This window comes from Micromesistius poutassou (genome assembly GCF_964030765.1).
Source record: "Micromesistius poutassou genome assembly, chromosome: 24".
NCBI classification, from domain to species: domain Eukaryota; kingdom Metazoa; phylum Chordata; class Actinopteri; order Gadiformes; family Gadidae; genus Micromesistius; species Micromesistius poutassou.
The window spans coordinates 3,757,458-3,829,546 of NC_140294.1; the positions used below are offsets into that span (position 1 = coordinate 3,757,458).

At 43.9% G+C, this 72,089-nt stretch overlaps 1 protein-coding gene across 1 annotated transcript; it reads left to right on the plus strand.

Moving 5' to 3' along the window:
- Positions 1–18,255: 18,255 nt before the first annotated feature.
- On the plus strand, positions 18,256–56,998 carry acvr2ab (activin A receptor type 2Ab; the record flags this gene model as incomplete). Its single annotated transcript, XM_084487663.1, has 12 exons — positions 18,256–18,354; positions 34,605–34,812; positions 36,768–36,907; positions 38,828–38,982; positions 41,988–42,011; positions 46,332–46,475; positions 47,628–47,771; positions 50,462–50,607; positions 50,915–51,029; positions 54,295–54,433; positions 54,941–55,071; positions 56,804–56,998. Exons 1-12 carry the CDS (start codon positions 18,279–18,281, stop codon positions 56,996–56,998), a joined length of 1,617 nt encoding a protein of 538 aa, XP_084343789.1. The 5' UTR covers positions 18,256–18,278.
- Between the last annotated feature and the right edge of the window lie 15,091 nt (positions 56,999–72,089).

Genomic DNA, 72,089 nt, shown 5'->3' on the forward strand with positions numbered 1-72,089 from the left:
GAGATGTTGAATTGAAGTTGAAGTGCTAAATTACCATTATGTGGGAAGTCATTAGAAGGGTATGGTTGATGGGATGATGGTTCCTTCACTCTTAAAGTAATTATGTTAACAGTCTGTCACCTTTGCCTTTATTTCGTATTTTCCCCAATATTTTGGGCTCCAAATCCCAATGTTTTATGGATACGATGAATCTCCAAGTTTGTTGTTTAAGTTCCAGGCTTAAAACTCTCTATAGGAGGAATTTCTGAAATGTCAGTGGAGTGAGTAAATGTGAAATCACTGTTGAGCTCTATAGTACATCCTCATCTCCCGGGATCCACGTGACTCAGAGTCAAACAGCGAGTGCTCAGTGTATAGATTGAAGGCCTACAGAAGGCAATCAAGTCACATTTGGGTTTTGTTGTATCTAGATTTTGTTCACTTCTTCTCTAAAGAAAGAAGAAACTACAAACTCTCCAAGCTGATGTTACCAAATGTCAAAACACAACACAAATGCGTGTGAACCAGTAGCCAAGTAAGGGTAAAGTTTTTAACGGAATGTAGGCCAAGGACATATGACAGCTGTTATGTTTGGTCGTGTGGTTGGTCGGCCGGTCTGTTTCAAAGTCCGGGCCGCTTTCAGCCCCATTCCGATCCTGATGCCGTATTAAAAGCTTTGTGACATAAGGGCATTTAACATGGCATGGACCTTTACTTTTTAATTCTTAAGTACATTTAACACCAAGTACTTACATGCGTTTGCTTCAACAGAAATGTCAATGTGGTTTTACTCTGAGTATTTCAGACTACTGATTCCACCAGTGGCTCACACGCACATGCAGACACGCATAACCATTCACACATACACAAGAGACGCGGCTACGTGACCACAGCCTCTTCCATCACCCACGGTAGAATCTGTGTCTTGTCTAGACACTGGTGGAATTTCGTGCCACTGGTGGAAAGTGGGTCACGCCTGTGTGCAGGCTATTAAGGAAGAAAAGGTGGTGGAAGGTGCACACAGAGCCGCCTAACATCCTACCACTCATTTAGAGCCTGTGTGGACGGAGTCTGCCAGGGGTGCAGCGGCATGACGTCGGCAGACACCGTGAGGAGCACATGGGCGTCCAAGGGATGGGCAAATGTTAGTGATTGGCGGATGGGGAGGAGGAGAAGGGAGCCAAAGGGAAATAACGAGAGAGACAGATAGGAGGAGAGAGAGGGAGAGAGAGAGAGAAAAAAAAACAGGGAGAACTATCAAAATAAATCTGCTTGGAGATAGTTTGAGTTCGTTTTTCTAATATTACTTTCTATACCTTTCGGATTTATATTGTTTTAAAATCTGTCTAATATTATATATTGGTGGGGTCGTTCATATCTTCATGCTCACGTTTAATCAATGATCAATAGATAAGGTGCCGGGAGTCTCACGCACACACAGGCACACACTGACAAAAAACAACCCTCCATCTTTCTCACACACACACACACACAGGCATGCACACACATGTGCATTCAAAGACCTGCAGTGCAACCCTCATTAGCTCTCTCCTTCGCAAACACAAACATCATTCTCTCCCTCTCTCGTTCTCTCTCTCTCTCTCTTTCTCTCTCTCTCCCTCTCCCTCTTTCTCTCAAACACACCATCATCCTCTTTCTCTCTCAAACAAACACACACTGCACTATCTCTCTCTCTCCAACACACACACACACACACACACACACACACAGACGTGGGTCTCAGGGCTTCCTCCGCTCCACACCAGGCGCCCAGGCTGGAGGGAGGGGGCGCCGCTCTCCCCTCATGCGATGGAGCGACTGAGCAGATGGTGTGTGAGTTTGCGAGTGGCTCACTCGGAGTAAGCCAGCGCTAGCACTGACATCTAGCTCTGCTGATTTGAGCAAAGGTGGCTACAGCGCTGATGCTAACTGACGCCATGCTGGAGCTAGCAAGCTGTATGTGTGTGTGTGTGTGACATGCATTAATTAATCAATCCATGTGTGTTTGTGCAGAGCATGTGTGTGTGTGTACAGGTATAAGACTATTAAAAAAATCAAGGATTTGAACGAACATCTAGAACGTAAGTGTTAAATACAAACTATTCAAAATGAATGCATACATACCTAAAATAAACGAGCACACATACACATACATAAACGAATGGACACACACAATGTTGAGTGTTTGTCAATGGCATGTTCGGGCTATTCATCTCATGTTCTGATGATAAGAACACAAGAGGATTTTAAACAAGAAAAAAACACGTTTGAAATCGTCCATTAAATAATGTCTCTGTTCCCCGCTCGCTCCGGCCGTCTGATGCCGAGCTCCATGAGTGCTGTGGCTGTTCCAGGAAACGCCGGGGCAGCTGGGAAATGAGAGATCCTGCAGAGATAGCTGGCGCCACAGAACCCCCGAGGAACTCTCTCTGTCTCTGTGCACCAGTGCGCCGACTCTGCACTGTGGCAAATAGACTGCTAGCGTAGTGGAGCAGAAATAGTGTTGAACGTGAGCCAACGGTGAGCTTACCGGGTATAAGACATGAATAAACCTGAACCAAGAATTCATTCCCATTAAAAGGTGTGATAAGTCTCACCCCTCACAAAGGCTAGCAAGATCCAACATGAAGATACGGGGGAACAACCTGGCCTTAGGCTAACATGGAAGTTAGCATACGGTACTGTGATCAAATAATTACTAATTATTGCACATTGCTCAGTGTGCAATCATTTAGCAATAATTGTTGCTCAATTTGGTAGCCCATTTTATGTAACTCAAGGACACTACAGGGAAGGTTGAAGAACATGTACCATACACAGACACACAAAAGGAACAAAGAAGGAATCTAAAACACAGGATATGTTCTGTGTCTCTGTTCATGCAAAAAAAAAACAGCAATGCCACCCACTGCATTAGCACTCTGACCCCCCTAAAGACACTATTAAGTCACCAACGACTAGCAGATGCTTTTATCCAAAAACGACTTACAGTGAATTCAGATTCATATCATTGAGGAATTGGTGAGGGTACTTCCTTTTGCCTGGAAGTCTAAACACATCGCCAAATCATATCCTCATCCAAGTTGGTTAAATTATCGACTGACCACACTAAACAGAGGCCAGGTACCACCAGTAACCAAAAAGTTGATCAATTGGGCTGTGTAGTGTCTCAGCAGACAGCTGATGACAACAAACTGTCTCTATCCATCCATGACATCTCATTCCAATAAATAATGAAACAAGATCTAATGAAGACAGCAACAGTCGGGTAGCTCCGCTGCAGTTCAACACATCAGGGTGACGTCTGGCTGACAACCTCCTCTTAAAGAAGAGGAAGAACAATGGTACTTACCTACCTCCAGCGTATAACACCTTAAGAAACCTGGTAACATTGGCTTGGTGATCGACTCCAGTGCCTTAAACAATGGAGTATCACTCAAAAATGTTCTGTTAACTGAACCAGACCTCAATAATAATATTATTCAACAAAGAAGAAGTGGCCATAACAGCAGACATCAAACTGATGTTCAACTGTTTCCTTGTAAGGGATGAGGACGGCAAATTCCCACGATTCCTGCCGTTTTAAGGACAATGACCCATCCAAACACAGCATTGAGTACCATAAGGGTCCATGAATTTGCTAAAAGTCCATTCCGGGCCATAGCCATCTAATGGTGTAAAGGGTCAAGCATTTTGTTAACAACAACTCTAATGCTGACAATGGTTTAAAGTCCATCCCAATAGTTGAGTCTGCAGTAGGCCAGCTCCTGAGAACACAACAACATCCTCTCAGACTGAGGCTTTTCCAGCCCAAGATTATGCAAATGACAAAAAGGTAAAGACGAAAAGATAAACAGTCTAAATCTTGAGTCTGATATACTGTCAATTCAGCACAGCCTGGGTCTCAACTAGAACCTCAAGTCTGACACTTTCAACGTAAAAGATGAAAAGAAACCCATTCACGCATTGAGGTGTCATACCTGGCATGAACAGCATCTATGACCTTCTCAGCTTCAACACTAAATTTTGCTTGGAGAACACATTTCAGCAGTGACTGCCAGGATCTCAGCATTTGCACATTATAACAGGCCCCGCGGGTGGAATTGTTGACGGGGGGGGGGGGGGGGGGGTTGTTGTGGGCGGACCGGATTGTTCACGGGGGGGGGGGGGGGGGGGGGGTGTACCACGCGAACCGGACAAGCATGCTGCTCCGTGATTGGCCAGCCCAAACGGCCCACGAGGGGCCGCGGCCCTTCTGGCATCTACTGCCTGACCGTCAAGTCCGTCACTGCTCATGGGAGAGGAAGATTGGTGAAGCAAGAATGACCCTGGACTCAAAGCTCACACAAGGCACCTACCACACTAATGCCGCTTTTCCACTGACAGTATCAGCTCGACTCGACTCAACTCGCCTCGACTCGACTCGGTTCCAGGCGCGTTTCCATCTAAAAAAGTACCTCTTCAATGTGGGCGGGTCGTCATTAGGTTTTAATCACGGGAGACGCGATTCCTGGGAAATCTGAATCTGATCAAGACTATTTCCTGATTCCCGGGAAAGGTTATGATGGGAAATAAAATTAAATAAAAAGCGCAATGACTGAGCGTCTATTGTTGTCATACGGCAGTGGTTCTCAACCTTTTTTGAGCAAACGCCCCCCTGACCTTACTTTGATCCTCCGGCGCCCCCCCCCCCCCCCCCAACAATTAAAAAAATGTTTTAACTATAACTATTTTTTTAACTATATTACTATAAAAAACTAGCCCATTTCTGTGCTGTTTTGGTTTCTTCTGGAATTATAAGAAAATGTCCCTATATGAGCCTGTTTTATTATTAAGCAGATTTAGCCCACTGTTAGAAGCAATAGGAGGCTGGTTGGATTTAAAAAAAACACTACTACATCAGCATTGGTTGTAATGATTTTTTTTTTTTAAATCAATAGCAACATTAAATGTAGGCAACAAGACGTCATTTTATCATTGACAAAAATCAAGTGCACATCACGTGAACAACATACGCACATAGCGTGAATAATCAGGTGACAGTTAACTATCAAACCAATTAAGAAACAGATCGCGCGCGGAGGCCTATTTAGGCCTATATATATTTCGTATTTGAACAACGGTCTTTTCGTGGAGACTACGCTCAGAGCAGCCGGAACAGAACAGCGAGCGGAAGGAGGAAAACGGGCTATGAAACAAAATTTGTGAGAGCCGGAACAGAACAGCGAGCGGAAGGAGGAAAACGGGCTATGAAAAAAAAAATTAGTGAGAGCCCTGTGGTTGATGGCCCGCTGCTAGCGTCTTGACGTCTGGACATTGAGAGGTCAATTTCAATCGGAGAGCACCAGAGCTAACCAAGTTTAGGCGGTTGCGGTATTTTGACTGCATGTGCAGTGCTTGGCTGAATCCCTGCTCGACAAGATACGACGTGGGGAAAGCGAGGAGGAGAAGGTGAACTCTCTCCCACAACTGAGGGAAACGCTGTCCATGTGTTATCCACAACGCTCGCCAACCAGAGGTACGGAACGTGGCCATCGCCTCCGCATCATGTTGGAGGTCAATGAGGCTCTCTTGGATAGCCTCCTCACTGCTGGCAGCATCTTGTTGGAGCGGCTCCATCACCCAATCGGGGACGGCCAGCTGGTCCAGATCGGTAAAACGGACCTCCATATCCGCCTTGACTGCCTTCAAGTGGTCCGTGTAAACCAGCAGATGGCCATCAGTCAGTTCATCCAACACCTGAATGTAAGTAGTAAGTAGGCTACAGTAAGTTATTTTATTGATAGATAGATAGAAACTTTATTGATCCCCTTGGGGAAATTCAAGGAAATGGTATGTGGAAAAAATTGGTGTGTAGTCAAAAGAAAAAGAATGATTACAATGCCTAATAATAATAATGTAGCCTAATAATTAATTAGCCTACCTTGGTCAACTGTGGAAAGTTGTTAAACTGACGCCTGCTCAAATTGTGTCCATACAGCTCCAGCTTTGCGAGAAGACTGCGCATGGTGGCCCTAGAATGGATGAGCGTCACACCATTCCCCTGGAGCTTCAGCGACACCTCATTCATCTTTCCAAAGAAGTCCGAAAGATAGAATACGTCGTGGCGGCAGGACCATAGCTGTGCTTTCAAAGTCGCATCGGCCTTTCCTAAAAATTCGAGGACCGAGGGGAACAGCTCACACAACCTGGCCAAGCAGTTCCCCTTGGAGAGCCAGCGCACCTCTGTGTGGAAAAGCAGGCGCTGGAAAGATTCATCATTTTCTCCACATAGCTGCCTGAAGAGACGGTCATTCAGCGCATGAGATTTAATTTTGTTTATTGATTTGACCGCTACATTAAGGGACTGATGGAGTGAGTCAGATATGTTTTTTGCCACCAAGTTGTGACGGTGCAGTACACAGTGCACGGTAAGCACGTGAGGGACCTTTTTCTTAAGGAGCGTCGCAAAGCCGCGGTATCTGCCGACCATAGCTGGCGCTCCGTCCGTGGCACATGCCATGATGTTCTCAATCGGGATGGCCCTCTCCTGCAGGAACTCAGTCAGGGCGGTGAATATGGTCTGCCCTCGTGTGTCGGTGGTGAGATACTGCCCAAACAAGAAGTCCTCCTTGAGATCCCCCCCAGACAAATAACGAACATAGCCCATTAAGAGGGCATTGTTGTCAGCTGTTGTTGTTTCATCAAGCTGGATGCTGAAGGGACACACACGTAAGGTGGCACACAGCTGCTGCTCAGTGTCGAGCGACATCTCCCGTATGCGCCGGGCAACAGTATCATTGCTGAGCGGGATGGCCTTGATGACTGGCGTAGCGTCCCGCTCCATGACTGTGGAGATAGCCTCTTTTATTGCCGGAATCACCAGAGACTCACCCACAGTGAACGGTAAGCCAGACTTGGCAATTAATAAAGAAATGTTGTAGGACGCCAACAACCCGCTTTCACTCTGATTGACATTCCGGGCGAACAGGGTGTTGATTGTAGGACGCCTTGAATGCTGATCCCTCAGAGACTTGAAGTAGGCCGGATCTTTGGATGCTTTGTCGGGATGTTTTTTAATTAAATGGTCCTGTAACCGCAAGGGTTTCATTGCCTCATTTGAGAAAACTTGATCGCAAAGCAGGCACATGGGTAAAGTTGTGTTTATCGGAGAAGGAATAAATCCATAATTTATGTAATTTGCATTGTACTGTCTGCACTTTTTCTTGCTATCCGCCATGTCTATTGGTAATTGAACTGTTAACCCGCGAACTTGGGTCATGTTTATCGGCGTTAAACGTGACCCAAGTTCGCGGGTTAACAGTTCAATCACCAATCAGATCATGACGATAGCTGACGTAGCGTGAGTCCGGGCGTGTGCAGGACCGCGCTGTATGACCACTGAGCACAGATAAACAGTAAAATGTAGCTGGGACGGTAGAGGGGTTAGAAACCCATGAATGAAAATAGCCTATTTATTTCAGGTAGCCTATTTTTGTACCAAAAATTATAACTATGAAAATGATATATTTTTCATGAAAAAAAATAAATAAATAAATCATGAAAAAGAAAAAAAAAAAAAAAACCTCTCACGTTCCCAGCGCCCCCCTAGGTTGTACGAACGCCCCCCAGGGGGCGGTACCGCCCCCGTTGAGAAACGCTGTCATACGGTAACGTTGATGGAGGCGAAACTCGAGCCCTAGGAAAGGAACGACACTAAAACGAAACAGCGAAACACTGATCCTCCAGCCACGCCGGACACACACAACCACGCGCAGCCTAACTCTAGCCCCGGCAAAGGAGCGACACACACGGCGAAACGCTGATCAGTGTCCCCCTCGGGAGCGGGTTTGTGGACTCCAACCACGCCGGACACAACTTAACTTTGAGTGATTATTCCCATTTACAGCCACTGGCCAATCAGTTACCAGCAGCCTGTTTACGTCACACAAAAGTACCTACTCCACTCGCTTGGAACCTCGACGGAGGTAGTACTAAAAAAAAGTACCCGGTACTAGGTACCAGGTACTTTTTTTGCCAATGGAAACGCAAAAAAGGCGTGGCGAGTCGAGTCGAGTCGAGCTGGTACTGGCGGTGGAAAAGCGGTGGAAAAGCCAGACCTCTCGCTCCAGTGCCTACGGATCCAGACCATCCCCTCATACTGACTCTGCTACGCAGCCTTTCTTCTGTTCCAGTGGGTGACTGGGTCAAGGGCCGTAACAACTGCCAGTAGCACCAGGTCAACCGCCGAGCTGGCCTTCTGGGACAGATAGAGGAAACAATACCTCTTTCTACTCCAGCCACGGTGGATGTGGCATTACGTGCCACCAGACCAGGAGCCTGGGAAGGTGCTCATCAAAACTGACCATCGTAGAATACGATGCGATACGTCTTGTGGCTTGTCATTTAAGTACCCCCAATCCCCCCGCAAAGAGAGTAAAGTATGCATGGTGGAGATGATGTTCTCCAGGGGTGACACGACAGACCAGGATACATCTGTTACAGTTGTTTCATCTCAACTTCAGTTTCAGCATCACCTACTGGTGATCAGTTATAGTCACTGAGCATAACCTATCCGCTAGTTATTGTCATCACTTGAGACAAACAGGAGGTACAGTACAGAAACATAATGGAGATCATTCAGTTCATCTGCCACATCATTATGTTTGCGGTACCGTACCATCATACAGTATGTGTGTATTGATTTCATTTAATGTCATCTAAATTTCAACATAATTCATTTTTTAATTTCGAATGATGCGTCATTCATGTTAGTTTCCCAGTAGTATTAGCTACATGCTTACATTTGCTAGTATTAATGATTATTGATCTGGAGATTAGATTAGAATAAAATATCAGAGCAGTTCATTGAATGTAGACCTACATTTTCGTTTTTCTGCCTGTGTCGAGGACATTACAATTTGGTTCATGGATCATTATAAAATAGACTGCTTGCCAGATAAAACCAGTTTACATTGAATTCATCACTTTGGACCTTTGATTGGCATTTTATATTAATTTTAACCTTTTATAGACTATAGATCGTGTATAGATTATGATTCAATTATATCAGAACTATAATCATTTGATTAAACGACTTATCGGTGCAGAACTACTCTACTTTGTTTCCTTTTTCTATATATTTAAAACCCTTTTTTAAGCATCCATAAATAATCAATAAATAATCTTCCATTAAACCAGTGTGAGGCATTTGCAACCCTTTCTTTCCCCATCCATTTCTAAGAACGAGTTCCCATTGTTGTACTGTAGGCTAGGCCTACTATAAACAGCGCACCTGAATGAAGGCTGCCAGTGCAGCCGCCTCGCCTGACATGCATTCCTGAGCCGTGCCGGTCCCGACGCGTGATTACATAATCGTCACGTCATCACCCGGGCGCAGGACGCCTACTCGTCTGCAGGCAGCTCGGTGTTATTTTCAAACCAGCCCCGTCATGTCACGGCATATCTTGGAGGCTGAAGTATTACATTTAAAGCTGTCAGCGGCATGCCATGATGTCATATCACTGATGTAATACGACACTGGGTATATATTTGTTCAGCGACTAGTTGTTTTTTTTAAATGGCTATTTAATTGGTTCTAATGCTCAAGCCGGTCATTGCGTCACGTGTCCGAAAAACCACGTGCTCCACTTGTTGAGGGACTGACCTCATCTCACAGCTATGATTTGGGATTAGTGCACCTTGAAAAATGGCATTATGATTCAAAGCGTTTATGTTGAGATTAGTTGTTGTTGCATTAAGTATAATACACTTAATAATACACTTTAATGTATTTGTATAAAATAAAAAATATTAGAAGAAGTAAATAAGGAAGCTAACAATATGTGAATACAAGAGTTCTGTTTACAACCTAATGGTCAATAACTGAGGATGTCAATGAATGCTTGGTTTTCATGTTGTTTTGGTTGTACTTTATTTTTTAAAGCTAAATCCAATTCAAGGATTTATTTCACATCTTAAAGTACAATACCAGTCTGTGGTGATACCATCGGAAATGTATCTCCTGGTTCTACTTCAGAATCTGCTACCAATATAATTTGTCAAAAATCACTTTGTTGTGCCATTTCTGATCCTTAGAGCATTTTGCATGAACTTCCATGAAGGCAAACAATAGCAGCAGCACTTTAGTCCTTGTGATAACACATTTTGTTAGTACTTTGTTAGTACAGCAATTCTGTTTATTTTCTCAACAAAACCCATACAGACACGACATAAAAGTATTTATATGGGGATAACATTTCTTTGTACACAAACTCTGTACTGATGCGACTTGCGTTGGTTCGAAAAGACAAAGGTGCTGTATTGCCATTGTTTACAAATGCTAGATGTTTTAGTGAAGCTAGGAGAGATTATGACGATCACAGACTGGTATTGTCCTGTAAGGAAGGGATGTTAACCACTACCATAGCTCACATGGTTCATCATGTTTAAATTTCCCTGTGAAAATGAAACCTATATCATTCTATATCGTAGGCACTCGTTTGTTGAAAGCAGTTTTGGTTCTGAATTAAGAAAAAATATGTATATATATTTCCTTTGTCCAGTTTCTGCTGCCCACGTTTATTAGCAAGTGTGGCTGGTTCATGTTCAATAGTCCTTTGTGAGCACGCATAAGCCTGCACATCGCTTTAAAGAGCAGCCCCCCCCCCCAAATGCACTTCTGGGCAGAAAATAGTCTCGCTTTCTATGGCTGGTTTCCTGCATGTCTCAAAACGAGAACATTAGGAGTCTCACATTACACTGGGCACGGTGCAGGGATTAAAAAAAGAAAAAAAAGTGATTCCTTCTCTGAGCCCGGGGGCATGGCTCCCCCCAATGACTTGGGTTTCATGATGCAATTGCCCTTGAAATCAGTCCACCCCACCCCCCCCCACCACTCCCCCCCACACACCCACACCCACACACACACACACACACACACCTTCCCCCAGCCACTTATATATACCCCTATGCCTTCCCATGTTGGGAGAAAAAAGAAAAAGAGGACACCGATAATAACACAGGCTTGTCTTCATGGCTTCCTCTGGTATAGAACCGAGGGGGCTGCTGCTTCTTTAATATCAGCGGAGGGGATGATGCTCTTATCTTTGTATGTTTTGTGTTTATTTATTTTATAAAAAAAAAAAAAAAAAAAAAATCCAACTCATATACCCCCCACTCCCTCACCTCTGACAAAGTCGCCATCGCCCACTGTAGAGATCCACCTTGTGGCTTGTTTACATGCTGCTAGATCTTTCCCAAACCACAACACAGAAGAGCAGGGATCCAGGGTGTGTGTGTGTGTGTGTGTGTGTGTGTGTGTGTGTGTGTGTGTGTGTGTGTGTGTGTGTGTGTGTGTGTGTGTGTGTGTGTCGTGTTGGTGTCGGTGTCGGTGTTCTGCATCATGTGGTCTTGTCAGTGTCTTCTGTGATTGGGTGGGTGCATGTGAGGTAGACATTGCCTCGAGTGGTATCTCAACTAGCAGAACACACAGCCTATAAACTCGGTCTCCGGGGCTACGAGGAGGAGGCCTTGTACATGGGCAGTACATCTCGTCACTCTCAAAGCATGTTGTTTACTACTGGACACTGGAGTTTGGAAGAACATCTTTTGTGTTTGTGAAAATAATGCGAAAAGAAACGATTAATCATGTGCTCTTCAGGAAGATGTACGAGAGCAAGAGAGAGAGAGAGAGAGAGAGAGAGAGAGAGAGAGAGAGAGAGAGAGAGAGAGAGAGAGAGAGATGTCAATAGTTCTACAGGTTTGCAGGGAAAACACATAGATTGAGTGCACACATAGAGACGGTCCAAACATAGAGAAAAAGAAACATTGATAAACTGAGATCAATTCACATAAATGTGTTGGCCCATTTTACTTGCCAGTCACCGCAAAAAGCAGTTTGCGATGAATACACCGTGTCACACTAGAGACGACATCACTTGAGTCTACTGAATGAGCCGTGAGGATTCTGTGCACACCTGCGGCAGTACATGTGTAGGGTACGATTTTAATACACGATCGCAACCTTAATATTTATTCTGCCTTAAAGGCTAGCACCTTTAATGCCACTAGAGCAGGGAATAAGTGCTACCTTGGAATCGGTTGATGGGATTATGGGGGGTTGTGTGGTGAGGGGATGGTGTCATCCACAGGACAGCTTATGTGCACCAGCCCCCCCTTACAGCCCCACCCTCCATTCAGATACACTCAACTACTCTCATCCGACAGCAGGCTTATTCTTTAAAGGTGTCATTGCACAGTTTTTTCATTAATTTTGTGTTGGTCAATCGTAGCAATGAATGCCCTGTGAGTTGGTTTTGGTGAAAAAAATGCTGTGATGCTCCTGTTTCACTGTTCTAGTGTGGTGGAGGAGGTGGGTGGGGACGAACGACCTGATTTTGGCTCTTATTCATGACATGCAAATTAATCACCTCTGATTGGCTAACAGCACTGTCCGTCACAGTAATAAAACCAATTCAACTTACTGAGACTACTGAGACACACACGCGTTTACAAGACACTCAAGAAAGTCAAATTTTTGGGTTAGTCCAACTATTATTGGATTACTAAGATGCATGTATACACCTTAGTCAAGCTAAAATCGAATCAAATTGGGTTTCTCATAGTCGAATTAAGACCCCTAGATAATTCGATTAATAGTCGAGTTAAGCGTGCATGTACGGAATGGGATTGGATTATGCGTTGAATTGCGTTCTGCGCATGCTCTAGATCTTTTCCCGGGGCCGTGAGCCGGAAGTAGAAGGAGACGATAGTCGTGTTATCGCCGTCGGAAAACTATTTATTTAAAAAGTAGCATGAGTGCGCATGGCATGCATTCATTAAAGGTGGAAGCACACAGACACTACGCTTCGATTTTACCCAAGGCTGAATTAAAAGTACATGTTTTTCTAAATCTGGGTCATCAACAAGGTTGTAAAGTAGTAACTTCGGGCACATCTGTCAAAATAAATGTTTTTTTCTCCTGACATGTTTACGATCTTTATTCATTCATTGCACCGCGGCGGGGAATGCCGTATATGGACGGGAAGCGGAGGGGCTGCTCCGGCGGGAGAAAGATGTTTTCAGTAGACAGCTGTCAACTCACTTCAGGTTGGCGATTTATTTAAAAAGCTGGCGCAGAAGATGGAGGAAGCCGGTGACGTGCCAATGTAGTTACCCCCTATAAGGAGTGTATCATCATCAACATGCATTCAGTACACACTACGCTTCGATTTCACTCAAGGCTGAATTAAAAGTACATGTTTTTCTAAATGTTGCTCATCAACGAGGTTGTAAAGTAGTAACTACGATCTTTATTCATTCATTGCGCCACGGCCAAACTGACGGGGGTATTCTCTGATATCATGAATCTTACAGACTGCGTCGGGTTCTCCAACTCTCTGGTACTTCCACAACAAGTAAAGACTCCTAGTGGGGATTATCACGCCCATGGTGAGAAGGAATTAGGGGAAAGGAACTTTGGCTTTGACTCTCTGAAGTCCAGATTGAAACGCGACATGGAGGAGAAAGTGATGTTTTCAGTAGACAGCTGTCAGTTCACTTCGGGTCCATATAATTTCTCCGACGCTCCATTGTTCCGATCTTGTATGCGGACTCCTCCGCCGGCAGAGCCAGCTCCTCCGGCTGGAGTCGGCATACGACCGAGAGGTCGGAACAATGGAGCATCGAAGAAATTATATGGACCCGAAGTGAACTGACAGCTGTCTACTGAAAACATCTTTCTCGAATGCAGGCGCCTGAGTTTGTTGTTGCTGGTGACGTAAAGAGGTCAACCGGTGGCTCTATTACCACTAGTTGAAATGGGTACAGCGCCACCTATCGTACCGGGAATGACATGCTTCGGCCAATGAATCGATTTACTCACCGCCATGTATACTCGGACAATTGCACTTGTCCAATTGCGGAGCATAGTCGAACTATGGCTTTAATCGGATTAAGCTCTGCATGTAAACCAGTGCCGATTTCTCTAAGACTGCAAGGGAAGCTCAGCTTCCCCTAAAATTGTAAAAATTTAATTGTCAAATATATACTGTTGTGTTAACATTTCATTGACTAAAAATGCGTTATAACACGTCCAACTCGAAGACGAGTTCGCTCAGAATCAGCTGCTTATCGCAGGTTGACTGACTCGATTTCCTTCTCATACATTCCCGTAGTGTCACAGTGCATTTGCCTGTTGAAGCTCAGCGTCCATCCACTTCAATGGGGCTGCATAGAACAGCTTTTTTTAGTGCATTGAAAGTCGACGGTCATTGGATAATGCGGCGATTATGTACCCGGAATGGAGGAGTGGGCTGGCCTGGACGCTGGGCTTCTGCGTGATGATTGGAGGGTCTGCAAAAGACTGAGTTGCCATTTGATTGACAGCGAATTTGAACTATAAAACATCGCAGGAGCACTCTTCAGTCCTCAGTCCCATCGCGGATTTTGCAAGCGAGTCGAAAGGCAAACTGCAACCTATTTATTGATATTTGCTTGGCGAAATTGCTAGATATTTTTCATCATACATTTCATACACTTATACAGACAATTTCTTGCTTCAGTTGGACATAATTCCCACATTTCCTTGTTCAAGTTTAATATCGTTTTGTAGGTTGGCCATCACTTTGATTCAGAGACCTGAGGTCTGAACTTCAAGTGCTGTATTCAGATCAGGACTTGTAGGGTGACAGGGGAACACTGATTTTTGGACAGTGCAATAACTTGGAGCTACATCTGCAGCTGTAGAAAGGAGCTTCTGCTGTTTAAAGCGGCTCAAGTCCTACACCAAAAACACAATGGGCCAAGGCCGTTTAAGCAGCCTAGCTCTGCTGGCCATTGAGAGGACACTGGTCAAGTCACTGGAAAAGACAGCTAGTTGGTATGACAGGGTCACAGAGCAAGGAACAGAGAGGATAATTTACATATACATAAATTTACATATATACATATACATGACATATGACATATATAATTGACATATACAATGAAATGATATAATGTAGGCCGAAAATGAGCTTCCCCTCTTTGAAAGACCAGCAGCCGCCACTGATGTAAACGTACTTACACAGAGAGAGGGAGAACAAGAGAGAGAACAACTGGGCTCCTGGGGGTTTCTGGTAGATTGAATACAGAAAGAAGAGCTGCCTTGGGGCACCGCGTCCGGGGGACCGTGCACCGTCCCCGCGGTCACCGTGCCTCGGTCGCCGTGCACCGGCCGAGCTCCCTGTGCACGGCAGCCGCGATGCACGGTGGCCGCGGGGCATGGCGGAGCTCAGCTCAGCTCCGGGGCCGCCGCGGTGCCCCGAGGCGGCTCTTCTTTCTGTATTCAATCGTCGTGCCTGCGGGAGTGCACTGCCGGAGTCCGGGAGCTCGGCCGGTGCACAGCGACCGGGATACGCCGTCCGTGGGACCGCGACCGCGGGGAGCAGCCACCATGCACCGCGCCCGGGAGCTCTGCTCCGCCGCGGTGCCCCGAGGCGGATCTTCTTTCTGTATTCAATCGCTGTGCCCGAGCCGCATAAATGTTGAAATAGTGGTAATGTCTGATCCAACCATTTCTTCCTCAACTCTTCTTTCTTGGCCAAGAGATGCAACGTTGATTTGTTATAGCCACAAATAGCACAGGCACAAACTCAATACTGTCTTCCCGTGGGCCGTCGCAAGCCAAGGTGGGCGAGGCCATGAATACTAATTCACCAACTGACGTCAGTTGGTGAGGCTTTTCTGATCTGATCGTTTATGCGTCTATTTTCTTTCATTTGCTAATGCAAGCAATTGAGGTAGATAGAACATTTTCATGTTCAGCATGCATATGCAACTCTGAGTGACCTATCGTAGGCCTATTTCAAAAGGAACAAGTACTAAACGGTTTCTCTGGGAATGAGACCTTTAACATGGAATAAACTTAATGAACACATTGCCAGATTGGTTGTCCCTCCCATTATGAGAGAGATCATTACCACGGGCTAAAACCAATCCGTTAGTGGCGGCGTAAGTAGCCTATGCATTGTGTGACCTCAGCTGCTTGTGTAAAACAGTACAGTCACATTTCTCCTACACGCTAATTCCATTTGCAGGGGAAGGTGACTCATAGGTTGGCTGCCTGCTGGTGGTAATGAGAATGCAATCATTGGCTGCTGCTACTGTGTGCTTTGACTTTCTGCACTTAAACTCGAGAGAGAGCGATGGCACGAAAGACTTAAGGATCTAACATTTTCAGGCTTTGGATTTGGTTGATTCCTTTTCTCTCCCTCTCTCTAAGGTTAGGCCCTGCACAAGTGAGAGAACAATAACTATTAATCTTATCATATGGGCCCTGAAACGCTCAAACCATTCCTCATCCAGTGTCCATCAGCAGCAAAGAGGCCCCCTGATTGTGGTGCTAATGGAGAGAGTGCATTTACTTAGATGATCGTGGCATTGGGCCGCATTTCATCTCGGTTAAACTATTAGGGGTTTGATACGTTTTATCAGTGACAAGAGAAACACAATCTGAAGATTGGATTCAGTCAAAAAAGAAGATGTGGGTAATTTGGAACATTTTAGGACAACTAAAAGGGTTTGTTTAAGAGTGCTAGATGGATATATTGTATACTTTGTAAGTACTTTGGAAGGGGGGGGGGGGTTACCCTTTTTACAACAGCGCCATATTCATCCCACCTATATAATACATTTAAGTGAAAGCATAACACAAATAACAGCTAACACTTGAAATGTTTCTATATAACTTGAGGCATCCATTTCCCCCTCAGCCTTTTAAGGATATGGTTATTTCAAAGGCATGCTCTTCTAGCCAGAGGTCATGAAACCCCACCATAAAACAGGTAAGTTTGTCTCCCCACCACCTCGGTGAAGGGGTGATGGGGAGAGTTAAACTCAATGCAATATAGACGATCAGTAGCCTATCCAAATAACTTATGTAAAGTCTCATCTCATATTATATGAGTGATTAGGCTAGGTAATCAAATGCCAATACATATAATAAAACAATATAATATGCACTTAATACCAAATAGATCATTTGCATTTTACTATTAGGCCTACTACTATTATTGCTGAGTAGGCCTACTATAGTAACATAGTATCAACTTATTATGATTATTGGTGACATGTTAAATGCACTAGCACATATGTTAACATTACATGATCATAACATAATAACCACAACTCATTCTATCCTGCTCAATTGTTTGGTGTTTACTTGCAGCACGCGCTGCTACCCGAACCGAAGCGCCCTTTAAAACAAAAACAATCCCTCTGCCAGTATCGCCATCTTGAAATCCCCGACCCATTCGCAGCTCCCAATCCCAGAGTCAGAGTCGAGCTGCTGTGCGCCAGGCATGGCGGGGAGCGACTCACAACAACTCGACACAACTACAGGCGACGGCTCGGCTGTTTTGGCGACGCTAACGACCAGCTCCTCGTGCTCCGGGACATTCTTCCAACCCAAAGAGAACGAGCAGTCGGACCGACGCCGTGACCACGTGAAAGCCGCCCTCCTCCTCCGCGCGCTCAGCTGTTTCCCCGCTCTGTTGCTCGTAGTGGTGGGCATACGTCCGTAAACACCCCGACCGTAAACAACCGCGCGAGAGGGGCGAGCTCACCCCCCCCTGGAAGAATACAGCGTCCTCGCGGGTCAGAACATGCGTTGGGCGGTCATTTTTATACATTTTTGCTGACGCTTTTATCCAAAGCGACTTAGAACCATTCATTCAGACAGCGCAATCAACCGCGCAGGACGACAGCCAGCTCGTCGGGAGCAGTCAGGGTGAGGTGCCTTGCTCAGGGACACCTCGACACCCAGCTAGGAGGAGCCGGGGATCGAACCAGCAACCTTTCGGTTACAAGTCTACCCGCTCTACCTCCTGAGCTGCTGTCTGGTGACTTTTTATCCACGTCGACCTCGCGGTCCGCAAGGAGCTGACCCATAAGTTATTGACTTGATTGATTGACAGGCGAGTTGGATGCTCTGGTCCACATATCGGAGTCTCTGGCCACACACAGGTGTATATCAACGGCGTTACCGGACAGTGTGGGCCGGTACCGACCGTGGCAGAGGCTGGCGGTGGGTTTGACATTGCATTGTATTCATCCTTGAGTGTACAGGCTTGTTTGTTATCCGGTTGAAGTCTCCCACTGGAATAATTTAATCGGGACTACGGGACTACTGACGGGATACTTGGAGAAAAAGGCCACCCTCCATCACTGTGTGGAGAAGAACATGCCCTTTTTTACCAAGACAATCACAATGCGCATTGTGCCCGACGGGTTTATGATCCACTAGGTCTTGTGCCACACCGCTCCGTTTTCTTTATTAGATGGTACACCTCGGATGGAAGATGGGAGAAGCAGCCAAGCTGGCGTTTGCCGTTTTCCTCATCTCGTGCTCCTCAGGTTGGTGTGGTTTGTTATTGGTTAAGCTTGCTTTGCAATGGGATAAATGTGTGTGTGTGTGTGTGTGTGTGTGTGTGTGTGTGTGTGTGTGTGTGTGTGTGTGTGTGTGTGTGTGTGTGTGTGTGTGTGTAAATCTAAATATTGTACAAATTCACACGAGTTGGTATCTCTGAATAATTACGACACATGCCCTGTATCTGTAGTGGGTACCACATCACCCTACTGTGTGTGTGTGTGTGTGTGTGTGTGTGTGTAAAGCAGCAACACAAAAAATGGGAGGGGAGGGGGGTGGGGCTGGCTGGGTCGTTCTAGGTACTGTAGGAACTGTATAAATTAGTTTGCATCACGCATCATCCAACATGAGGCCTCTGCCAGCAGTGAAAACGCTTCATTTCCCTGTGTATTTGCACAAGGAGTAGTCTTGAGTCTATGATTCGTGCTCTGTCTGGATGACAGTTGTTAAGATGTCAACGGACAGCCCCGCCTGTGCAGCATGGCGAGGAGTCACGTGGAGGCTCAGTCTGTGTATCTGAAAGTGCTGCTCCTGTTTGGCAGAGGGTCTGTATTTGCTGGGTGATACTTGTTATAAGAGTTCAATAAGCAGCAGGGTCCTGCCATATGAATACATAGTTGATAGGGAGGTATCATACAACCAGCGGGTCTTACAGGAAGGCCTTATATCCATTATGGAAATCATTAATTAGCCCTCTGAAGTTTTGTTTGATTGGCATCTGCCAAATAAAAGCTGATGTAAAGGGGTAAGAGTAAAGGTGCTTTGTCCATCAGAGGTGGCCTTAGTTGGATGTCAGGTTTTATACTGTTCCTCATCACCCTTAACCTTAGCATGCACGGTTAACCAAATGTAAAGCAAATGTAACCACGACTTAGAAAGATGTATGCTTGTGGAAACATAATAGTTCCATAATACCCTATAGGCCTACATGCATCTGCTTCTCAGTGGGGACTTTGCATCGTGCATTGGAAGTTGCAGGTTCTTTATCCCTAATACTCACCACACACACTGTTTTACTGTGAGCTAGCCAAAATAGTTCTTCTTCTCCCATACTGTAAGCTAATGGGAGTTTACATAGTAAACCACAATCTCTTCTTGTTAGCGGGGACGTTGTTGCCTTTACAACTTAATTTGGTGGTAGCCCTTGGTTAGACAATTGAGCAGTCACAGGAGCAGTGAATGAGGCACATGCCTTGATCCAGGGCACAAAGCTGCTGTTTGTGGACGTATTTGTCACAAAAAAAAGCTTTACACTTTCTATAAACTAAAATCTTTTAATCCCCGGGCCCACCGCCTCAATGCCAATGCTGTTACGGCTAATTGTCAATTAGTTGGTCCTGATTAACACTTTGCCATGGAATAGCTTTGTTAAGTACTATACTACTCAATTATACGTAGCTATTATCAAACATAGCACTTAACTGACTGGATCATTAACTGTCATTATTTTGAGGCCTGTGAGGGCTGACGAGGCGAGTGAAATCATCACTTCACTTTATGTGTTTTGTATGCTAGAGCTGCTAAAACGCTGGTTTGAGAACTAGCTTCAGGTCAACATTAACTGTAGCACCTCAAAGCACAAAGATATGAATAATTCTTTCAATATATGCCCATTTGCCAATGTACGTCAAAATAGAATGACATACTCTTGAATCAATTGAGCACTTAATTGTCCCAATACATAACAATTTTCATCAGCCTACTTCATTTTTAAAGAAGAGGAAGTATATCATAGCTTTGTGTAAGATTAGGCCTAATTCAGTCCTAGTAGGCCTAGTTGACTAAACCCTCCTCTCTCGGTCACTGAAATGGAGATGGAGCAGCAACTTCTTGTTCATACAATGTCCTTAAGTCATATTCTCCTGATACAACTGTAAAATGAATTGCATTTTATGTAATTGAAGTAGATTCCAGTGTAAAGGAAGACAAGCTGAGCTTTCGGCTTGTTTGAAAGCTCACAGCAATTCAGCTTGTGCTGACAGTAGACTCAATAAAGTTCCTTTATATACAGCGCTTTCTGAACCAAGCATGCTTCACACTTGTGAGAGAATAAGGCTAGGAACACCAAAGTGTTAAAACAAGAACAGGCTCAAAGTCAACCGCAAGCTGCTGCCTGCCCAACTGAAAATGAATCCATTCTAGATGAGTGATGATTAAATGCTGAATGTATTACAATAGTATAAACGCTAGTGCAATGTAATGAATATTAGCAAATAAATAACCTAACCTACAGTAATATTTAATATTTAACTGGATAATAACTCATTTTTAAGAATATATATTTGATGCACTGTAGCTTCAGTTCAAACGTACACTATTATATGTTTTTGTTTCATCCTTATTTTAAAATTCTGTATCAATTAAATCCAGATGTGTCCCCTTGTGCCTGAAGCACTTTTCAAACAGCTACAGATGGTGTTACAATGGTCTATTTAACTTTAAAGTCCCATTTCAAGGTCAAGATGTTTTTACACACACCAAATCAACCACTCCACCTATTTATTTCAAAGCGGCTCAATTGGGGATCATCGATAATTTTTAAGGGCCAAGACCGAACAAAATAATATCTGTTATGTCCGCCGGCCAGCGATGGGCCAGTGATTTGCCGAAGTCCCCAAGGAGTGGATTGCTGTCTGCGCTGTCCTGGTTCTTAACTTCCAATTTGTTGCCTCTGCATTATGCATCAGGCTTCAAAAGTAAAGGTGCATATGTTAATTCCAGGTGTAGCCCAGCGGTGCCGTACCCAACATGTCCATGCTCATGGCTCCTTCTCCGAGCCGAGATGGCAGGCACAGTGATACCCCTTCAGTGTGGATGCAACCATCAAAGCAGATAGTGATTCCTCTACATTGTTTCCAATGGGTTAACCTAGCAGTTATTGGTGTTTGGCACTTGTTTCTATGAACATCCTTACTGTACCGACAGCGATATATTGTTTCTCCTTCTTCTGACAAATATAATTATTGTTAGTCACTTTGGATAAAAGTGTCTGCTAAATGCCCTAAATGTAAATGTAAATGATCTGGTCATTGGTCTTGTTTTCAAAAGTCAGCCAATGGTGGTCAGGTTGGCCTGAGGCTGATGAGTGTTGGGGAAGAGTTGCTCAGCATTTTGCTCTGATGCCAAAGGGTGTTGCTATGGAGGATCGGGGGTCATACTGGTTGGGGTGAACAGGGGGGGGTCACAACCATTCACATTTCTTACGACACAGTGCCCCTCAGCTCCACGGTAGCCGTCAGCGTCGTGTCCAATTTGCTCTCTTTTCAACTTTATAATTCGGCTTGGAAAATGTGCCACAGTAACCAGTGGAAGGTGCTTCAGTCATCGGAAACATGTGCATCTGATGGATCCATCCAAATATAGAATTGTTCACCTATATTTTTGATGTTGAACACCAGTCTCAACTCAAAATTGTTCTCACACATAAATTATGACGTTATTCTTTAAAAATTGTTTTTTTTTCAAACTCAATATTACGGTGGGTTGACGTGACGCTGATGGTGATGTAACTCTAATTTCAGGGAAGCCCCGGTGTGGTCAGGATGGTAATCATGACCCCCTTCTATGCCTTTTAATGAGACCCTCTGAGTCTATGTCACTTAGCTGGTTAATTTTTGTGTATTTCTTTAGTGAGGCGGTGGTAGATGGTGACCAGAGTGGGCGACAATCAAAATATTAAACAATGTAAATAACCAGTATGGAAAGGAAGCGTTGAGAGCAACTTGCAACAAGGGCGTCTTTATCAACCTAGATTGTTATGGGCTGCCTATGCCAGAACTTTAAACAACTCTTTTTGAAATCTGTGCCCATGAAAGGCGCACTGGCAACGGCTTCACTCACTGCCTCAGCCCGGGGGTCCAGCTACAGTGGACAGCGCTGTTATAAAGTGTAGATTTCACATAACCCTTCAGTTAGGCTGTTTATGCAGCTTATTTTGTAAATTAGAAAACATCTTCGAGTAGTGTGAATAGCCAGTTAGGGTCTAATAAAGCAGAAGTAACTAAGCTTAACTTATAGCAAATGAACGAGAACACTAAACTAAAACGACCATGTCAACATTTCTCGTTTTATTGAGATGTTTGAGTCCTGTAAGGAAGAAGTTTCAAAAATATTTCTCTATGCTGGAAATCGTGATATCACATATAAATATATATATACATAATAGAAAATTTGTATCGGTCAAAACAAGTAATTGACTGGTCAACTTTCATAAACGTTTCATAACTTTTATAAAATAATGAATGAATCTCAATGAAGAGATTTTAATCCCAAAAATAAAGGGATCCCTATTTCTGAAATGCCTACTTTTAGGGAAGAGGCAACATTTGATATTGTCTTGTCTCTGAATGAACAGAATTGTGTGAATGTCTATTCATAGAAAATGTGAGCCTTTCCATACCCCCATGGGTGTCATGACTGCTTGAGAGACTGATTTCTCAGTTTCGGACTCCAGAGAGCTGACCAGAAGAGACCTTTTACTGCAATTAATGCATTCTGCAGATGTTGCATTATGTGCATGGGAGAGCTGCAGTCTAGACAGCCCGGCTGCTCAGAGAGGGAGCGTACCCCTTTGCTTTGATATCTTGATTAAAATCCATTTGCTGTATATCCATCATGCTCTCGTTTCACATTATCTCGATTGTCCTCCAAGCCCCCTCCCCTCTCCCTCTTTCTCTCACAATTATCCCCACACTCACCTGTCGCCTATCAACAAGTCTATTAAGCTTTGCACCTGTACTGACTGCTGGAGGACTTCTTATGGGGATTTGAGTGTGGGATGTATTGCAGAAGTTGTGTGCTGATCTTTGTGATTCAATGTTGCCTACATACCGTATAAATGGTCATTGGAGCAAAGCTGTAAAGGAGGAGGAGGAAAACTCCCATCCATCACTTTGCTGATTTCAGTGGGCTAGAAAATCTCCACACAGTAGTACTTTTGACGTCAATTCAATCCACTGGTTGCCCCCCTTGCCCCGCGTCTTAATACCGTAGTGTAATAAACAAGGCCCTCTATCTTACCCACCCTAATCCATCCCCAGCAGTTCAGGCCTCAGGGGATGGGGGGTGAGGGGGGCCGTAGAACGACAAACCAGTGGATTGAATTTATGTCGGTATTTAAATTCCCCCTTCCCCTCCTCGCTGGAGAATGCAACGGTGTGTGCCCGACGGACCGCAGGCCTGTAGCCGTGAGAGCTCTCAGGCCCCGGTATGCGGCCTGTGTAAACTTTTCAGGCGTCGGTACAAGCAGAGACCAAACAACTCATACTGTCCACCACACTGCCAGCAACTGTTCCCGCTAGCTCTAATTGAGGTGGAGAGAATCAGCCAGTTGTTGCACCGCATACCAGCGAGGATTTACAGGGATTTGGACTCTGTGGTTTGAGTTTAGGGGTATATGCACAGTAAGGAAAAGAAAATTGTACATTTCTTACAGTTCATTAGAGGGTTGTTGCATCAGGGCGTATGGTAATTAAAGGGTGATGTATGAGAGGGATTCAGGCTACAACATCCCAAGTATCACTGAAGTATATTCATGACTATACATTTCTGTAGTATATACTTTACTGAGGGATTCTGGGGGATATATCATAATATATTGTGGGTACAGTATGCCACATTCCACAGTATTTACTTCAACGTGATTAAAGCCTGACATTGGGAAATGTAGTTGTAGAAAGGTATTTTGAGGAGAGTGCAGTGTATATGTCCAAAGTTGATTCAAAGATGGAACATTTTTGAATTAGCAATACATTTCTGGGCCTATTATGGCCAGCTCTGGCTGCATGAATCAGCCTATGAAACCTGCCCGTCATCGCTCTCTTTAACAGTAGGCTTATCCATCTCCGGCTCAATCTGCTCTCGTCACAAAAAATCCCCATGTTAGGGGTTTAGAATCAAAATGAGGTGTCTGCACTTTCAATGTAAGCGATACCCACACGTATTTCTGGTGTCAAAGCTGAACTGATGATGCAATGGAATTTGAGTTGGTGGCTTTTTTTTCTAAATAACAACAACGTGACAAATATTGTTTTTTGCTTTGACATAAATAATGGACTCCTACTCCTCAACCTAATCTACCTAACTACTACTACCTACCTACTACTAACCTTCTTCAATTCTTCACGGAAAAGTAACATGATTTCACTCTGCATTGTTTTAACATTTTTGGTTTGCAGCTTGCATTCCCCCCTGCAAAGTCCTGATTGTGATTGCTGTTGAAGCCCAAACCGTTTTAACGAAGCAAAACAGAGGTTGAATATAGCATGGCAGTATTTTTCCAGTCTTATTTAAAATACAAACACATATTGTCTGTCCCCCACACAGCCATGTGCTCTGAGCTGTAGTCTACTTTTGCGTACTCTATTATTCTTATTGACCTTGATTCCTGCATGACGTCTATTTCATTGTACCTGCCCCCATCTATCTACTCGTGGTGCATAACTCCATAACAATGTATATCCTGTTCTGTGTCTATCTCCTCGTTTTCATCACTAATGTAGCCAGAAAAACAAGTGTGAATGGGCCAAGGGAAAATCTGGTGGGTCTTCGTTAGTCCAAGACCGATCACACTCAGCCAAAAGGCCAATAGGTAAAAGTGGCACAGACGCCAAGAGAACAGTGCTGAACTTGGCACACTTCAAGTTAATTGTATTTTCAGTTAGAAAAACTGGTCGTAGTCTAATGGTCATTTCTCTACCTCATCTCATTTACCAGTAATGTTCCCATCCTTTTGGGAAATATTGATTATTTGCCAAGATAAACGTTGTTTTCATGCTATCCATGAACTTAATGTTGGCCTTGGAACATGCCACTCCTGCTGCTGTCCCCTCAGATGCTAACCTCATCTCCGGGCAAGGCTTTTCACAATGGCTTCCCAGCAGACTGCTAACTGCCAAACATCTGCAAGCTGGCTAAAGGTGATTTGGAAAGTTAATTTGCCCCACGATAGCCCGCAAGGCAGTGGGGTGCATTCCTAAATAACTGTGTTCACATGTGTTTGTGTGTTTCGAGGCGAGATGTTTGAAATCAGGATATGCTGTTATCCAGGCAAATTGTTGATAAAATGCACATGGAACGTATTAGCTGGGTTTTCCCTTGAAGCACATCAATTACTGTTAATGACGCCTTATATTTGTAAAAAAAGTTTACAAACAGCAAGTTGGGGGTGGAATAGATGCAGAACAGAATAGCGTGAATATGAAGACCTGATATAGATGGATGATGCTCCAAAGCTGGAAATAATCGAGTATACTCCATTTATGTTCAATACGTGACTTCATATAAAATGTACGATTTATTTTTAACTCAAAAAGTTGGCAATGTACAAAGATCTTGTTGCTGTGGTACAGACAGGGTCCAAAATAAACATCTGCCCCCCCCCCCGGGGCAACGGAGGATATATTTGACCAGTTGGCAGGTATAAAAGCATTCTCAAAGTTACTTTTGGCCCCCTGAGTACAGACGAGACAAGGCATGTTTGACAGCTCACAGCTTGATGATGTGGTCGCAAGGTTTCCCCGTACGAAGTTGCATTACCAATCAAAACCGAGGATTTCATCAGCTCGTCTGGGTCAGTGTACTGCCTGGCGCTGACGGCTGCTAACGACACTCAGTGGGCCACAACAAAAGGGGTTGGCCCTCTTTGTTCTTTGAAAAATGTGCTCCTCTCATGCTCTGGCTGCCTTCTTATGAGGGCACTTTGTTGAAATAAATGCCTTTTGCGTTGTTCTGTTTTGTGTGAACCACATTTGGCGGTAATGGCTGTGTAACTTGAGGCCTGACCTGTTTGCGCTGTGCTGTTCAAACATCATCAGTTTAAAAGAGTTTCCCCACGATATTTGTGGACATTCCCACACAATTTTTTTTTTAACAGGGGGCGGCCAAAGAAAATTACACTTTGCCACCAACCTTTTTGATCTTTGGCTTTGGATATTGGAGATGATAAATCAATCCTTAAAACAAGCTGTCAAACGCCAATCTGTTCTTCTGGCAGAAACACAAGGATCACAGCGCCGTGACGAACAAGCTGTTTACCCTCTCAGTGTGGTCCGAACCCTGGAAAAGGCCACTTCATTAGGAGCTACGGCTCGGCCCTTGTTGCAACGACTCCCTCTGCGCTGGGAAAGGCAGCGCATTGTTTCCAGTCTTTAAAGGGTGGATCACGGTGAATCAGGTCCAGTGCGAGCGATCGTGCTTGCCTTGATGTTCGTGTGGCAGAATGCCTCCTTTCAAGGTGTTTCTTTGCGTGTTGATGGAGGATGAATCACTAGCTGATAAGAATTCCAAACCATGATCACTGAATGCTAACTGATAGGCTAATCATTTATCTGTATGAGATTTCAGCCCTTGTCCATACCGATTTCAATATTAAAGAACATAATTGAATCTCAAAACTAAATGTAGGAGGGCTCATTTAACATTAGGTTATTTTTTAATCCAGAGCAACACCTCTTTTTCTTTTGTTATGTACTGCTTGGCTTGTGTCTCGTAGTTCTTCCAGATACGTTTACAGGTACCGTCTGAACCTCGTTCCCCACCTTCCTGTTCCTCAACAGAGGACCTATTGTGGTAAACAACCGTGGGTCTGTTCCACTTTGTGTTTGACATTTCAAATGCTTGACATGATCACGCCGAGAGACGTTCCAAACATCCTATGCAAGTCTCACGTGTATGTCACTGCATTGTTCTATATTTAAAGAAGTGTGTTATTAAGTTGTTACATTTATTTTCCAATAATCGTTTCTTCCATGTATCTCTTAAAGAGCCAGTGAGCCCACTGTTCCGGATGGAATTCGAACACTATGTGATTTAAAAACAATGTGTTTTGGGCTTAATGTTTTAGGAAAGAGTGGGGGGTGTTATCCCCATGGTAACGACCTACACCAACTTTATGATGCTTTTTTAGTACCATCATTGTGTAACTGTTATGAGCGTTAAAATAAGTGATGAAATCCGTCACACACCGTAGCGTTATACTATGGACTAGGTGTCCTGGAAGCCTAACCCTCACTCGGATCGGACAATAAATACATCGCTGCACAGAGGAAGCCTGACCATCCACACACACCATTACATGTTTTGCAGAGAATGGCAACATAGGATTTTCCATTTTTTACTCTATATTTGGGACTTATTTCATTAACAGTGATAATATGGCATAGATTACTAGGTTGACGACCAATGAACACGTTTAAAAAAAAAAGCATGCTTTTTGGTTCACTGGCTCTCTAACATGGAGGAGTAAGGGGCTAATGTCATAGCAGTAGCCAAAGTGCTACTGTAAAGCTACCATGAAATAGTAGCTTTTCACTTTTTGTCCTTATTTTCTGTCACTATTGTAACAATGTATGCCAATGGTTTTGGTAATCTGACATTTCACATCCACGTCTAATAAGATGATGATATATATATATCTTTATAGTGCCACCACAACAACTTGGAAATGCGGCCAGGATATTCTAGTGACGACTTAGCTTGACTCCTAGCCCGAAAGCTACTGGGTTCGATCCAGTGACGGACTGGGATCAAAAAACGGCCCTGGCATTTGCACATTATAACAGGCACCGCGGGTGGAATTGTTGACGGGGGGGGGTTGTTGTGGGCGGACAGGATTGTTGACGGGTGGCGGGGGAAGACCGTCAATCCACACTATTTATGCTTGATAGTGTGCCGAGAGATAATGTGGGGCCGCCGTTGCGACGAAGGGGCCGCGCAAACCCGACAAGCATGCCGCTCCGTGATTGGCCGGCCCAAACGGCCCACGAGAGGCCGCGGCCCTTCTGGCATCTGCCCGAATGCCAGACCGTCCAGTCCGTCACTGGTTCGATCCCCGGTGTCCACAGCCTACCTGCGGTCGTTCTTGCTCAAACTGCTCCTTAATGATGATGTGAATTCCCTTGAAGTTAATTTTGTGTAAACTGTGGATAAAAGCTTCTGGTAACACTTTACAATAACCATAGTTTATAAATGGTAAATAGACCATTTATAAATGGTTAATAGACCATTTATAAATGGTTAACAGCTTATAGACCAATTATAATGGTAAATAGACCATTTATAAATGGTTAAATAGACCATTTATAATAGGTAAACAGATAGTTTACTAAGTTTACTAATGTTTAATCATCATTTATAAACAGCAAGACCAATCATAAATGGTAAATAGACCATTTATTAATATTTAACTATCATTATAAATGGTCTATTAACCATTTATAAATGGTCTATTTACCATTTATAAACTATGGTTATTGTAAAGTGTTACCAAGCTTCTGATTAATAAGTAAGTAGTGGAATGTGGCTGGCTTAACCCTCAATCGATAACACACACTCTCGTTTATGTTTAAAACGTAAAGCCGGTCTGATATTTGTCACCTCTCCTTGAAACATCAGTGGTCCTGTTTATGCAAGGCTCTTGCTAAAGCTGTGGTCCATCCCTGGGCATACAGAGGTGCAGCAGCAGAGTGCGGGACGCAGCCTGCATTTCCTCGGGGCCAGTGATTGATTTGTGTCTTTGGCAGCTCTCCTGGCAGTGGCTGGTCTCTATTTGCACTCCTGCAAACGTTACTTTCTTTCCCACACTAGTACACCTAAAGTGTGTGTGTGTGTGTGTCAGAGGGGGTTGTCGGGCTGTGATTCTTGTGAAGAGAGCCAAGCGAAGCTCTTCTTATAAATGACACTCAAACATGCAGAAACGTGTTTATATTCATGATTATATTAATCTTTGGCAATCTATAGTATTAGTCACCCACCCGATACACCACTTATACTAGGCCTGGGCAATAAAACAATAAATTATCGTATCGTGATGGACTTTTGATCAATATCAATATAAAACATGTTCAATATCGATAAGAGACTGGACCACCGAATCTAGCAGCTGGGTTTGTTACACAAACACGTTTCCATACTTATTTACAATATTTGAGCGTTTTTCATTGTTGTATCGACATTGGAGTATTTATCAATGAAGAACAGTGGAAGGTCATATTAAGTGTTAAACAGAAGTGTTTAAATCCAGCATGGTAATTCCTAGTCTTTTTAGGTCATTAAAATGATCAATAGTTATCGATATCGATCAATATGATCAAGTTATATTGTGATATGTCTTTCAGCCATATCGCCCAGGCCTAACTTACACCCAACAACAGTATGGCCGTATGACATTTCTGTGCGCTGTCCACAATCAGTGCAATCTATTTTGAGACTGGGCACTGGTGCTCACTTAACCTTGCAAGTTGAACATACACGTGATGTGCATATTGCTTCTGATAATGGGGTTCTTAACAAGGAGAATCATCTGCTGTTCAGGGTTGAAGGGAAATATCATATCATTGCCCGGGGTGTGTATTTACTGCAACTAAAAATTTGTCTGAAACCAACAACCATGTCTTAAGATAATTTTTTCCTTCCTTGTTTCCTTGGTTTCTTGAGAGAATGAAGATTTCAAGATGCATACCGAAAGCGCAGTGTTGATTTTTGTTAAAGGTCCCATGATATGCTGCTTTTTGGATGCTTTTATATAGGCCTTAGTGGTCCCCTTATACTGTATCTGAAGTAGGCCTGCACAATTCGGGGAGAAATATGAATCCTGGTGTTTTAGTTTTGAATTGATATCACGATTCTCTGCCACGATTTTTATTTCTCACGAAATGTAATGTTTATTGCACACATGACAAAAAAAAACAAATTGGCAGTACCAAACATAGTTTATTGGCACCTCTAGCACGTTGCATTTCATATGGCCCTTTATAATTGATTAATGTGCAGTATCAAAAACTAAATGATTTATTTTGTACATATAGCAGCACATTGTCTTTAATTGCGGGCCTTTTATAACTTATATAATGTTTCTTGAACCAACTCCACACACCTGTAAATGAAGGCTTCAATGAAAAAATAAAACAAACATTCAATTGGCCATTCAATTAGGCTCTAAAATTGTAACATAAATAAGCATAAATAAAACAGAAATCTGCCAACCTACTAGGGTGTCAGTGACAAAAGAAAATGAATATTCATTTGGCCATTACAAAATAGTACATTCAATTATATTTTCTTTGGGACATAGGCCTCTCATATGACCCTATATGTGACCCTGAAAGTCTGTCAACATGCTCTGGCCTTAGTGATGCACGGTGGCATGTCACAATGTTGCCCCCTGTACTGAACAGCTGCTCAGAAGGTGAGCTGGTAGCTGGAATGCATAGGTATTTCTTCACCAACACAGACAACCATCAATATACATATCTGTTTTGCAGCCACCAGATTAAGGGGTCATCTTCACTGTCGATGTTGCATGTCAGAAGATATGCCTCCAGCTCTGTGGACACTGCTTGCTCTAGAGAAGAGGGTCTTTCGGCCCTTCTTCATGGGGGGTGCTGGGGAGGCATTTGGCTGGGGATTCTGCTGGAAAATAATTAATAATCTCAATCAATATTAAGTAAAATAATATAACAGTTCAGGACTAGACAACTGAATTGAAATGTGGAAATGACCTTATCATAACTAGAGTTATGCCAGTCATGTTGTCTGTCAGTCTTGCTCTAACTGTGGCTTTCTTCTCCTCACTGATGTAGTTCATCTTGAACCTAGGATCAAGGGTTATGGCCATATCGAGTAGATCCTGAGTTTGGGGATCACTGTACTTTCAGGATGTTTGACTTCACTGATTTTGTGAATTGTGTGCACAGCCAAAACAGAGATTTTAAAAAGGTGGAGAACCGGCTTCACAGAGGATATGCTAACATATAGTTCTCCAGAGATGGCATCTGTGAATTCAGCCAGAGGACTTAGGGTGTTGTTCATTGCCTCAAGGACTTCTATGTCCTGCCATTTAGGCCCTTGATGTCTAACCTTTCAATCATTGAAGACCTGTGAGATGGCTGGAAGCTGTTCCAGGATCCTCTGAATCATCTCTTGTCTCGATCCACATCTTGTTGGGCACTCTGTTTTCAGTTGATGCTCAGGGAGTTTGAGCTCTTTCTGGACTATGGCAAGGTTTCTCCTCCGTAGCCAGCTGTGACTGAAAGTGCTCACAATCTTTCTGCAAAGGCCTGTGACACGGTCAATTCGTTGATCTTTCATGGCATTTTGTAAAAGAAAAATACAACAAATCTGAAGTACAACATAAACGATTAGTCTGTAGTATCACAAATAACATTATTATTAGTAGTAGTAGTAGTAGTAGTAGTAGTAGGCTAGTAGTAGGTCCAACCATAGATATATATAGAACACTAGATGTCTTACGGCGGAGTCTAGAACGTCATCACAGGCGGCCATCTTGTCACAGGCAAGCTTTCTGGTGGTACCTGAGATAAGGTCAGTGATCTGCACAAACGCTAATACTCTTATCTCGCTGAAATCTTGACGGATTTACAAACGGTGTGGTTTATTACAAAAACTATTTGTAAAGGGAAATCTTGTACCAATTTTAGATTATTCTATTTTTTTAGAACATAACATAATTGTTCATAAGTATGCAGTGTCATAACTACATCTCTGACGTTCATAACAAACCAAACCGTTTGAAAATCGGTTGAAAATTGAGCAAGTTATGATTATTTAAATAGTACATGCACCACTACCAACACAATGTTATGGGTGAGCGAGCTAACTGTGGCAAGATGGCCGCCAGTGCGGACGTTCGACTCCATTGGCCAACAGCACGGACGAGACATCTAGTGTTCTATATATATCTATGGGTCCAACAGTTCAAGGGCTAACTTGTTAAACACACACACACACAGACACACAGAGAGAAACTCACCAATTGCCAGATGTAGCCTATGGCCAAAACATTGGAGCCTGGTCCAGTGGTTGATGGAGATAGCCTTCACTATGTTTGATCCATTGTCTGTTGTTATACATGCCATTTTCTTATCTTCCAAACTCCAAGATGCTAGGGCATCCTTCAGTCCCTGTGCCAATATCTCACCTTTGTGGTCGTCGGGGAAATAAGCAGTCTGTAGTCTTGCTCAGTCTTGCTCTTCATGGCGAAATCAGTCGCAATGAAGTGGACAGTTAGGCTCATGTACGGTTCCATGGTTCAGCTGGACCATAAATCAGTCGTTGCTGCAAAATAATCCGCTTCCTGCACTTCTGCCTCGACTACAGCCCGCACTTTCTTATACATAGCTGGCAGTGCAACGGATGAAAAATAGTTGCGGGAGGGTATTGAGTAGCGTTTGTGCAATGTATGGATCATCTTTCGAAATCCGTCACCTTCTACGGTGTTTATTGGAACCATATCTTTTGCTAGATGGTAAGCAATTGCGTCTGTTATTTGTTATGTGGGTATGGGGTTGCATTGTGCAAGGTGTCAGTAATAGATGTCTACGTTGTTGGACGACTTTCGGACGACTTCTTGCCTTGTACGGCTTCATCATATTGCACTTTGTGAGGTGCTGGTAAAGATTTGTGGTGTTACTTTGTGGTGCTGCAACGATGGCAAAGCATGCCTTGCAAATCACATTAGACTGACCCTCGTCGTCTTGCTTAAATCCAAAATACTTCCACACCACCGAATGTGAGCCTTTTTTTGGAACGAGTTCCGTTTGTTCTCATCGTCAACATGCATTTTGTGTTCACTGTTTATCTCCTGTCGCACTCGCACTCGCACTAGCTTTCCGAACTACCGCACTCACTGCTCTACGAGTGAAACACATGACTAAAAGGCGCTTTGTCATTGGCTGAGGGTGAAGCCCTTGTCAGAACCTAGAAGGGAGAGAGCGCTTGGGAGTGCTTTTAAACTCACAGAAGATAGTAGCGTGTGTCAGTCGGCTCATAAAAAAAAGAGAATCAAAGTAATTTAAAACTTAAATTGCGTACAGGGATGAACCGAGATCGCGATTTTGTAACGATTTATCGTGCAGGCCTAATCTGAAGTATCTTTCCCCAAATTCAGCCTTGGTGCAGAATTACAGCCACTACGAGCCAGTTTCCACAAACGTGCCATTTCTGTGTCTGTAGCTTTAAGTGCTAATGAGGAGGAGAGAGGCGGGTCAAGTTGGAGGGTGGGTGTGTGGCCCTGAGCAGCTTGCGGCCACGGTACCATGCGCTAGTGTTTACAGTGAATGTATCGCAATGGCTCGGATTCATAATGTCATCTGGAGGCACACACAGCTTTTGGCCGTGTTCTGTAAGATATTCTACAACACTCCGGGAGCTCCGGCAGGAGTCCTGGAGCTCTATATCTAAATAATATAATGTAATTTAATATTTAGATATCTATATAATATAATACATAATATCACGGCCAAAAGCTGTGTGCGCCTCCGGATGATATTATGAATCTTAAACGACTGCGTTGGGTTCTCCGACATCTCTTGTACTTCCACTTCCACAATCTGAAGTCCAGATTGAACCACGCCATGGAGGAGAAAGGGATTGTTTGCAGACTCACAGACTCCTGGAGCAGGAGTCCCGGCGGGAGACAATCCCAGGCAACAATCCCTTTCTCCTCCATGTCGCGGTTCAATCTGGACTTCAAAGTCAAAGCCAAAGTTCCTTTCCCCCAAATACTTCTCAACCATGGCCGAGATAACCCCCACTACGATTCTTTACTTTGTGGAAGTACCAGAGAGAACCTGACGCAGTCAAGTCTTTTCACCAAATGAGAGCTTTACGCAAGCTTGCGTTATTATGTGCCATAACAGCAACAGCAACGGTTATCAAAATAACAAAGTGTACAGCACTCGCGTTACAGTGTGTGTATTCACACACAAACCGAAGGTGGCACTCGCACAGTCATAGCTCATTGTCTCATGGGCGGGCCAAATTCTCTGGTCGGGCAAAGCAGAAAAAGGGGAGGTAACCTTTCCCCTTATGACAACATACGGGGAAAATTCCAAATCGGCGCATCTGAACTATCATTTTCTCAAAGGTGGAGAAGGATACCCAGGGCTTGCTTTACACCTTCCCCATTTCTAGCCACTAAGGGAAAATAGGCAGGATAGGGGAACTCATATTAATGTTAGAAATCCTCATAAAGTGAAATTGTCATGCCATGGGACATTTAAGAAGATAATTTTATAATAAAGAAGATATATTCCACATGTTTTTACAATTTCAAAACGTTGCACAAACCTTCTCATAATTTTCATATCACATATTCTGAATAATACCATTGAAAAGTGTAAAATACATGAGATATTATTGAGATGATACTGTATTTATCGGAACATTGAAACCCCAATCAACCCCTTCTTCATCCCCTCCCTCTGCCCCCTCTCGCCAGGCGCCATACTGGGCCGCTCGGAGACGCAGCAGTGCGCCTACTACAACACCGGCTGGGAGAAGGAGCGCACCAACCGTAGCGGCGTGGAGCCGTGCTACGGCGACCAGGACAAGCGGCTGCACTGCTTCGCCACCTGGAAGAACACGTCGGGCGTGGTGACGGTGGTGAAGAAGGGCTGCTGGCTGGACGACGTCAACTGCTACGACAGGTAGCGACCAAAGGACCGAATCTACTGTCATGTTAGCGCTTGCGAAGGACTACAATGCGGCCATTTATTTTTTTTTCTCACTTTTTTTTTTCCCAATTTTGTCGGTTATTTTTGTTGTTTCTTACGTTGACATTTTTGGCCTCTATTTATATGAGATACATAACAATTATTCACCAAAGTTTGTTTTTATTAGCGTGACAACCCTCACGCCCGCTCCGAAAACAATATCCCGAGTTTGAGATCTCAATCTCGGGATATTGAGCAATATTGAGATAGCAAACCAATCAAATTGCGCCATCTTAGGAGGTTCACATGTATTATATACTAAATGTTGATATTGAACTTGGATTTATTTTTTCATGATTTTATAAAAAAAATGTCCGTTCTGTGTTCCCAGCCTGTTTACACGTAGCAGCGTTTTATGAGCGATCCCCACTGGACCCAGGTTTATTAGTTTCCTTATATTATTCATAGTGTTTACTTTACCTTCCTATATCGATCTTTGAGGTCTTTAATTTTTGCTCCGCATTGCTTGCGAGATTGGCTGTAATTAAGTTTCCCCATAAACCCCAGCCAGATGCTTATATAGATATTGCTTTTGCGATGTGCAGCTGTGAACTTGGGCTGATTGGCCGAATCATCCCAGAGCAAAATCAGGCAGCTGGCCAAAAAGAGGCAAATCGTAGCCGAGCGCGGTACCCTAAACTTTGAGTAGTCGAATCATCGTTCTGAATCAACTTAAAATGAAAAAAGTCATGAGCATTATAATAATCAAATCAAACTTGTTATAGAGGCTGTTGTAGGCAAGATTTGAGAGTCGGAAAGTGAGCAGAAAAGAGCGAGGTTTTGAAAGTAAACATCACAATGTAGTCCTCCCTCCCCAATGTTTCCATGCCGTTGAGATGTTCCATTCACACACTTACAGCTTCGCTGTATGTGATTGACAAGCGAGATGGATTCCCTGAAACTATCAGAGATGGGATGCCCTGATTGTCAGGATTTAGGCAGGAGCGGTTTCAAAGCAAAAAAGTCTCATACAGTACATTCAGTTAAAGGCCTAACATTAGCTATTATCCATGGGTATGAGAAAATGATAATAATTATGGTTATATCAAAAATCAGATCTAACGAAAGATTTACACCAAACAAATTTGATGGGGAAATGCTCCGTAACTGAAAAAAAATGATCTGTGCATTTTCCCTCCATATTCCCTCTCAGTAATTAAGTGATCTGAAGCGAGGGAACGAATGGGACAATCTGCATCTGCGGCACCATTCTAGCAGTGTTAACTGAAAGCTGAAACACTGAAACGATAGCTTTGAAGTGGGGCAAACCAAGAGGTGATCCCCGGGCAGGTTCAAGCAGTCTACACCGGCAGACCCACGTTGACTTGGCCCACTGAGTCCGTCTTTCACTCCCCACTTTAGATCGCTTTGTTGCGGAGCACTTATTGTGGACTTTTCGGATATCAGTGTACACAAAAAAGAACACAAATCACAACAGGCAGGGATTACGCACACACACACTCTCGCCCTGTGGAAAGGATCCTCTCTGTCGGTACCCAGTAGTGCATTATCGCTGTTCTGCTAAATTGAATGAGCCGCAGTAGTTGGATATGCAGACACACACACACTTACACACACAGCCTCAGCTTCCCCAGGGCACAGCTGCCACTCCAATGGGCTTTTATGTCTCAGCTGTGTGTGTGTGTGTGTGTGTGTGTGTGTGTGTGTGTGTGTGTGTGTGTGTGTGTGTGTGTGTGTGTGTTGATGCACTGCAATGTGTGTGTGCGTGCGTGCGCATGCACACACACACACACACACACACACCTTGGACATAAAAGCCCATAGGAGTGTGCGTGCGCGTGTGTGTGTTGATGCAATGCCACACCTGTGCGTACAGTAACGGACCCAACAAGCATAACTGTCGCTCCTCATCCCGGTGCGGCCCGCAGCAGCCAGTGTGTGGAGAGGAAGGAGACCCCCGACGTCTTCTTCTGCTGCTGCGAGGGCAACATGTGCAACAAGCACTTCCTGTACGCCCCCAACAGCCAGCAGCCCCAGAGCGAGTCCCACCGGCAGTTCACCGCCTACAGTAGGTCCACACACGCAGTATCAAACCGTGGCCTGTATAGTTTTTTTATGATTCATTAGACACACACAGACACAGACTCAGATACGCGCACACACACAATTACATACACACACACACACACACACACCTGTAAAAATGTTAAGTAATCGCAGGATATTTCTGTGAGTTTACAAATCTTTTTGTATTGTATTCCGTGGAAGGTGTTTATTTATCGACGTACATACTAGGGATGTCACGAGAACCGATACTTCGGTACCAAGTCGATACGACAATTCTAGAAATGTGACGGTACTCGTTTTTTTACTCGACACGGGCAGCAAATACATTTAAGTGTTGTAGTCGGCCGTTAAATGCCAAAGGAACACGGAAGATGCCAACTGCAGCCTCAGCAAGTGCGACAGCTCCGCCTGACTCGTCAAAAAAAAAAGAATAGGAAGAGTCGTGTCTGGAAGTACTTTGCGTCTGGAACGCTGCGCCGACTGTTTCAGACGGGATCCTTTTCAATGTTGCGCTTCTAAGCACGCATGGTACGACTGTGTGCGGCATCACTTACTTGATGTTGTTTTGATTGAAGATCGCCAGGTTGTAGTGGGTGCGGCCGTGAATGAACGTGTGTGTGTGTGTGTGTGTGTGTGTGTGTGTGTGTGTGTGTGTGTGTGTGTGTGTGTGTGTGTGTGTGTGTGTGTGTGTGTGTGTGTGTGTGTGTGTTGCGAGCGTATGCGATTTCAAAGTAACAAACCAACTCAAAGCCGATGCATGCATCCAAAACTATTCGTTCAAAACCAAAAAAACAAATCAAAAACATCGCGTCGCTTATTCGCTTCAAATACTTTCCTTAATTTTCAAAACTTGGGAATTAATACGGCGCGGTTGAAAACGATGTTGGCATCTCCTGTGGCTGCCCTGCGTTATATTACTTAATATTACATTGGAAGTTATGTTTTAAACCCCGCCATGCACGCAAGTGTAAACGAGCAGCATAGCTGCATGACTGCCTGCTTTCAGCGCGTATTATTGTTATTTTTTTATTATTATTGTTATTTTTAACAATTTGATATTTTTAATTAGTCATTGAAGGCTACATGCCAGTGCCAATGTTTCTGTAATGTTCAAATGTTTTTAATAAATTAGTGTATGTTGAAGTGAATCGGATTTATTGTTTTTGTTTTTTACCGTGGTATCGAATTGGGTATCGAGAATCGTAGAATTTCACTGGTATTGGTATCGACTACTAAATTTCTGGTATCGTGACATCCCTAGTACATAATGACCGTCGAACAGAGAGACAGACGGACGGATAGTTTAAGATACGAACCAGTAAAACATAACCAGGCAAGGGCTCCGTAAAGGGAAGGGCTCCGTAAAGGGAAGGTCTCCTGGTGGCTCCCCGGCCTCAGCTCCCCTCCTGGCACCCCTGCAACCCACCCGGCACACACCCAGGCACCGCTCCCTCTCTCTCCGTCCCTCCAGCGCCAGATCGGGGTTAAATATAGTTCACCCGGCGCCATTATGTTTGACGGATTATGTTGTGTCAAGAGATGAGTTTGCCTCCCCCCCCTCCCCCCTGCAGGACAGCGAGGAGGGAGACACAGTGCTAAGCTGTGTGCTGAGCTGTGTTTAGAGATGCGGTCACACTTCACTGCCGCCGCAATTATCGGTCGTCCCCTCTGGATGACATTTCTCCCTTTGTGTCGTTGTTATCGCTTAGCTTTCTAGATTTGTCTTTCTGTGTTTTTTTTTTTGCTGCTTTCATTCCGATTTCTCTTTTTTTGATTGTGGCGCTTGGAATCCTTCAGCTATTCCTCTTGAATAATGTTGAGATAATAAAATCTCTGCTCTCTCTCTCGTTCTCTCGTTCTCGCTCTCTTGCTCTCTCTCTCTCTCTCTCTCTCTCTCTCTCTCTCTCTCTCTCTGCTGCAGCCACCTCCAATACCTTCTCCCAGAAGCCCCAGCTTTTCAGCACCCTGCTGTACACGCTGGTGCCCATCCCGGGGCTGACGGCCGTGGTACTCTTCTGCTTCTGGATGTGGAGGCAGCACAAGCTGGCCTACCCCGCCGCCCTCGTTCCCACACATGTGAGTACCTGCCCCGGGGGGGGGGGGGGGGGGGGGGACCGTGTCATGACCGTGTACCCCCGGCTCAAGGTGTTGCTCGCTAGAAATTGCACTGCGCTCACTAACGTAGTAAAGACTTGCGCAAATACGCAAAACAATTAGAGAAGAGGTACTAACACAAGTTTTTTAGGTATGGTTATTTTTGTGGTTTGGTTTTTTCATTGACTCAAGGGATGTGATGAGAGTCCGGTCCATTCATTAACACGTGCTCACGTCTTCCTGTGGGGCCATAGCTCTTTAGATGTAAGAGCCCTGCGCCCCTTCAGCAAGGGCAGAGGGCCTTGCGTGTGTTTGCTGGTTGTGTTTGTGGAGACCCAGGACTAGGGATCGACCGATATGGATTTTTTTGGGCCAATACAGATTTTTTTGTCATCAGCCTTAGCCGAAGGCCGATACGCCGATACCGATCTTCTCGAGACGATATTTGGAGCCGATACTGCTTTTGCTCTTTAAATTTACATCATAAAAATGACAATGATAATAACAAATGTTACAAGTCTCAATTTTAAAAAAAATTAAGAAAATAAAATAAAAAAACACCGTAAAAAAGGCAAATATCGGCCGATAATATCGGCCCGCCGGTATATATTGGTCGATCACTAGCCAGGACGCTTGGTGGGGCTTTAGAGAGTATCAGGGTGTAGTGGATGTTGTTTGCGCAACACTGGGTCAAATGCAAGAACTGGATCTTGCATCTCGTACAGGTGGGCCCCTTCAGATTCAGAAAAAGCGTAGGAAACCCTATACGCCCCCAAAAAAATTTATATAAAAGAAAAGAAAACGCGAATTACCTATTTAACTAATTGAAGTCCTCCTTTCAGATATCGCTGAAAGAAAACCTGATGCAAAACTTGACATAATATTTAGCATTGTCAAAAGCATAGCATCAGAGCACCTGCTAAGGTATAGGAGAGGGAAATAAAGACTGCTAAATGCTATGTGTGCTAAAGGCTGTACTCACTGACATCGATGCCAAAAGATGGCTTGGTGGACTTGTTGATATTACTACTGCGAACCAAAAATATGAATCATGTCATGTTTAATATTATTGACGTTCTGAAGAGTAGGCTTTAATGCATGACGGTTTGGGCAAGCGCATACAGCAAGCAGCCCAAAGGACTGTGGTAGTTTGCATGCATTTAATTTCAGTTTCAGTAGATCGGCGTTGATGAAGTGGAAATTCAGAGTTGAGATTCGTAACACATAGGGCCTTTTGTGTGAGTGTGTGTGCACCTCAGATAAACCCAATGCAAATATCTCCAACATAGTATCATTGAAGTATCAGTCCATCAGCCAAGAGCTGCACGGCCAAAGACTTGATGCAACACGACCCGCGTGTGTTTTGTCTTTATATCAGTTATTCCTTATACACTTATATACTTACGTATTCTAATTAACACTATTAGACCCAATACAATTGTAAACGTATTCATCAGTCAAAGCCATGAAATAGTAATCTTTTGGCCAAAACGTTGTTTGTTTGCTTTTGCCAACTTGTACGTGATTAATTGAACAAGTCTAGACCACTCCTAGATGTGATGCGTGCCTCAGAGAGAATTCTAAATGCAACGGTTTTTGTTGAATGCAAAAATTCCTCTTAAAACAGGCGTACAAACGAGTTAAGCACACATGTGTGTGCGTCTGGCTGACGGCCGTTGTTAGTCATGGTTTATGATAATTGTTATAATGAATATGATTATGAGGATTGTTCTGAACTGAAAGGAAAGGGCTGGTGTTTTAAAAGACAGTTGGATGTTTGCACCAAAAGACAAGCAACCATGCAGAGGTTGTCAGCGTGTATAACAGTTAGACACCGGCCTCCATAGCGGCCTGAACACTGAAAGGGACTCCTTCTCTGGGTCATTTAGTGCTTAGCAGCTTATGTTAGCAGCTAACATACAACAACAGCAGAAAATAAACTACAACAAACCAGCGACGCAAACAATAAAGGCATGCCGGGGTTGTCCTGTGTGCTCGGATTGAAACTGTTGAACAAAGAAACAACCTTCTGGCAGAACGTTTTATTCTCATCATTTGGAAAAGCTGACTAGTAGCCAGAGAGGGAGAAGAGGGGGGCTTTGCGTCGCTGGGAGCCATTTTAGTTCCATCCCAGCTAACGGAAGAGGAATCAGTGCAGCCGTTGCATTATTGATGAGGCCTTTATGGCGGCAAACGGTGATAAACCGAGGGGCCTCGGAGCGCTACATGCAAGGACGAGTGTGGGCCGAGTGGCTGTAAAGACAAGAGAGAGGAAGGCAAGCCATTTTCTACTTCAGCTTTTGTTGAGTGTGTGCGTCGTGTGTCGTTTCTGTTTAGCGTTTTCCACCAAGCGTGATAACGGAAGGGGAAAGACACCAGCGCGCGCAAAAGAAAAGCCGCCAGATGAAAAATACGCACACCCACCAAAAAAAGGCTAATGGTTTGGATTTGGTTTTGGTAACATTGGAGGGTAACCCCCCCGGATTGCGGTACTCGTGGTTCGGCCCGTTTCATCGGCCACGTTGCTGACTGGTTTCCCCGTTCGCGGCAAAACCAGTCAGTCAACGGCGTCATTCTTCACCGTTAGTTTTACGTTAGTTTTACACAGTATACATTCATATGTTCCCTGCTGTCTGTAATTCACACGAATAATTTGGTAGCATGTGTGTGAATGTGTTTCATTGATATATTGTTGGACGTTTTTATCAAGTATAAACTATTATTAAGTTTATTTATGTGAATTGAATATTATTGTTGGTCTCTCATATTAGTCAGCTGGCGCTGCGGTATGAAACCCGTTCATACCGCATCATTAACGCGGTTGTCATGCCAATGATTGACACTGCAGAAGTTCCTTTGCCCGAGCACACAACCTCACACTCACTCCAGCTCTCATTGTCTCCCGCACACAATGGAACAGAAAACCCCAATAACGACCCTGTTTGCCTCTTCTTCTTCCCCTCCTCCTCCTCCTCCTCTTCAAATAGCACGCCTTTCACATAATGGTTGAGGTAAGAGCAGCTTGATTCCAGTCTCCCCCCTCTCCCCCCCCCCCCCCCCCCCCCCCCCCACCCCCATCCCCCTCGTCGTAACTGGACCAGTTTTATAATAAGTCACAGTTTTGCCTAGTTCTGTGTTAAAGGCTCAGTGGTTGTAGATCCTGATGTGCTCCCCTCGCCCCCTCCTGCTCCTCAATGGCTGCTCCTCTCACTTTTGTCTCCGTTTTGAGTCGGAAAAAATACTTTCCTGTTTCCCCCCTGTGTGTGTCTAGACATGTCAAGTGTGCGTGTGTGTGTCTGTGTGTGTGTGTTGACATGTCTGGTATGTGTGTGTGTGTAGATAAGTCACTCACACCCAAACAGGTGTGTGTGTGTGTGTGTGTGTATATAAGTCTAGTGTCACACCCACACTCGCACCCAAGCAGATGTCTGGTGTGTGTGTGTGTGTGTGTATGTGTGATTGTGTGTGTGTGTCTGCCCCGGCTTTATCGCATGGACGTTCTTGTGTGGCGAACATATTGTGTGCATGATGAAATACGCCCCCCCTCCCCACACACCTCAGGTCCTGCTCCCCCCTCCCCCTACCCCCCCCCCCCCCCCAACCCCCCGGCTGGCCCCTGCGATGCCTCTGATTGGTCCGGTCCTTGCGTGACCTAATTTGAGATGACAGCTACCTGCCCCCCCCCCCCGCCCCCCCGTGCGGTGGATTGGTCGGCTGCCCAGAGGAGGAGTTGTAAAACATATGGGGTGGACAGCCCAGCTCTCCACGGGGGGCAGTCTCTCCATCCGGAGGACAGGGAGATATGGCTTATGAATTGTGCATAATATTATGTACAAATTGGAGGTGGGAGGGGTGGGGGGATGTGGAGCACGTTTGTCAAATTAGAAACGGACACTCAACCCGCCCTGGTTCACTTCTACGGGAATAACCAAAAGTGAGGTGTGGAAGTGAATCTCCTCTTTGATGTTCTGGATATCATCTCATCAGCGGTTTCATGCTTTAAAGGTCCCATGACATGCCACCAGGTGTGGTGTGATTAGCCGTTACAAGCTGTTTTGAAAATATCCAGCACACATCTAGGTGGACACGCCCACTTGTGATGTCATAAGGCGCAGATTTCCAAAACGGCTTGTGACGGCTAATCACACCACACCTGGTGGCATGTCGCCTTTAAGCTCAGACGTAAGATGTGAGCGAAGGGCAACATTTCCTTGCGAAGGCCATGTACAAGGAAACACTGACATAACATGTTGTTGTCATCACAGGAACGCTATGTTAGAGTAACGCTGGCGATCACACTAAGAAGGGTGGGATGTGAACTCATGGGTCGCAGTCCTGAACAGAAAGACATCTCTGGAAGCGGGGTGTGTGTCTGGGCTGTGTGCTGAGCCCAGGCTCTGATGCGGCCGATGCAGCAGTAACCCGATGAGGATGATGACGACGAAGAGGAGGGCGAGTTGGGGGGGGGTGGGTGGGGAGGTTTGGATGAGTGAGTTCGACTTCCCAAACCCCTCCTCCCCCCACACCCTATCTCACACTCCCCCTACCCTCCATTCCACCCAATGCCCCGTTTCCTGTGGTCTGCTGACTCAATGCAACCCGGCGTGGAACCTGCAACCGGACCCACGGATCCGATGGCCCCCCCGGGGGAGAAGATCAGGAGGGCTCGGGGGCGTTTGAAACCCGGCCCCGGGGCGCATATACCAGACGGCGCTCACATATGTCCCACCGTCCGGGAGGAGGAGGAGGATGGAGGGGGAGTGTAGTGTGCATTTTCAGATCAAGGCTGGAGAGTTCAAGAAAGTCGGATCACTTCTGACGGTATGTACAGGGATTCGTTCCCCCAATTCTATGAGCTCCATTCTGTTTCCCTCGGCAGATCGGTCCGGCCTTGATCACGGTGAAAGCCACATTTTGAGAGTGGAGCAATCGACTTAGCAATCAAAACAGTTTCCTTTATCACAAATAGACTGAATAACGGCAATAATGTCACAACAACATGAACAGAACGCACGCAATTCTTTGATAATTCGAAAATGTTTTGTGCTTCACTTTCAACCGGATTCGGCGAGAGCTAAGAAAGCCATGGCTCACTCTGATTGGCTGGAGGGTTTAGAACAAGGCCTTAAAGGACAATTCTGGTATTTTGAAAATTGAGCCCCCTTTCTGGTTTGTCTAGGATGAAATAGAGTGGTTGACACCGACATTTTGACTATTGTTCCTGTCTCTGGCTCATTTCAAATGGCCCCTGCCTGCTTCAGATTGGCAGTCTATGGGCATTCACAAACCTGTCCTTTGAACAACCCTAAACATTCGTATTCAGAAATGTGCAAATCACTGAGTGGTTAGTGGTGTTCGATGATGTTCCAAATCATGTATCGTAGTGAAATACAGTTTCTGTTGGCATTTTGTAAATCCCATTGAAACGGAAACCGAACCGGAAATGGAAATGGGGCTGTTTATGTTTGGGTGTAGTTCCCTCGGTTCTCTGTATCAACAGTAGGGCTAGAACAGAGCAAAAAGACTACAACCAGCCCCTCTTTCCGTTTCTGGTCACCGTGCAATGAGTCTTCCAACAGAAATCGATGGATTTACAAAATACCAAATAAAACACGACAGAAACTGTATTTCGCTACGATACTTGATTTTGAACAAACACCACTAACCTGTTTAGGGATGTTTTAAGGACAGGTTTGTGAGTGCCATTCTGAACCAGGCAGGGGCGATTTGAAATGAGCCAAATACCTGATACAGGAACAATAGTCAAAATGTCGGTGTCAACCACTCTATTTCATCCTAGACCAACCAGAAAGGGGGCTCACACTTTCAGATCAAGGCTGGAGAGTTCAAGGGAGTCGATCACTTCTGACGGTATGTACAGGGATTCGTTCCCCCCCCCCCCCACCCCCTACCCGGGGTACGGACTATAAAGACATCATGGGGCGGCGATTCGGAGCGGATTGGGTTTCCGCAAACGTGACGTTATTCGCCGCCAAGGAAAACAGGATGCCGGGATGAAACGCAAGGAGGGGAAGAACGGGAATGTGATCCGTTTGAATTATATTGGATCAGGGAAAAGTGACAAAACAGGCCGGTGCCCCGCCTGTGGACCCGGAGGGGGGGGGGGTTGTGTGGTCCAGTGTGTTGGGTTTGTGTGATTATGGGATGGAGACAAGAGGGTGGACTTTAATGGTTGGAAACGTTGACAGTGTAGACGACTGAACAGTCCCACCGGTCTTGAATTTGCATTTGTTCGGTTCAGAAGGCAGTTAAACGTTGTTTTTTTTGCGTCAAATACGCACGTGAGCTGTTGAATGATATCAGGATGTCACGATGATGTCCCAAGCTGTCAAAAGTCGGTTGTTATTTGAAAGCGTCTTTCACTTTTTCAAAGTACGGCAGACAAAAGCACTGTGGAACAAGCAGCCAATATCTGCGACCCAAGGATCGCATTTTCGCTTCCGCCAGCTTGTGAATGCTCTTCTGTGTTTTGCTTGAGGCTACCACAGACTCGACTCATTTGACGTTGTAATATTGTTCGACATGGTTAAGCCAGCCTTGTGAGACATCCCGATCCTATGAGCTCCACTCTAAGCTGAAGCAAACAGGCAGGGAATCTAACCTGCAGTCCATAGCTTGCCAAACCAAGGCCTGCATGTCACGCCATGCGAAGAGGGCAGAATTGTGAATAACTTTCACCCATCCCCCCCCCCATGTTGCAGCCCCTCTTTGGCCCACACTGGACGCCTATGTTGGGGCACAAACAATCTGCTGACCATCAAACCTCTCTCTCTGTCTCTATCTGTCTCTCTCTCTGCCTCTCTCTGTCTCTCTCTTTCTCTGTCTGTCTCTTTCTCTCTCTCTCTGTCTCTGTCTCTCTGTCTCTCTCTGTCTCTCTCTGTCTCTCTCCATCTTTGTCTCTCTGTCCCTCTCGCTCTCTCTGTCTCTCTCACTGTCTCTCCCTGTCTCTGTTTCTGTCTCTCTGTCTCTGTCTCTCTCCATCTTTGTCGCTCTGTCTCTGTCTCTCTCCATCTCTGTCTCTCCGTCTCTCTGTATCTCTCTGTCTATCTCCATCATTGTCTCTCTGTCTCTCTCTGTATCTCTCTGTCTCTCTCCATCTTTGTCTCTCTTTCTCTCTCTGTATCTCTGGTTCTCTCCATCATTGTCTCTCACTGTGCCTCCCTCTCTCTCCTTCTGTCTCTCTGTCTCTCTGCATCTCTCTCTCTGTATCTCTCTTTGTATCTCTCTCTCCCTCCATCATTGTCTCTCGCTATGCCTCCCTCTCTCTCCTTCCGTCTCTCTCTCTCTCTCTTTATCTCTCTCTGCCCCAGGACCCCGGGCCTTCTCCCCCGTCCCCCATAATGGCCCAACGGCCCCTGCAGCTGGTGGAGGTGAAGGCCAGGGGCCGATTCGGCTGCGTGTGGAAGGCGCGGCTCCTCAGCGAATATGTGGCCGTCAAGATCTTCCCCATTCAGGTACTGGTCAGCCCCGCCCAAACATTACAGTATAACCTCATGTTATCTGGTCCCTGCAGGAATCAGCCAGCCTGGTAGCCTGGAAATCCAGACCCACATCTAGAAAGCTGTAGGGTCTGGCAACGAGTAATGAAAATGGCCCAACTCGAGGGGCGGCACCAAGCAAGCATTTGAAAATATCAGGGCACGCAATTGGATAACACTACGACCAATCAGAAGAATACAAGGGGTGACGTATCCAGACAAGAGGAGCTAAACAATAGATAAGACTCTTGCCGTATCCGGTAAAACAGCAACACTTTTGCCCGCATATATCAGATACACCGATGTGATTGGTTAATATTCTGGGCCAGGGGAATCAGGTTGTGAGTATATTGGTCGTTCCCAGAGTGACTCACTGAGCAAATTCAAATTGTGCTCTCGCGAGCACAGGGTACCATTTCCAGTCATTTCCATAACCAATCCCAGTGAAACTAGCACAAGCTGGCAGTACTGCGACAAATCTGACCATCCGTTGCACGTTCCCGTGAGTTTGACCCATGAGTGCACTTCCTTAAACAAGATGTCATGGCTTTTTACCAATGCACTTATTTAGGAACGTCAGGAATATATGCCTATGTTCAATGCATCTCTTTTACCAGTTCACCTATTTACCAAAATATTGACCAAATGTTTTGCACCATTGCAGAGGAAAGTTTCAGAGAATATTATAATCCATTTGCTAACATTACAGAGGACATTTTTGAGAACTGCTGCAAAATGAAGCATAGTTGGTGACTATAATCACAAAAGGTAGAGAAAAAAGCATTGATTATTATATTATTATGCAATAATAGCACTAGGTAAGTCTATATAATCACCCCTTCCCAGCCCTTTTTCCTGTATTGATTAAAATAAACTTGAATTCAGTTCAATGCTCTTAGAGAAGCAAATCTACTTATTTTTTTACCTTTTGCTCTCTCTCACCTATCTCTTGCCCCCTTTCTCTCTCACCTCCCCTCTTTTTTTCTCCCTCTCTCCCCCCTTTATGTCTCCCACCCTGTCTCCCACCCTCTCCCTGTCTCTCTGTTCCCCCCTCTTTCTCCCCCCTCCTTTCTCTCTTCCTCTCTCTGTCTGTCTGTCTGCGTCTCCCCCCACTCCTCCCTGTCCCAGGACAAGCTGTCATGGCAGAACGAGTATGACATCTACAGCGTGAGCGGCATGAAGCACGACAACATCCTGCACTTCATGGGCATGGAGAAGAGGAACAACAACATGGCCATGGAGCTCTGGCTCATCACCGACTACCACGAGAGGGTACGCACACACGCACACAGACAGACAGACAGACAGACAGACAGACAGACAGACAGACAGACACACACACACACACACACACACACACACACACACACACACACACACACACACACACACACACACACACACACACACACACACACACACAGACTATAGCTCCCAACCAGAGCAGTGGTTCAAGTTCAAGCTCCTAAGACAGTGGTTGTCGGGTCGATTCTCCCGACACGGTTTGTTTTGGCAGCACAAACAAAAGGATGTGGGGTCCTTGAGCAACACTCGATGCGCACTCAGGGCTGTTTGCATGGCAGTGTTTCAGTGTTCCTGGGTGCCTCTGTGTGAAAGGCGGGGTCCTTCGCACCACACTGTCTGTGTTTCCTATAAGACATCAGGGGTCAGCCACCAGATCCCCAGCAGGAAGGATAGCAAAGACTGAATGCGGCCTTCAGTCTTTGTGATTCATTAAAGGTGCCGTGACATACCACCAGGTGTGGTGTGATTAGCCTTTACAAGCTGTTTTGGAAATCTGCCCCTTATAACATCAAAAGGGGCAGAAAGTGGGCGTGTCCACCTAGATGTGTGCTGGATAGATCAGTCTACCATCCTACCCAGTGGACTGTAGCAAACGTTGCTCATCCATCCGTCACACATCTAGGTGGACATGCCCACACAAGGGGCTGATTTCCAAAACGGCTTGTAACGGCTAATCACACCCTAATCAACCCATAGAATTTGTATCCTTTTGATATATTGATAAAACATTGATTGAATGATTAGTGGGTGGGTTTGCCTTTTTTATATATAATAAAGTGATGATTAATCGTGTTAGACTCTGATGTAACGTGGAATAATCAAACTCTGTAAGATATTGTAAACAGTATGATAATGTAAACATGACTGTAAGGTTTCATGGACAGGGATCAGTGTGTTTGAGTGCCCTCTAGTGGCTGAATGTTGCCACTAGAATAGTGAAAGGCGAACGTCATAACCTCAGTGTCCACCATCATTGTTATTATTAACTACGTTTTCCAGGAAGTTGAGAAAGAATTTTACTGTAGTTATTATTCTCTATTGAAGTTGCTATTGAGCATTCTTACAACCTGGCAATTTCAGTTTTCATTAAATCATTACAAACGTTTCACATCTCAAGATTCCTGTCATTTTGCCTGGATTGGCCCTCTGGAGTGACTCTCGTTTCTGAAGCCTCTGATATCAGCCCCTGCTCGCCAACCTTGGGCCCTGAGAAACTGAGAGATTGTTCGAAACCACCGTCCTCCTCCAGGAAATGATTACAAGCGTAATGTCCTACATTCTAAGGAATCTTGTGAATCACAGAATAAAACGCAGATAGAAATCAGTTTGAACAGCCATGTTAACCAGCCTTGTAGGTAGAAGCGGCAGATTCAATTTTTTTACAAAACAAATAGTGATGTGTCTTCTGGGAGAACTGCAGGAAAATGAGGTCTGAGGTTGACTAGCCAGGACAGGACAGGGAAAACCGGGACTCTAGGAAAATCGGGAAGGTTGAAAACAAAAAAAAAAAAAAAAACAGTATGGGCTTCAACGTGCGTTCTGTGTGATTTGTCAAATTCCCTCGTGCACACACAACAGTTTTCAACATATAGTCCACAACCTACACAACAAGGTGTCATTAGTGTACACTAGAGGGAGATTTATCAACCATGCTGTGGAATGCTCCGTTCACTTGCATTGCTTCCCGATTTCCGGTGGTGAATTATTTTTCAATAATGACCGTTGCTAAGCATATAATGACCACTGTCAAGGAAAGTGGATTTTTTTCACGTCTTTCATATCACTCCACAAGTAGTCTGGTAACTTATCAACCCCAGCGTACTCGGCTGCTAAGCGACGTCAACGTCTTTGGTGGACTATATCTCTGCTGATCAACACTACGAATGCTGGTAACAAATAAATTGTAAAAAGGCACATTGTGTGAAGTTATGCTTTCGTTTTGGCAAGTAGCCGTGTAATAAGCGGGATAATGTGTAGAACGTCACCGTCATTATTGGGAAATAATCCCCTTCAGGGCGAAGCAAGACACCCCTGCTTCGCGTCGGTGTCCTGTTCGCCCTGTCGGGCTTATTTCCCGATAATGACAACGGCATTCTATACATTATCCATTACTTAACCGACGTGCGTCAGCGGGGGAGGATAGATTGCAAAATAAAACACCTACAACCTAAGACAGTCACCATGTCACAACCTAAAACAGTCACCATGTCACAACCTAAGACAGTCACCATGTCACAACCTAAAACAGTCACCATGTCACAACCTAAAACAGTCACCATGTCACAACCTAAAACAGTCACCCCGTCACAACCTAATGCAGTCACCCTGTCACAACCTAAAACAGTCACCATGTCACAACCTAAGACAGTCACCATGTCACAACCTAAAACAGTCACCATGTCACAACCTAAGACAGTCACCATGTCACAACCTAAAACAGTCACCATGTCACAACCTAAGACAGTCACCATGTCACAACCTAAAACAGTCACCATGTCACAACCTTAAACAGTCACCATGTCACAACCTTAAACAGTCACTTTTAGACTCTAAACTAACCACAGCTAACGCTTACAACGTCCCTGCTCTCTCTTCCTCCCTCCCTCCCTCCCTCCCTCCCTCCCTTGCTCCCTCCCTCCCTCCCTCACCCCCCCCAGGGCTCGCTGACGGACTACCTGAAGGCCCACCTGCTGTCGTGGGGCGAGCTGTGTCTGGTGGCCCAGACACTGGCCCGCGGCCTGGCCTACCTCCACGAGGACATCCCCGGGCACCGCGAGGGCCACAAGCCCTCCATCGCACACAGGTACCGGGCCCCAAGCCCCGCTATCACACACAGGTACCGGGCCCCAAGCCCCGCCATCACACACAGGTACCGGGGCCACAAGCCCTCCATCACACAGGTATCGGGGCCACAAGCCCTCCATCGCACACAGGTACCGGGCCCCAAGCCCCGCCATCACACACAGGTATCGGGGCCACAAGCCCTCCATCACACACAGGTACACACACAGGTACCCAAGCTCCACACTCGCTTCAATATTTCATACGGTTCCTGAGGTCATGCGGTAACACTGTGTGTGTGTGTGTGTGTGTGTGTATGTGACCCCCAGGGACATGAAGAGTAAGAATGTGCTGCTGAAGAAGGACCTGACCGCCTGCATCGCCGACTTCGGCCTCGCACTCAAGTTCGAGGCCGGGAAGTCGGCGGGGGACACGCACGGACAGGTGGGAGGGTTGCGGCGCACGCACACACGCACTGGCGCATGTGCACTCTTACACGCACGCATGCACACGCACACACACTCACACACACAGATATTAATACCACCACAGACTAGGGATGTCACGATACCAGAAATGTAGTAGTCGATACCAATACCAGTGAAATTCCACGATTCTCGATACCCAATTCGATACCACGGTCAAAAACAAAACAATAAATCCCATGTACTTTATTTATTAAAAACATTTAAACATTACAAAAAACAGTGGCACTGGCATGTAGCCTTCAAGTAATGAATAAAAATAAACCACTATTAACATTACAAAAAAGAACAGTGGCATGTAGCGTTCAAGTAATAATAATTTAAAAAAAAAAAGAAGACGCGCTGAAAGCAGGCAGTCATGCAGCTATGCGGCTCGCGTTTACACTTGCCTGCATGGCGGGGTTTAAAACATAACTTCCAACCTAATATTAAGTAATATAACGCAGGTGCGCAAGGCAGCCACAGGAGACGCCAACATTGTTTTCAACCGCTCTGTACCGCGCCGTATTAATGACCAAGTTTTGAAAAGAAAAAGTATTTGAAGCGAATAAGCAACACTGTTTTTGATTTGTTTATTTGGCTTTGAACGAATAATTTTGGATGCATGCATCGGCTTTGAGTTGGTTTGTTTACTTTGAAATTGCATACGCTCGCAACACACACGCACACGCGCACGCGCACGCACATTCACCGCCGCACCCACTACAACCTGCAGATCTTCAATCAAAACAACATCAAGTAGGCCTAAGTGATGCCGAACGCAGTCGTACCATGCGTGTTTAGAAGCGCAACATTGAAACGGGTCCCGTCTGAAACAGTCGCGCGGCGCAGCGTTCCAAACGCAAAGTACTTCCAGACACGACTCTTGCTATTTTTTTTATCGACGAGTCGAGGCGGCGCCGTCGCACTCGCTGCAGCTGCAGTTGCCGTCTTCCATGTTCCCGTGTAGGTGTATATGCTGCCCATGTGACGTCCGGAGGAATTGCATCCTCGGTACTAAGAAAAACGAGTACCGTCACGTTTTTTGAATTTTGGTATCGACTTGGTACCGAAGTATCGGTTCTCGTGACATCCCTACCACAGACAACCACACACATGCACACTAACACACATGCTCTCTCCCACACTCACAGGCACACATGCACAACACTAGGGATGTAACAATACACATATTGATATTGAATCGTCCGGTGCAGGGGCCACGATTCTGTGAGCAGCAGAACCGTACGGTTTAATTTATGATTTATAATTAAATTATCTATATATATATACTTAATTGTTGGAGCAACCATAGCGACTACATCAGATACGTTTATGTTTCAAAAGAACGCCTTTATCATTTGTTTCATCTTTATAGCTTCGATATAGCAAGCTAACATTACCGCTTTAGTTAGTTAGGTAACGTTCATAAATTGATCATGAACTTTTGTCTTCAGGTAACATTTGTTAATATTTGATGGGTAAGAATGCTCATGGTCAGCTCACAAGGCACATACTTAGTGATGTACAGAGCAAGGGACGGGCATTTAACCACCGGTACAATTATTTACAATCACACAAATGCTCCCAATAATATTTCAGTCACACAGATTACATTTTGGGAGTATATGCCACCAAAACAATTTAGAGCCCTGCCTGTAAAAACTAACAGTGTTGAAGAGTTTGCCGACAAGTCTCATAGTATTCAGGCTCTGGCCATACAACAGACATGACCACTCATCTGTGCTGACATCAATCCTGTGTGTCTTCTGGAGGAACTAGGTGAATTACCAAAACCCGCAGCAAACGTAGAATAGACAATAAGCAAGTATGTGCAAACTCAGCGATAGCAATGTTTTATTTGTGTCCGATTTACGACCAATAACGCTTTTATTGCTCAGAGTTTACATTCTCTCAGGCCTTTATCTTTTTGTTATGTTAGCAGTTACTTATGTTTATGGTTATTTCTAAACCGGTAATTCATTTTTATTGCAGATCACATTCTCAGGCTTTCATTCAAATGTTCAAGGTACTATTGCATAATGGTTTTATACATTCTAATAAAAGTGAAGAGAGAGCGAGAGGCGAAAGCCTTTTAAGGGGTTTATTACCCGACTCGAAACACAAACGATAAACGCTTGAACCAACAGGGCTCATGAACCAACCTACACTCAATAATAACTAAGAATCTTGTAAATGCTCGGAGACGATAATCTAAAGGCCCTGACACACCAACCAGATTATGACCTGAGTCTGTTAGGTGTGCGCTGTGACCTGAGTCTGCTCGGTGTGTGCTGTGACATGAGTCTGTTCGGTGTGTGCTGTGACCTGAGTCTATTCGGTGTGTGTTGTGACCTGAGTCTGTTTGGTGTGTGTTGTGACCTGAGTCTGTTCGGTGTGTGCTGTGACCTGGGTCTGCTCGGTGTGTGCTGTGCAATTGGCCGTCGTCAAAGCAGTTGGTGTTCTTTTCAGTACATGTTGAATCGGCCATGACCAAATCTGTCTGACCACCGATAATCTGGTTGGTGTGTCAGGGCCTTAACAGTAAAAGCTTCTTCACTGAGGAGTGACACTCCTTCCTGGAGCTGGGGGCGGGACCGGGAACAACGTATGGGCGTGGCTTCAACCCCCACTGGGACACAGCCCCTGTGTTGTTTTGTTTATGTCAACTAACATAGCACTCAGATTGAGAGGTTTCTTATAAACTGGTACATGTTGCCATTCTAGGGAATGTGAATTCTACTCACATTCCTTAGGACATTTATTTGGTTTCATGTTAAGAGAGAGGCCTACTACTGTTTAATGGTTGTACATTCATTTGAATAAATTGTAGGCTGTCAGGCATTTTCTGTTGATGTATTAAACAGTATCAAACCGTGGCCCGGTATAGTTTTTTTATGATTCATTAGACACACACGACACAGACTCAGATACAGATACACACACACACACACATCCAGATACGCGCACACACACACACACAATTACACACACACACGCACACACACACACACACCGAGTCACAGATACACACACATACACACACACAAACTCATAAACAATTGTAGCACACACACAGACAAACCTAGACACACAAACTCACCCACACAACCATAGCACACACACACACACAGACACACAAACCTAGACACACACACACACACAAACTCACACACACACACAAACACCCACCTAGACCCACACACCCACACTCAGACGTGACCCTGTCCCCCGGCCCTTCCCAGGTGGGCACCAGGAGGTACATGGCCCCTGAGGTGCTGGAGGGGGCCATCAACTTCCAGCGGGACTCGTTCCTGCGCATCGACATGTACGCCCTGGGCCTAGTCCTCTGGGAGCTGGCCTCACGCTGCACCGCCGCCGACGGTGAGGCATGCACGCACACACACACACACGCACTGGTGGAGGGACACACACACGGGCAGAGGGACACACACACACACACACACAGACTCACACACACACGCGTGCACACACACACTGGCGAGGGACGCAAACACACACACACACACACACACTGGCGGAGGGACACACACGGGGCGGGGACACACACACACGTTAAAATAGCTGCTACTTACAACAAAAATAACAAACTATCAGCTGGCTTACCTTCATAATAGGTTAATATTAATAATGTTATCCAGGTAACTAATATATCTGATGAGGAAACTGGGGGCATCGATTCATTTATGTATTTCTCATTTGTTATGTTGCTTGAGGTGAACCTTTCTTGAGCCTAGAGCCTTGAGTCTAGATGGTACTCATAAATATTGTCTTAAGTTGGCAGGTGTGCGATATGCTAATGTTTGGCCAATGTTTATTTTTTACTTTTTACACACACACATTTTTTTTGTGTGTGTGTGCGCACTACAGGTCCAGTGGACCAGTACATGCTGCCCTTTGAGGAGGAGGTGGGCCAGCAGCCGTCTCTGGAGGACATCCAGGAGGTGGTGGTGCACAAGAAGCTCCGCCCCCTTCTGCTGGACTGCTGGCACAAGCACCCGGTGAGGCTCCGCCCCTCCTGCACCCTCACCGACCCACGCTGGGGTCCACACACTGGTGTCTGAGTGGCCGGTCCACACACTGGTGTCTGAGGGGCCGGTCCACACCCTGATGTCTGAGGGGCCGGTCCACACACTGGTGTCTGAGGGGCCGGTCCACACCCTGGTGTCTGAGGGGCCGGTCCACACCCTGGTGTCTGAGGGGCCGGTCCACACCCTGGTGTCTGAGGGGCCGGTCCACACACTGGGGTCTGAGGGGCCGGTCCACACCCTGGTGTCTGAGGGGCCGGTCCACACCCTGGTGTCTGAGGGGCCGGTCCACACACTGGTGTCTGAGGGGCCGGTCCACACACTGGGGTCTGAGGGGCTGGTCACCTGCAGCAACAGACGCACACCCCTGTGGAGCAGGGCGGCGTGTTTTAACGCGACCAATGGACTCAAGACGCCAAAGAGGCCTTTTTTAACTATCCCTACTAGGGGTGCAACTGATCACAAAACTCACGGTTCGGATCGTGTCACGGTTTTTGAGTCACGGGTCGGATCATTTTCGGATCAACAACAACAAAAAAGATAAGAAGACAAATGTGACTTAGCTTTCAATTCCTATTTTAGTTTTATTTTCAACATCAACAGTGAATAACAGGCTATTTTAAATAAAATCTTCAAATGTGTAAAAACAAAATAAAGTGAAAAATATGGTAATAATCCTGCTTCCTTTAAGCATAGTAAAAAAAATAATTTTAATTGCTTGTGTCCACATAAAATAAAAACTTTACTCAAGATGTCCATCCAATGTATAAATTAAATATTTTGATATTTTAAAACAATATAAAGTGCAAACTGAGGCATTATTCCTTCTTCTTTTAAACATGGATAGTAAATAAAATAGAAATAGCTTGCCCAATTTGGCAACGCTGCCTGAACGTCCTAAAAAGTAGTCAAATTGAGCCGCAAAAACTGCCCAATCTGGCAACACTGCCTGCACGTCCTCGCGCTACTGCCTCAGCGTAAATCAATGAGACCAACTGAAAACGAAGCCGACATGGAACTTAAACTGTGATTATGAAAAAAGTATAAAGGTAATCGAAACACACAACTTTTATTTTTATTTTTTTGCATAGTCAGCCGATCCGCGGATCCCGTGCGTCCCGAACCGTGATGGTTGAGCCGTACGGATCACGGGTAATCCGTGATCCGTTGCACCACTAATCCCTACGCACAAAAGAAATCTGAAAAAATAAAAAAAACGCCAGTTGTATAACATTGTCAATTAATGACAATTAATAATATTATTATAAGCTGCTATAAGTGCTGGTCTCTCTACAGTACTGTATTATAACCAGTGTGTGCTGGTCTCTCTACAGTGTCATAACCAGTGTGTGCTGGTCTCTCTACAGTGTCATAACCAGTGTGTGCTGGTCTCTCTACAGTACCGTATTATAACCAGTGTGTGCTGGTCTCTCTACCGTATCATAACCAGTGTGTGCTGGTCTCTCTACCGTATTATTACCAGTGTGTGCTGGTCTCTCTACCGTATTATAACCAGTGTGTGCTGGTCTCTCTACCGTATCATAACCAGTGTGTGCTGGTCTCTCTACAGTGTCATAACCAGTGTGTGCTGGTCTCTCTACAGTACCATAACCAGTGTGTGCTGGTCTCTCTACCGTATTATAACCAGTGTGTGCTGGTCTCTCTACAGTACTGTATTATAACCAGTGTGTGCTGGTCTTTCCAGGGCCTGGCCTTGCTGTGTGAGACCATTGAGGACTGCTGGGACCATGAGTCGGAGGCGCGCCTCTCGGCAGGCTGCGTGGAGGAGCGTGTGGGCCAGATGCGGCGCGTGGCCGCGTCCGGCGGCCTGGAGGATATCCTGCCCGTGGTCGCCATGGTGACCAACCTGGACACCGCGCCCAAGGAGTCCAGCATATGACTCCGCCCAGCCCCCCCCCCCCCACTCTTTTGTTTTTAGTGCCGGTCACTACGACTTTCAGGAAGCATCTCCAGGGCTCCGCCCCCAGTGCCCGGCACCCCGCCCCCGGCCGCTCCCTCACATCACGATAGCTAGTTTTCTGATCCGTCTCGTTTGGATCTGAGCGCCCCGAGGAGCTGAACCGTGGAGGAGCGTTCCCTCGATGGCGTACGACTGGATTATTATCGTTTTTTCCCCAGACGACCGTCACTCCTCTCTTGTGTTTGACCAAACGAGTCTTTATTTACACACACACACACACACACACACAAACACACACAGGAAGTTCTTTAACAAAGTCTTCCGGGAGTAATGCGAGAGATTCCTAGCGACGACCCCTGCCTATTTTGGCGGTAGGGATGAATGAAAAAACAATAAGGTTTGACAATAAATGAACAAAACAACAAATAAACAATCAGGGGGACCCCCATGAGAGGTGGGGGTGGATGTTGTTCCCTCGTCGGGTGGATGTACTCCTGGGAGAAACCGAAAGACACCACCGCTACCGATCTGCCAACAGACAATGGCTTTTGAATGTTTTCTAGTGTTTAATGCTGCTGTACATATTGTATTATGGACCCAGTTGTCATGGTAATCAAGCTTATCTCAAGGGGGGTGGGCGCGGGGGGGGGGCGGGGTTGTTCTGTGTGTGTGTGTCTGTGTTTCGGGAGCGGGGGGGTAGGTGGGGGGGTAGCGGTCCATTGTTTTCAAGCATAAAGATGATTCAAACCATAAACCTCCTTCAACCACGGTATACCTCAGTTCAAATGGACACATTCAAGGAAAAGGAAACGACAAACGATCTCCATGGCAACCAGTTTTAAACTGATCGGCAGGGCTCGAAGGTACGAAGGCTTTATCGGTTCATTTTATTAGTTTTAGTCTAAACCAAATACAACACCAGCTGAATTGTCAAAAAAGAATTGCCTTTCTCTCGTGGAACGGAGACGCCCGCTGGTTGAAGGTCAAAGTCTGCGTTGTATTTCGGGAACGCCTGCGTGTTCCGTTGCCTGACAACGGCAACTCCGACGACGAAGTTCGAAACCCGGTACCGCCTCCTCGCCGTTTCTGGTTAGTCATTGGTCAATCCTGGAGTGGCAACACCCCCTGGCCCTGCCCCCTCCCTGTTGTTAGCCACGCCCCCCTGTGGAGAAAAAACTGGAAGGATCCGTCACATAGAACTAACGGTTTATTTTTGGGGGGGGGTTATTTTTTTTTTCTGTTTTTTCCGGAAAAAAAACCAACACACAACACTTTCTCCACTCTTTCCAGATTTCAAGGATTACACAGTGACTTGTTTTTTCCTTTGGATGCTGTTGAATCGAGAACAAAGGACAACTTGACAGACTTTGCTCATGGGTTTGTGTCATCTGAGTGGACTTCCTGCCCCCCCCCCCCCTCCTTGCCAGGTATTATTCGACAAATCAACTAACAAGTTGTGAGATGGTGATGTTTGTGTAAACATATCTTTCCAAAGTACCACTTAAGCAGTGACACGCAGCTGTGTGTTTTTAAGATGGATATTAATATATTCTATGTGTTCTGATTTGAGGCTGTAAAGAGGCTCCAATTTGCAGATGTAACAAAAAAACGAATAAATGCACTTTTCTACTCAAAAACGTGAACAGAAATGATATTAAGTTCCACTTACATGCTCGACATTCATTTATGCTGTGGTTGTGCGTTTTCTTTCAGTGCCATTGTAAGGACATATTCAGTGTTGTGTTGTCCTTTATTCGACACAACATGCCTCTCAGACTGCATCTTGTCTACACTCTTTGCCTTTTGACAAGCGGGGACAATCTACCAACCCCCTCTCCACCCTGATCTCTGAGACTCAGTGTTCAGTTCACACAGTTGTACGGTCGAGAACTGAACAACCTTTACTAGGTGGAAATAAGAAGCTCTTACTTTACCCAGAGCTACTCATTTGAGGATTGACACGGTCCATTACACTTGTAATGAGGAATCCCTGCTTTTATTGAACTTAATCAGTCTCCCATCAGAGACAAATTAAACCATGCTAATAAAAATTAAAGGCCAGTTCGTAGGATGTTTTCCACTCAAAGTAATATGAGAATACAATAATACAAAAGAAAACTTTGTTGCAGTTAATGGATTAATATTCATATTATTGTTCGTTTTTATTGAATGATGTGAGTCCTATTTAGTTTTGTGGTTTGACTGTGGTTGTGAATCAGATTGTTTGTGATGGCAGGTGACATTGTATTATTTGTTATAGCTGTGTGTTATATACCACTGCGCCCCCACTCGTGCAGATCCATGCTGTACCACATCAGGAGGATACGTCCGTTCCTCTCCCAGAAGGCCACACAGGTTCTGGTCCAGGTCCTTATCATCTCACATCTTCACTACTGCATCTCCCTTCCGGCTGGTTTGCATCAATAAGCTCTTCATTCTCTGCAGCTCATCCAGAATGCTGCAGTCCAGCTGGCCTTCGACCTACCCAGGTTCTCCCACATTACACCATTCCTCCGCACCCTGCACTGGGTACCGGTGGCTGCTTGGATCTGGGTCAAGTCACTGGTACTCGCCTATCGTGCTGCAGATGGCTCTGGACAATCCTACATCCAGGACACGGTCAAACCATACAATCCTGCCCCTCCACTACGCCGAACAAAATCTTGGTAACACTTTACAATAACCATAGTTTATAAATGGTAAATAGACCATTTATAAATGGTTAATAGACCATTTATAAATGGTAAACATATAGTTTACTCATGTTCAACCATCATTTATAAACAGCATATAGACCAATTATAAATGGTAAATAGACCATTTATAAATGGTTAATAGACCATTTATAAAAAATAAACAGATAGTTTATTAATATTTAACCATAATTTATAATTGGCAAACAGATAGTTTATTTATGTAAGTTAATAGTTAATTTACCATTAACAAGCAATTAAATTATGATTAATAATGTTTATTAATTATTAAGGGACTATTTATTAAATGTTTATATAGAGTTCAAATATTGGTTGCAAAACATGTATAAAGATTAAAATGTGTGTAAGTAGCACATTGTAAATGGTTAATAATTGGTTTATAAACCATCTATAAACATTACTTCGATGGTTATTGTAAAGTTGCAACATACTTTGTAAATTATTAATAATTGGTTTATAAACCATCTATAAACATTACTTAGATGGTTATTGTAAAGTTGCAACATACTTTGTAAATGATTAATAATTGGTTTATAAACCATCTATAAACATTACTTAGATGGTTATTGTAAAGTTGCAACATATGTTCGTAATACTTTGTAAATGATTAATAATTGGTTTATAAACCACCTATAGAAAGAAAGAGAAAGAATAGAAAGAGAGAGACAACAGATTATCAATAAAACCTTTATTACAAAACTGCAGTAGCCACCACATTATTTTAAAAATATTTAGTGGCATGATAAAGGTACAACCTGGACTTCAGATGCCCCCCCCCCCTTTTATAAATGGTCTATTTACCATTTATAATTGGTCTATAAGCTGTTTATAAATTATGGTTAAACATTTGTAACCTATCTATTAACCATTTATAAATGGTCTATTTACCATTTATAAACTATGGTTATTGTAAAGTGTTACCAAAGCATTTTGCACGCATAAAAACTGGAAAAGTTGATAACTCAGTCCCTTTCAATGCAAACGTGTAACTAAGCTTAAATACGGTTATTTATGCCATTGCGCACCATTTGGAAGTGGAGAGCGTTGGTTTTGAGCATAATTCACGTGTTAGGGTCAAAAACACATTGTGGGTCAAAACATGCTTTTCTCGCTCTGAAAAGCATTTTGCACGCATAAAAACTGGAAAAGTGAATAACTCAGTCACTTTCAATGCAAACCTGTAACTGAGCTTAAATAGGGTTATTTATGCCATTGCGCACCATTTGGAAGTGAAGAGCATTGGTTTTGAGCAAAATTCACGTGTCAGGCTCAAAACCACATTGTTGGTCAAAAAGTGCTTTTCTCGCTTTGAAAAGCATTTTGCACGCATAAAAACTGGAAAAGTTGATAACTCAGTCACTTTCAATGCGACGTGTAACTGAGCTTAAATATGGTTATTTATGCCATTGCGCACCATTTGGAAGTGGAGAGCATTGGTTTTGAGCACAATTCATGTGTTAGGGTCAAAAACACGTTTTTGGTCAAAAAGTGATTCTCTCGCTCTGAAAAGCATTTTGCACGCATAAAAACTGGAAAAGTTAATAACTCAGTCCCTTTCAATGCAAACATGTAACTAAGCTTAAATAGGGTTATTTATGCCATCGCGCACCATTTGGAAGTGGAGAGCCTTGGTTTTGAGCATAATTCACGTGTTAGGGTCAAAAACACATTGTGGGTCAAAACATGCTTTTCTCGCTCTGAAAAGCATTTTACACGCATAAAAACTGGAAAAGTTGATAACTCAGTCCCTTTCAATGCAAACGTGTAACTAAGCTTAAATAGGGTTATTTATGCCATCGCGCACCATTTGGAAGTGGAGAGCGTTGGTTTTGACCATAATTCACGTGTTAGGGTCAAAAACACATTGTGGGTCAAAACATGCTTTTCTCGCTCTGAAAAGCATTTTGCACGCATAAAAACTGGAAAAGTGAATAACTCAGTCACTTTCAATGCAAACCTGTAACTGAGCTTAAATAGGGTTATTTATGCCATCGCGCACCATTTGGAAGTGGAGAGCGTTGGTTTTGAGCATAATTCACGTGTTAGGGTCAAAAACACATTGTGGGTCAAAACATGCTTTTCTCGCTCTGAAAAGCATTTTGCACGCATAAAAACTGGAAAAGTTGATAACTCAGTCCCTTTCAATGCAAACATGTAACTAAGCTTAAATAGGGTTATTTATGCCATCGCGCACCATTTGGAAGTGGAGAGCGTTGGTTTTGACCATAATTCACGTGTTAGGGTCAAAAACACATTGTGGGTCAAAACATGCTTTTCTCGCTCTGAAAAGCATTTTGCACGCATAAAAACTGGAAAAGTGAATAACTCAGTCACTTTCAATGCGACGTGTAACTGAGCTTAAATACGGTTATTCATGCCATTGCGCACCATTTGGAAGTGGAGAGCATTGGTTTTGAGCACAATTCATGTGTTAGGGTCAAAAACACGTTTTTTGGTCAAAAAGTGATTCTCTCGCTCTGAAAAGCATTTTGCACGCATAAAAACTGGAAAAGTGAATAACTCAGTCACTTTCAATGCAAACGTGTAACTGAGCTTAAATATGGTTATTTATGCCATTGCGCACCATTTGGAAGTGGAGAGCGTTGGTTTTGAGCATAATTCACGTGTTAGGGTCAAAAACACCTTTTTGGTCAAAAAGTGATTCTCTCGCTCTGAAAAGCATTTTGCACGCATAAAAACTGGAAAAGTGAATAACTCAGTCACTTTCAATGCAAACGTGTAACTGAGCTTAAATAGGGTTATTTATGCCATCGCGCACATTTTGGAAGTGGAGAGCGTTGGTTTTGAGCATAATTCACGTGTCAGGGTCAAAAACACCTTTTTGGTCAAAAAGTGATTCTCTCGCTCTGAAAAGCATTTTGCACGCATAAAAACAGGAAAAGTGAATAACTCAGTCACTTTCAATGCAAACGTGTAACTGAGCTTAAATATGGTTATTTATGCCATTGCGCACCATTTGGAAGTGGAGAGCATTGGTTTTGAGCACAATTCACGTGTTAGGGTCAAAAACACATTTTTGGTCAAAAAGTGATTCTCTCGCTCTGAAAAGCATTTTGCACGCGTAAAAACTGGAAAAGTGAATAACTCAGTCACTTTCAATGCAAACGTGTAACTGAGCTTAAATAGGGTTATTTATGCCATCGCGCACATTTTGGAAGTGGAGAGCGTTGGTTTTGAGCATAATTCACGTGTCAGGGTCAAAAACACCTTTTTGGTCAAAAAGTGATTCTCTCGCTCTGGAAAGCATTTTGCACGCATAAAAACAGGAAAAGTGAATAACTCAGTCACTTTCAATGCAAACGTGTAACTGAGCTTAAATATGGTTATTTATGCCATTGCGCACCATTTGGAAGTGAAGAGCAGTTGTTTTGAGCACAATTCACGTGTCAGGGTCAAAAACACCTTTTTGGTCAAAAAGTGATTCTCTCGCTCTGAAAAGCATTTTGCACGCATAAAAACTGGAAAAGTGAATAACTCAGTCACTTTCAATGCGACGTGTAACTGAGCTTAAATATGGTTATTTATGCCATTGCGCACCATTTGGAAGTGGAGAGCATTGGTTTTGAGCACAATTCATGTGTTAGGGTCAAAAATACGTTTTTGGTCAAAAAGTGATTCTCTCGCTCTGAAAAGCATTTTGCACGCATAAAAACTGGAAAAGTTAATAACTCAGTCACTTTCAATGCAAACGTGTAACTGAGCTTAAATAGGGTTATTTATGCCATCGCGCACCATTTGGAAGTGGAGAGCGTTGGTTTTGAGCATAATTCACGTGTTAGGGTCAAAAACACATTGTGGGTCAAAACATGCTTTTCTCGCTCTGAAAAGCATTTTGCACGCATAAAAACTGGAAAAGTTGATAACTCAGTCACTTTCAATTCAAACGTGTAACTGAGCTTAAATAGGGTTATTTATGCCATTGCGCACCATTTGGAAGTGAAGAGCAGTTGTTTTGAGCACAATTCACGTGTCAGGGTCAAAAACACCTTTTTGGTCAAAAAGTGATTCTCTCGCTCTGAAAAGCATTTTGCACGCATAAAAACTGGAAAAGTGAATAACTCAGTCACTTTCAATGCGACGTGTAACTGAGCTTAAATATGGTTATTTATGCCATCGCGCACCATTTGGAAGTGGAGAGCGTTGGTTTTGACCATAATTCACGTGTTAGGGTCAAAAACACATTGTGGGTCAAAACATGCTTTTCTCGCTCTGAAAAGCATTTTGCACGCATAAAAACTGGAAAAGTGAATAACTCAGTCACTTTCAATGCAAACGTGTAACTGAGCTTAAATAGGGTTATTTATGCCATTGCGCACCATTTGGAAGTGGAGAGCGTTGGTTTTGAGCATAATTCACGTGTTAGGGTCATAAACACATTGTGGGTCAAAACATGATTCTCTCGCTCTGAAAAGCATTTTGCACGCATAAAAACTGGAAAAGTGAATAACTCAGTCACTTTCAATGCAAACGTGTAACTGAGCTTAAATAGGGTTATTTATGCCATCGCGCACATTTTGGAAGTGGAGAGCGTTGGTTTTGAGCATAATTCACGTGTCAGGGTCAAAAACACCTTTTTGGTCAAAAAGTGATTCTCTCGCTCTGAAAAGCATTTTGCACGCATAAAAACTGGAAAAGTGAATAACTCAGTCACTTTCAATGCAAACGTGTAACTAAGCTTAAATAGGGTTATTTATGCCAACGCGCACCATTTGGAAGTGGAGAGCGTTGGTTTTGACCATAATTCACATGTTAGGGTCAAAAACACATTGTGGGTCAAAACATGCTTTTCTCGCTCTGAAAATCATTTTGCACGCATAAAAACTGGAAAAGTTGATAACTCAGTCCCTTTCAATGCAAACGTGTAACTAAGCTTAAATAGGGTTATTTATGCCATCGTGCACCATTTGGAAGTGGAGAGCGTTGGTTTTGAGCATAATTCACGTGTTAGGGTCAAAAACACATTGTGGGTCAAAAAATGCTTTTCTCGCTCTGAAAAGCATTTTGCACGCATAAAAACTGGAAAAGTTGATAACTCAGTCACTTTCAATTCAAACGTGTAACTGAGCTTATATAGGGTTATTTATGCCATTGCGCACCATTTGGAAGTGAAGAGCAGTTGTTTTGAGCACAATTCACGTGTCAGGGTCAAAAACACCTTTTTGGTCAAAAAGTGATTCTCTCGCTCTGAAAAGCATTTTGCACGCATAAAAACAGGAAAAGTGAATAACTCAGTCACTTTCAATGCAAACGTGTAACTGAGCTTAAATATGGTTATTTATGCCATTGCGCACCATTTGGAAGTGGAGAGCATTGGTTTTGAGCACAATTCACGTGTTAGGGTCAAAAACACATTTTTGGTCGAAAAGTGATTCTCTCGCTCTGAAAAGCATTTTGCACGCATAAAAACTGGAAAAGTGAATAACTCAGTCACTTTCAATGCAAACGCGTAACTGAGCTTAAATAGGGTTATTTATGCCATCGCGCACCATTTGGAAGTGGAGAGCGTTGGTTTTGAGCATAATTCACGTGTTAGGGTCAAAAACACATTGTGGGTCAAAACATGCTTTTCTCGCTCTGAAAAGCATTTTGCACGCATAAAAACTGGAAAAGTTGATAACTCAGTCACTTTCAATTCAAACGTGTAACTGAGCTTAAATAGGGTTATTTATGCCATTGCGCACCATTTGGAAGTGAAGAGCAGTTGTTTTGAGCACAATTCACGTGTCAGGGTCAAAAACACCTTTTTGGTCAAAAAGTGATTCTCTCGCTCTGAAAAGCATTTTGCACGCATAAAAACTGGAAAAGTGAATAACTCAGTCACTTTCAATGCGACGTGTAACTGAGCTTAAATATGGTTATTTATGCCATCGCGCACCATTTGGAAGTGGAGAGCGTTGGTTTTGACCATAATTCACGTGTTAGGGTCAAAAACACATTGTGGGTCAAAACATGCTTTTCTCGCTCTGAAAAGCATTTTGCACGCATAAAAACTGGAAAAGTGAATAACTCAGTCACTTTCAATGCAAACGTGTAACTGAGCTTAAATAGGGTTATTTATGCCATTGCGCACCATTTGGAAGTGGAGAGCGTTGGTTTTGAGCATAATTCACGTGTTAGGGTCAAAAACACATTGTGGGTCAAAACATGATTCTCTCGCTCTGAAAAGCATTTTGCACGCATAAAAACTGGAAAAGTGAATAACTCAGTCACTTTCAATGCAAACGTGTAACTGAGCTTAAATAGGGTTATTTATGCCATCGCGCACATTTTGGAAGTGGAGAGCGTTGGTTTTGAGCATAATTCACGTGTCAGGGTCAAAAACACCTTTTTGGTCAAAAAGTGATTCTCTCGCTCTGAAAAGCATTTTGCACGCATAAAAACTGGAAAAGTGAATAACTCAGTCACTTTCAATGCAAACGTGTAACTAAGCTTAAATAGGGTTATTTATGCCAACGCGCACCATTTGGAAGTGGAGAGCGTTGGTTTTGAGCATAATTCACGTGTTAGGGTCAAAAACACATTGTGGGTCAAAACATGCTTTTCTCGCTCTGAAAAGCATTTTGCACGCATAAAAACTGGAAAAGTTGATAACTCAGTCACTTTCAATTCAAACGTGTAACTGAGCTTATATAGGGTTATTTATGCCATTGCGCACCATTTGGAAGTGAAGAGCAGTTGTTTTGAGCACAATTCACGTGTCAGGGTCAAAAACACCTTTTTGGTCAAAAAGTGATTCTCTCGCTCTGAAAAGCATTTTGCACGCATAAAAACAGGAAAAGTGAATAACTCAGTCACTTTCAATGCAAACGTGTAACTGAGCTTAAATATGGTTATTTATGCCATTGCGCACCATTTGGAAGTGGAGAGCATTGGTTTTGAGCACAATTCACGTGTTAGGGTCAAAAACACATTTTTGGTCGAAAAGTGATTCTCTCGCTCTGAAAAGCATTTTGCACGCATAAAAACTGGAAAAGTGAATAACTCAGTCACTTTCAATGCAAACGCGTAACTGAGCTTAAATAGGGTTATTTATGCCATCGCGCACCATTTGGAAGTGGAGAGCGTTGGTTTTGAGCATAATTCACGTGTTAGGGTCAAAAAGACATTGTGGGTCAAAACATGCTTTTCTCGCTCTGAAAAGCATTTTGCATGCATAAAAACTGGAAAAGTGAATAACTCAGTCACTTTCAATGCAAACGTGTGACTGAGCTTAAATAGGGTTATTTATGCCATTGCGCACCATTTGGAAGTGAAGAGCAGTTGTTTTGAGCACAATTCACGTGTCAGGGTCAAAAACACCTTTTTGGTCAAAAAGTGATTCTCTCGCTCTGAAAAGCATTTTGCACGCATAAAAACTGGAAAAGTGAATAACTCAGTCACTTTCAATGCGACGTGTAACTGAGCTTAAATATGGTTATTCATGCCATTGCGCACCATTTGGAAGTGGAGAGCATTGGTTTTGAGCACAATTCATGTGTTAGGGTCAAAAATACGTTTTTTGGTCAAAAAGTGATTCTCTCGCTCTGAAAAGCATTTTGCACGCATAAAAACTGGAAAAGTTAATAACTCAGTCACTTTCAATGCAAACGTGTAACTGAGCTTAAATAGGGTTATTTATGCCATCGCGCACCATTTGGAAGAGGAGAGCGTTGGTTTTGAGCATAATTCACGTGTTAGGGTCAAAAACACATTGTGGGTCAAAACATGCTTTTCTCGCTCTGAAAAGCATTTTGCACGCATAAAAACTGGAAAAGTTGATAACTCAGTCACTTTCAATTCAAACGTGTAACTGAGCTTAAATAGGGTTATTTATGCCATTGCGCACCATTTGGAAGTGAAGAGCAGTTGTTTTGAGCACAATTCACGTGTTAGGGTCAAAAACACATTGTGGGTCAAAACATGCTTTTCTCGCTCTGAAAAGCATTTTGCACGCATAAAAACTGGAAAAGTGAATAACTCAGTCACTTTCAATGCGACGTGTAACTGAGCTTAAATATGGTTATTTATGCCATTGCGCACCATTTGGAAGTGGAGAGCATTGGTTTTGAGCACAATTCATGTGTTAGGGTCAAAAATACGTTTTTGGTCAAAAAGTGATTCTCTCGCTCTGAAAAGCATTTTGCACGCATAAAAACTGGAAAAGTTAATAACTCAGTCACTTTCAATGCAAACGTGTAACTGAGCTTAAATAGGGTTATTTATGCCATCGCGCACCATTTGGAAGTGGAGAGCGTTGGTTTTGAGCATAATTCACGTGTTAGGGTCAAAAACACATTGTGGGTCAAAACATGCTTTTCTCGCTCTGAAAAGCATTTTGCACGCATAAAAACTGGAAAAGTTGATAACTCAGTCACTTTCAATTCAAACGTGTAACTGAGCTTAAATAGGGTTATTTATGCCATTGCGCACCATTTGGAAGTGAAGAGCAGTTGTTTTGAGCACAATTCACGTGTCAGGGTCAAAAACACCTTTTTGGTCAAAAAGTGATTCTCTCGCTCTGAAAAGCATTTTGCACGCATAAAAACTGGAAAAGTGAATAACTCAGTCACTTTCAATGCGACGTGTAACTGAGCTTAAATATGGTTATTTATGCCATCGCGCACCATTTGGAAGTGGAGAGCGTTGGTTTTGACCATAATTCACGTGTTAGGGTCAAAAACACATTGTGGGTCAAAACATGCTTTTCTCGCTCTGAAAAGCATTTTGCACGCATAAAAACTGGAAAAGTGAATAACTCAGTCACTTTCAATGCAAACGTGTAACTGAGCTTAAATAGGGTTATTTATGCCATTGCGCACCATTTGGAAGTGGAGAGCGTTGGTTTTGAGCATAATTCACGTGTTAGGGTCATAAACACATTGTGGGTCAAAACATGATTCTCTCGCTCTGAAAAGCATTTTGCACGCATAAAAACTGGAAAAGTGAATAACTCAGTCACTTTCAATGCAAACGTGTAACTGAGCTTAAATAGGGTTATTTATGCCATCGCGCACATTTTGGAAGTGGAGAGCGTTGGTTTTGAGCATAATTCACGTGTCAGGGTCAAAAACACCTTTTTGGTCAAAAAGTGATTCTCTCGCTCTGAAAAGCATTTTGCACGCATAAAAACTGGAAAAGTGAATAACTCAGTCACTTTCAATGCAAACGTGTAACTAAGCTTAAATAGGGTTATTTATGCCAACGCGCACCATTTGGAAGTGGAGAGCGTTGGTTTTGACCATAATTCACATGTTAGGGTCAAAAACACATTGTGGGTCAAAACATGCTTTTCTCGCTCTGAAAATCATTTTGCACGCATAAAAACTGGAAAAGTTGATAACTCAGTCCCTTTCAATGCAAACGTGTAACTAAGCTTAAATAGGGTTATTTATGCCATCGTGCACCATTTGGAAGTGGAGAGCGTTGGTTTTGAGCATAATTCACGTGTTAGGGTCAAAAACACATTGTGGGTCAAAACATGCTTTTCTCGCTCTGAAAAGCATTTTGCACGCATAAAAACTGGAAAAGTTGATAACTCAGTCACTTTCAATTCAAACGTGTAACTGAGCTTATATAGGGTTATTTATGCCATTGCGCACCATTTGGAAGTGAAGAGCAGTTGTTTTGAGCACAATTCACGTGTCAGGGTCAAAAACACCTTTTTGGTCAAAAAGTGATTCTCTCGCTCTGAAAAGCATTTTGCACGCATAAAAACAGGAAAAGTGAATAACTCAGTCACTTTCAATGCAAACGTGTAACTGAGCTTAAATATGGTTATTTATGCCATTGCGCACCATTTGGAAGTGGAGAGCATTGGTTTTGAGCACAATTCACGTGTTAGGGTCAAAAACACATTTTTGGTCGAAAAGTGATTCTCTCGCTCTGAAAAGCATTTTGCACGCATAAAAACTGGAAAAGTGAATAACTCAGTCACTTTCAATGCAAACGCGTAACTGAGCTTAAATAGGGTTATTTATGCCATCGCGCACCATTTGGAAGTGGAGAGCGTTGGTTTTGAGCATAATTCACGTGTTAGGGTCAAAAACACATTGTGGGTCAAAACATGCTTTTCTCGCTCTGAAAAGCATTTTGCACGCATAAAAACTGGAAAAGTTGATAACTCAGTCACTTTCAATTCAAACGTGTAACTGAGCTTAAATAGGGTTATTTATGCCATTGCGCACCATTTGGAAGTGAAGAGCAGTTGTTTTGAGCACAATTCACGTGTCAGGGTCAAAAACACCTTTTTGGTCAAAAAGTGATTCTCTCGCTCTGAAAAGCATTTTGCACGCATAAAAACTGGAAAAGTGAATAACTCAGTCACTTTCAATGCGACGTGTAACTGAGCTTAAATATGGTTATTTATGCCATCGCGCACCATTTGGAAGTGGAGAGCGTTGGTTTTGACCATAATTCACGTGTTAGGGTCAAAAACACATTGTGGGTCAAAACATGCTTTTCTCGCTCTGAAAAGCATTTTGCACGCATAAAAACTGGAAAAGTGAATAACTCAGTCACTTTCAATGCAAACGTGTAACTGAGCTTAAATAGGGTTATTTATGCCATTGCGCACCATTTGGAAGTGGAGAGCGTTGGTTTTGAGCATAATTCACGTGTTAGGGTCAAAAACACATTGTGGGTCAAAACATGATTCTCTCGCTCTGAAAAGCATTTTGCACGCATAAAAACTGGAAAAGTGAATAACTCAGTCACTTTCAATGCAAACGTGTAACTGAGCTTAAATAGGGTTATTTATGCCATCGCGCACATTTTGGAAGTGGAGAGCGTTGGTTTTGAGCATAATTCACGTGTCAGGGTCAAAAACACCTTTTTGGTCAAAAAGTGATTCTCTCGCTCTGAAAAGCATTTTGCACGCATAAAAACTGGAAAAGTGAATAACTCAGTCACTTTCAATGCAAACGTGTAACTAAGCTTAAATAGGGTTATTTATGCCAACGCGCACCATTTGGAAGTGGAGAGCGTTGGTTTTGACCATAATTCACATGTTAGGGTCAAAAACACATTGTGGGTCAAAACATGCTTTTCTCGCTCTGAAAATCATTTTGCACGCATAAAAACTGGAAAAGTTGATAACTCAGTCACTTTCAATGCAAACGTGTAACTGAGCTTAAATAGGGTTATTTATGCCATCGTGCACCATTTGGAAGTGGAGAGCGTTGGTTTTGAGCATAATTCACGTGTTAGGGTCAAAAACACATTGTGGGTCAAAACATGCTTTTCTCGCTCTGAAAAGCATTTTGCACGCATAAAAACTGGAAAAGTTGATAACTCAGTCACTTTCAATTCAAACGTGTAACTGAGCTTATATAGGGTTATTTATGCCATTGCGCACCATTTGGAAGTGAAGAGCAGTTGTTTTGAGCACAATTCACGTGTCAGGGTCAAAAACACCTTTTTGGTCAAAAAGTGATTCTCTCGCTCTGAAAAGCATTTTGCACGCATAAAAACAGGAAAAGTGAATAACTCAGTCACTTTCAATGCAAACGTGTAACTGAGCTTAAATATGGTTATTTATGCCATTGCGCACCATTTGGAAGTGGAGAGCATTGGTTTTGAGCACAATTCACGTGTTAGGGTCAAAAACACATTTTTGGTCGAAAAGTGATTCTCTCGCTCTGAAAAGCATTTTGCACGCATAAAAACTGGAAAAGTGAATAACTCAGTCACTTTCAATGCAAACGCGTAACTGAGCTTAAATAGGGTTATTTATGCCATCGCGCACCATTTGGAAGTGGAGAGCGTTGGTTTTGAGCATAATTCACGTGTTAGGGTCAAAAAGACATTGTGGGTCAAAACATGCTTTTCTCGCTCTGAAAAGCATTTTGCATGCATAAAAACTGGAAAAGTGAATAACTCAGTCACTTTCAATGCAAACGTGTGACTGAGCTTAAATAGGGTTATTTATGCCATTGCGCACCATTTGGAAGTGAAGAGCAGTTGTTTTGAGCACAATTCACGTGTCAGGGTCAAAAACACCTTTTTGGTCAAAAAGTGATTCTCTCGCTCTGAAAAGCATTTTGCACGCATAAAAACTGGAAAAGTGAATAACTCAGTCACTTTCAATGCGACGTGTAACTGAGCTTAAATATGGTTATTCATGCCATTGCGCACCATTTGGAAGTGGAGAGCATTGGTTTTGAGCACAATTCATGTGTTAGGGTCAAAAATACGTTTTTTGGTCAAAAAGTGATTCTCTCGCTCTGAAAAGCATTTTGCACGCATAAAAACTGGAAAAGTTAATAACTCAGTCACTTTCAATGCAAACGTGTAACTGAGCTTAAATAGGGTTATTTATGCCATCGCGCACCATTTGGAAGAGGAGAGCGTTGGTTTTG